The sequence below is a fragment of the Impatiens glandulifera genome, chromosome 3 (assembly GCF_907164915.1).
Source record: "Impatiens glandulifera chromosome 3, dImpGla2.1, whole genome shotgun sequence".
Taxonomy (NCBI): domain Eukaryota; kingdom Viridiplantae; phylum Streptophyta; class Magnoliopsida; order Ericales; family Balsaminaceae; genus Impatiens; species Impatiens glandulifera.
In genome coordinates, this window is record NC_061864.1 from 55317781 (window position 1) to 55389869 (window position 72089).

The 72089-nt window shown below is 29.9% G+C and overlaps 3 protein-coding genes and 1 long non-coding RNA gene across 4 annotated transcripts; all 4 read right to left on the reverse strand.

Annotated features, from left to right (window-relative positions):
* Positions 1-9708: 9708 nt before the first annotated feature.
* Positions 9709-10534, reverse strand: LOC124930417 (flavonoid 3'-monooxygenase CYP75B137-like; the record flags this gene model as incomplete). The annotated part of the gene is made up of 1 exon (XM_047470761.1): positions 9709-10534. A coding segment is annotated over one exon (810 nt), but the record flags the coding sequence as incomplete, so codon positions are not given.
* A 9654-nt stretch (positions 10535-20188) lies between these two features.
* LOC124929068 lies at positions 20189-21119 on the reverse strand. The gene is made up of 3 exons (XR_007098619.1): positions 20917-21119; positions 20527-20559; positions 20189-20241 (listed from the first exon to the last, which is right to left on the reverse strand). It is a non-coding gene; the product is annotated as an uncharacterized LOC124929068 (long non-coding RNA).
* Positions 21120-31988: 10869 nt separating this feature from the next.
* Positions 31989-32966, reverse strand: LOC124930418 (pentatricopeptide repeat-containing protein At2g33760-like). Its single transcript, XM_047470762.1, has one exon. The coding sequence runs from the start codon at positions 32964-32966 to the stop codon at positions 31989-31991; it is 978 nt and encodes a 325-aa protein (XP_047326718.1).
* A 15444-nt stretch (positions 32967-48410) lies between these two features.
* On the reverse strand, positions 48411-50004 carry LOC124930419 (flavonoid 3'-monooxygenase CYP75B137-like). The gene is made up of 2 exons (XM_047470764.1): positions 49108-50004; positions 48411-49031 (listed from the first exon to the last, which is right to left on the reverse strand). The coding sequence occupies exons 1-2, from the start codon at positions 50002-50004 to the stop codon at positions 48411-48413; spliced, it is 1518 nt and encodes a 505-aa protein (XP_047326720.1).
* Positions 50005-72089: the final 22085 nt, after the last annotated feature.

Here is a 72089-nt window from a genome sequence, read left to right on the forward strand (position 1 = left end):
TAACACAATTTTGACATGTTTAACACGTTTTCATACTAATAACACGTTTTTGATATGTTTAATACGTTTAACGCATTTTTGACAAATAAAACACGTTTTTTTACGTTTTTAGCACGTTTAACACGTTTTTAACATAACTAACACGTTAACACTGTTTTCACGTTTTTGGCACGTTTAACACGTTTTTAACATTTTAACACGTTTTTGATATGTTTAACACGTTTTCACACGTTTAACACGTGTTTCACACATTTAATATGTTTTTCACGTTTTTGGCATGTTAAACACGTTTTTGACATATTTGACACGTTTTTCACACATTAACACGTTTTTCACATTTTGGTACGTTTAATACGTTTTTGACATGTTTAACATGTTTTTCACATTCTTAACACGTTTAAATGTTTGTAACATGTTTATTACGTTTGTAACATGTTTAACATATTTTTCACGTTTTTGGCACGTTTAACACGTTTTTGACATTTTAACACGTTTTACACATTTAACATATTTTTGACATGTTTAGCATATTATTTTGCACGTTAACACGTTTTGATAAATTTTAACACGTTTAACACGTTTTTGCATTTTTGACACGTTTAATATGTTTTTCACATGTTTGACATTAAACGTGTGAAAAACGTATTAAACGTGTCAAAAATGTGAAAAACATATTAAACGTGTCAAAAACGTGTTAAACGTATCAAAATGTGCCAAAAATGAGGAAAACGTGTTAAACGTGCCAAAAAAGGGGAATATGTGTCAAAACGTGTTAAACGTGCCAAAAACGTGAAAAACGTGTGAAAACATGTTAAACATGTTACAAACGTGTTAAACATGTTACAAACGTGTTAAATGTGTTAATAATGTGAAAACGTGAAAAACATGTTAAACATGTCAAAACGTGTTAAACGTGCCAAAAACGTGAAAAATGTGTAAAAATGTGTTAAATATGTCATAATCGTGAAAAATGTGTCAAACATGTTAAAAACGTGTTAAACATGTCAAAACATGAAAATAGTGTCCAACGTGTCAAATGTGTTAAACGTGTTGAATGTGTGAAAAACGTATTAAACGTGTCAAAAATGTATTAAACGTGTCGAAAACGTGTAAAAAAACGTGTTAAACGTCTCAAAACGTGGAAAATGTGTTAAACGTGTCAACAATATGAAAAACGTATTAAATGTGTCGAAAACGTGTCAAAACGTGTCAAAAACGTGTCAAAAACGTGTTAAACGTGTTAAACATGCCAAAAACATGAGAAACGTGAAAAACGTGTCAAAAACGTGTTAAACGTCTCAAAACGTGGAAAACGTGTTAAACGTGTCAAAACGTGTTAAACGTGCCAAAAATGTGAAAAACGTGTGAAACGTGTCAATAATGTGAAAAATATATTAAACGTGTTGAAAACGTGTTAAACGTGTTAAAACGTGTCAAAAACGTGGAAAACGTATTAAACGTGTCAAAACGTGCCAAAAACGTGTGAAACGTGTCAAAAATGTGAAAAATACGTTAAACGTGTCAAAACGTGTTAAAACGTGTTAAACGTGCCAAAACGTGTTAAACGTGCCAAAATGTGTCAAAATGTGTTAAATGTGAAAAAACGTGTCAAAACGTGTCAAACGTGTCAAAAACGTGATAAACGTGTCAAAACATGTTAAAAACGTGTTAAACATGCCAAAAACATGAAAAACGTGTTCAACGTGTCAAAAATGTGTTAAACGTGCCAAAAACGTGTCAAAAACGTGTTAAAATTGTCAAAAACATGAAAAACATGTTAAACGAATAAAAATGTGTTAAATGAGTCAAATACATGTTAAATAAAAAAATAAAAATAAAATAATTTGGGTTACCCAACCCATACTCAACCTAACCCATACCCAACCCATATTAGTAAATAATATGGGTTGAATTATGGGTTAGGTAAATTTAATTTGGGTTGAATATGGGTTGGGTAATACGGGTTGGGTTTACCCGTTTGCTCACCCCTATTCTTATTTTCTATTTATAGGTTACTAACTACTGTACTATTCACTATTCTAATAATACCTGAAGTTTGAGCGTAGTTAAAGCGAATCTTCTATATCACATTACATCCCAGAAATCCTTTTTGCTAATAGTTACAATAGGATTATATACGCAGAACAACCTGCAAACAAAGATCTTCTAATCAAGATCACTATCAAACAAAATACATTTAGTAATAACAAATAATATTTTTTGTATTTTGTAACAAATGCAGTGCATTAATATGCTAGTTAGATATTGTGAATAGAGAGAACTTCTCATCAGTTGTGAAAATACGTGAAGATTCAATCATAGGGTCAGTGCCATAATATCTCCAAATAATCTCTGCAGGGTCCTGCACATTTTTACCATAGGTGGAATCAAATCATTTTTTCGATAAAATCAAACAATTTACCAAACCAGAAGAGTTTTCATGGAAGTACTTGATGACACATTATATAACTACATTATATAACTAGAATTCTTGAAAAATAGGACAGAGATATGACAATAATGATATATTCTAATTAAGAGAAGTTTTTATTTTTTTTTTATTTTTTTTAAAAACGACTTAGCGTCATTTCATAAAAAAATCCCCCAAACGAAAAAAACCCACGAGTCTAGACAGACCAAGAATGATTTTCAAGTCGTATCATTCTGAATAAAATCAAAAATGTAAATGAACTATCTGATTACAATGTTTTCGTTTCTAATGATTTCAGTAAACAGTAAATTCCAATTCTTGCTGATATTCCAATTCTACTTCGTACTTGAAATTTTTCTACACGTTCCTGCAAGTGCGCCACAATCCGAGATTATGTCTCTACATAATTCTTCAACACTTTTGCGGGTTCTACCATAAACTCTCGCATTACATTCCTGTCAAATGTTGTAAACTACTGTTTCAAAGTCGCACTTGAATACGTTTGTTGCGAATCTGTTTCCTTTGGCTTTGAGTAGTGCTGCTTTTTTGATTTCTTTCCATCCCTTCGGGAAACTGATAAGCTCCAGGCTTTTAGAAAATCTGTCTCAAATTTCCAATGCTATATTGCAGCTTCCAAATAGGTGATCAATGGTTTATTCACTTTCGTTGCATAGAAGACAACTCACATATGGGATGCTCATATACTTGATGATACGGTCACGGTTTCTGAGTCTTTCCTAGAAGGCAAGTCATAGGATGAACTGGTGTCGAGAAATGATCTTGGTTGACCATACGAGAGGAGCTCATTCTACTTTCTGCGCTTTTTCACAAATTACCTTCCATATTCTCTTAAAGACCAGCTTCCCATTGTCTTCTACATTCCATTCATGAACGTCGGATCTGTCTCGGAGTTGTATGTTACTGATGTGATCTAGTATCCTCTGTCCTTCTAGATTTCTTCTCAAAAGCGAGTCCTAGTCCCCGTCTTTTACGTTTCTGATTTTCGCCACTGTGTAGTCCCTTCTCATACGTGTATTTTTGAACTCTTCTTTGTGAATGATTGACTGGTTTTCGAACCAGGGATCGTGCCAGAACAGAGTGTTTTTCCCGCCCCCTAGCCGAATGTCGTAAAGGTCTGCAATATCACTTCTCAGTTTAAAATTTTTATTTAGTGATCAGCTCATACCTTCATTGATTTTACAAGTCCAGATACTAGTTTCCTATTTCATAAATCGTGTGTGTAATCATTTGATCCATAATGATTCCTGGTTGCATTCCAATGTCCACAGATGCTTGAAGGTTAGAGCTTTGTTCCATTTGACGTAGTTCTTCAGGCCAATGCATCCTTCCTCTTTCGGCTTACAGAGAGAAGTCCATTTGATTTTCTTTCCTCTTCTCCTGTTACTTCCCCAGATGAAGTTCATCTTTAGAGTGTCTAGCTCATTAATTACCTTTTTCATAATGACCATCTACTGCGCCCAGTATCCAATTATGGCCATGACTACGGTTTTGATAAGCTCGATCCTCCCTGCATAAAAAGTTTCTTCGCCGCCCAATTAGATATCGTGTTTTTTACATTTTCAATCAGCAGCTTGGAGTATGAGATCTCGATCTATTTCGCGGTTAACGAAATCCCCAAGTACCTTAAGGGAAGTCTTCCTAATGCCCATGATGTTAAATATGTTCAGCTTTATTTCGTCCTTCACTCCTCCATAAAATGCCACATTTTTGCTTTCATTAATAGTAAGACCTGTAAACTCAAGAAAAAAACGTTAGTGCATCCCTAACTAATTAAGAGAAGTTTACCCCCAACTTGCTAATTAAGAGAGAAGTTTACCCCCAACTTGAGTTAGATTCATAATTATAACAAACAAACACATCAATATATTAATAAGTGAGTAGGACTATATATATTTTCTCACTTGCATTTGCTTTCTTAAATAGTTTGTTCTTGTCCACCAAATCTTCTTGTTGTATTCATTTCAAAAAAACCCCAGCACGTTATCAATCTTTCAAAACAGTAAATCTTGGATTATGTATTGAACCTCTAATTCCCACAGATAACTCTTTAGGTGTGATTAAATAAATATTATTATATTATTTGAATAATTATATGATTAACTTGAATATTAAACTAAAATAATGTTGTATGTTGCGTGTTTACATCACTGTACATTAATTTTAATAATATATAATTAGTTTCTGATTTATTATCATTGAATCATTTAAAATTAAAATATTCAAATAAATAATAAGAATATAGTAACAAAACTAATGTTAACAATATATTATTTAAACAAAAATCATATCAAACTAATTATATTTCTTAAAAAATTATGTAAAGTGTTGTATAAATAAAAGACATTAAATATATAACCTAAATAGATTTAAAATAACCAAAATAATTTATTTAAATTAAATAACAAAAATAATTAAATATAAAATATGTCACTATATATTATTAAGGTTTATATAAAATAAGTATATTGACCTATACTCTCTTTAAAAAAATAATAAAATTTGTTTAAGATTCTTGACCATTTAAATCCATGATTAATTAGTATCCTATTTATTTAAGATTTAAAAAATATATATTAAATTTTAATATTTAAAAATACAAATTATGAAAAAGTCGTTGTCGGAGGAACCGTCGCTTATACTGAACATTTTATCGACGAATAAATAGTTTATTGTACCAACACTAATTTAAACGTCGTTCATATATTTGTTACAGTGTTTCTTGCATGCATCGTCTGAATAATAGTCGTAAAATGATTTCCGACAAGCTTTTTCTTTTAAAACAACTTATTGCTTTTTTATTAATAAAACCCCAAAAAATGAGAAACACGAACATAAATTCTTGAATCAAAATACATAAATGCTAGTTTGATTTTAAAAGGAAAGACATGAGTAATCAAAAAAATTAATACAAACAATCACACAAACTACAAACAACACAAGTCAACTAACTCGCCTTATACAAATATAAATTGGTGACTTTTTTTTAATATAATATTCAATTCTCGACAAAGCATCCAATTCTCCAGAGTGATAGGAATACGTATCCACGTGTGGATTAGAGCTTGGTTTTCCAAAATGATATCATTCCATACTTGCTCCTCGTTTTTTTGAACTCTAAAAAACGCCCTTACATTCCTTTTGGCCCAAACGTGATAAAAAATCTAAGCAAAGCAGCATTTGAAAACATTAGATAAGAATCGATTATCCCTTGCTTTAACGATAGCAATCTCTTCGATCTCAAGTCATTCCGAAGGAAAACTAGTGAACCCCATGTATTTCAAGAACCTCTTCCATAACACATTAGACAAGTTTTTAATAAACATTAAATTGTCTTTATTTTAGAATTAAAGAAGAACTATAATGACACCATATGTTCCCGCTTAAACTCAAAGAACTTCTTCTTACTATATCTATAAAATCTTATAACTGAGATATACATATAGTTCTTATAATTTTATGATCTTAAATATATTAGATAAGACAACTAGTTATTTTAAGTTGATGATTGTAATTATTTAAACATGATAAATTAACTTTCATTAGTAGTTTAGATATATGTGAATTTAGATTAAAATGCTAATAAGGCCTTCCTAAAGGCTCAACTCAATGAAAACTTGGAGTATTCATGGGATAATTAATGTTGACATTAATAGCATTAATTGTTTGTACTTCGGAGGCATTCTACATTTGTTATTCCATATTAACTCAAAAATAATCTAATTAAGGTGAGAAACAAATTCAACAAAAATGTATACATATCAAACCATGACATCATATTTGCTACCTTTGTTATTCACTACTTTGAGTGAAAAGTGTCCCAAGATAAAAATATCACTTATAAGAATTTTGAGAACAAAAAGGATTGTCAATGAATCTTATAAATGTTGGATGGAAAAGAAAAATATGAAGATATACTTTTTTTTTAAAAAAGATCATAAATGCTTGAATCCACAATTTAATAATAAATAGTTAAAAAGAGAGAAGGAGAAATATTAAAATTTTAAATAAGGTTTAATTTGGAGTATTGTGTTTCTCTTTTTTCCTTAATTTCTAAAATTTCCTTAAAGAACTAAGAGAACCATCTTCTAGATTCTTCAAATTCTTCTTGTTTCTCTATTCTACCATCAATTATTCCTTCTTTCTAACCACATTTCTAACCACATTGAGGACGGTTAAAATTTATTTCACCATTAATTCTTTATCAACAATAACAAAAATAGACTATAATAGAAAATATTCGAATAAGAGTTAATGGAGTTAATTGATGGAGGGATGGGTAAGTTACAGTTTGGTCAAATCATGTAATTAACGTGGAAACGAAAAACAGATCAAGTTATATATTTCCAGTCATTGTTTAATCTCTTAAACTTTCTTCTATGATTTTTCTTTGGTATTTCTAGGCTCTTGTTTTCTCTCTTAAATGGTGTATGAGACTTAATAAAAAATGAACATAGGACCTTTTATATACAAACCATGGAAGCAATTTAGAAACTTCTCTCCATCAATAAAGTTATTACTATGTGTTATTTCGATATTTGGACAAGTGGACATTTAGCCAAGTGAACATTTGGCTACTACTTAATCCACAAGTGGACATTTAGTCATGTGAACATTTGGCTACTACTCAAATATGACATGTGGACCACTTTATTAATTAGTTTAAACATCATCTAATTAATTTAGAAGATAAAACTAACTAGCTGTACATCTAATCATAAACATTGTTCATCTGTATCAATTTATTATATGGTATGTTTAATGATAGAACGGTGACTATTGAACAAAGTGATCCAGTTTCTTAACAATGTAAATATTGTGTGCCCTATTTACATGAATAAAGATGAAAACATTAATTTGTGATCAATTAATGTTTTGATCTCATCATACTTTAAATAACATAATAATATGATAAAGAGAAAAATAATAATAAATATTAAGATCATACTCACCAACATAAAAGTAACAAAAGTTTAAAATTGTGGCAGATAGTGCAATACAAATATTACTCAACCTGGTGAATTGCACAAGTTCATGTTATTAATTATTACATAAAAAGGTAAAATGCAGTGAAAGAAAATTAGACAGACAATTGAGAAGTTTGTTTGAACAATTTGCTTTTCAAAGATTTTCTTCTTATTTAAACATTTTATATTCTTATTTTCTTATTATGACCCTCAATTCTCACTCAATTCTTTATATCTACTCATATAAAGCTTGACTCAAAAGCTTAGGTGTTGGTATTGCCATAAGAGGTTTTTTCTTCTTTAGTACAAGAACAAACTTCTCTTCTAAGTCCAACTTCTCTCCTTCAGACAATTTCCACTCGAAAGAGTGGAGTAGTGAGGCCAACAGATATAAAAACATTCTTTCGGCTAATTCAATGCCCGCACATATTCTTCTACCGGAGCTAAATGGTATGTAGTTAAAGTCATTTCCATTATAATCCAACTTAGAGTTCATGTTAGGATCTAGGTCGCGGCTGGAGGACCGGGGTTGGGCCGGTTAGCGCGTCTCAATAAAAGGGTGGTGATTAATCTGGTTAGAGATTAACACCGGGATTTCAATACTACACAAACTGTCACAAACCCTTGAACTAGGTTCAAGCGCGTAAGAGGTTTGTTTCAGGTTGAAGCAGCACACTTGTATGATAGGCAGGACCGGTTTCGGATGATAAAGGTTTGAAAATTGATGGGTCGGTTTTTGAAACCTGGTGATTCGGTTTGGATAGAGTTAAGTAGATTAGAGCGGTGTAGGTAAGTTAGTACAGGTCGGTTAGAAAATGGAACCGTCAGAAAGTAGATGACAAGACAAATTTTATGGATGTTCGGAGATAAAACTCCTAATTCACTAAGGAATACAAATACAATCCGATCGAGACTTATTTCCTGCTCGATAACACCCGTACAATTTACACCGAAATTGTAAATACACACTTCAATTTTAGTACTTATGCTTTCTAGAGATAGAACACACTGTTTTCACTTGTAAATTAAATGCTCACTGTGTTCTTCGTATCTCACTTGTCTCAATGTATATCGTTTTTGTCCCGCATTTACTCTTCTTCAACTGCTCCTTTTATAGGTGAAATATGCCAACGGTCATATTTCACTTCCTTGAATTTGATTGGCTGAGCAGAGGTTCATTGATACAGACCCGGCAGTCAATTGTTCAGACCTGACGGTCAATTTCACAGACTTGGCAGTCTATTCTTCCGGTGTGTAAGACAAACCTGTTAGGTTTGTCTTTTACTCAATGTGGTAACTGTTGGTTAGACAGTTGTCTGTACTTGGAAGATTGTCTTTCTGATTTATCCTGAAGTGGAAAGATCCTGTAGGACTGTCTTCTGCAGCCTGCAAACTTTCCTCAGACTTGTATGGATATGGAAGTGTTCAGTCTGTTCCTTTGGTATCATCTTCAACAGATACCCGAATTGTCTTCTTATGCTGGTCGGTCATTTGACTTAACCGAATGGCTTCCGGTGTGATTGGTTTAACCAAACAGCTTCCGGTTATTCCTTTGCCTTGTGGCTGATCGGCTGTCTGGTGTTTCCGGTTTTTAGCTTTGGCCGATCCTTTCTTTGTGCGGTCATGTTCCGAATGTCCTGGTTGGTTTAATAACTTGACCGGTTAGTCTTCTTAGCCGGTTCATTTGTTTGACCGGTCCGGTTCCTTGTTCCTGCATGGAAGGTTTATTTATGTTAAGTTTTGTGAACCGGTCTAATTTTATCTAACAGTTCATAAACCTTTCAGGATCAAACTTGACTGGATTCTCCCAAAACGAAGGGTCTCGATGTATGGCACTTACATTAATGAAAACAATTGTTCCCTTGAAGATGGTGTACCACCGATGGTGCAAGATTCACTAGGGCAGTGTGGTACCAGAAGGGGCGCGGGAGGGTGTAACCGCAGTGTCTCTTTCATGACTGCATATAAATAAGGTAATTTGTGATTGTGTGATTCCTCAACTACATTGTTTGGCCCTACCACAACCTCTAATTCTTGTTGTGCTTTCTTCATTATTTTGGGATCGTTCATCATCTCGGCCAACATGAATTCCATTGTGTTTGATGTTGAACCCGTCCTTGCGATAATCATATCCTGTCAAGAGAAAACAAAACAATAAATGCTCTCAACAAATTTTGTTAAAGAAATGTATCATGGTTCTTCATTAATTATCAACTCCATTTTTCTCAAACAAAGTCCAACAAAATAATTTATTTCAATTTGATCTGGTTGGACATATATATGTTAAAGTTGTTATCATAGAAAACTATTAGATATTTACCAGTAAAAGCGATTTAAGATGAGTTGTGGTTAAAGGAATTTTAGTATCCCCTCCTCCCTTCCTCAAATTCAATAGGCCTTGCAGAAAATCTTTCTTCTCATTATTATCATCCTCTGTCGTTCGTTCATTTATCATCAATTCAAAAACTGTATCAAATTTCTTCACCATTCTCTTCATCTTTTTCTCTATACCTTGCAAGTCAAAATAAGCTAGACATGGAATGAAATCTGATATATTTGGTACTCCCATTAGCATCGTCAACTCTCCCACAAAGAGACGGAACTCATTGCCTAGATTACTTTCCGTCATCTCATTTCCACATTCACCCCATAATATGGTGCTTATTGAATTCAACACCGTCATGAACATCTCTTCCCCAACATCCACCAGCGACATCCTCCGGACCCAAAGTCTATTGATCATCTTTCGAACCTCCCTCTTCCGGATATCATAGAATGAATCCACCTTCGATTTGGTAAGCATCTCTTGGACGCATATTTTCCTTAGCATCCTCCATTCAGGTCCGTAAGGGCTCCACAAAATGTCAGAACCGCCATAGAACGCAACTTTACCAGCAATAGGGACGTCTCGGTTGGCAAAGATGATGTCTTGATCTTTGAGAACTTCTTGTGCCAATGAGGAAGTGGAGATGACAACTGCAATCTTGTTTCCAAGTCGGAGGGAGAAGATTGGGCCATAGGTCTTGGCCAAGGAAGTGAAGTAAGAGTGAAGCTCGGAATTTAGGAAAGGGAGGTTTCCAAAAATGGGTAACCCCAACGGTCCTGGAGGCAGCGATGAACAAATCCAGCAAGATCACTTTGCTGAATTAATCAAGAAAGCAAATCGAAAGTAAATCGCAGAGAGAAGGCATAGAAAACTTATCAACTTCATTTATCAATCAATTGTGGAAGTTACAAAATGTTAATCGGGTAAAACCCCAAATTAGTTTTACTAACCTAACAAATAGCCCTTACACTTTATATATATTACAATATAAATCAACTTAAAACATTATATTAAAATATTAACATATACTTATTCATTTGTATTACAATTACAAATTTACAAATCTTCTTGATCATTTAGCTTGATACTCCCCCCTCAAGATGCACATCTTGTAAAAACAATCGCGATCGAAGAAAGCTGAATTGTGGATAGTCCAAAGCCTTTGTAAGAATATCAGCAATCTGCAATTTAGTGGATATGTGCTGCAATTTTATAAAACCAGATAAAAATTGATTTCGAACTACATGACAATCGATGTCTAAATGTTTTGTCCGCTCATGAAATACAGGATTTTCTGTAATATGAATGGCTGCCTGATTATCACAATGTAATGTAATGGGTAATTGAAGAATAATTCGGAAATCATTAATAAGATAGGAAAGCCACTTAATCTCGCAAACTGTCACAGCTAAGCTGCGATACTCGGCCTCGGCTGAAGAACGAGATACAGTGGGTTGTTTTTTGTTTTCCAAGAGATAACCGAATTTCCAAACATGATACAATAACCTGATAATGATTTTCTTGTTTCTAGACATGAACCCCAATCAGAATCAGAGAATGCCTCAATATGTAGTGAATTATCAAATGGAAAAAACAGTCCCAAAGAGATTGAACCCTTTAAATATTTAACCAAATGTAAAGCTGCTTCCCAATGACAATTCATTGGTTGATTAACAAATTGAGACAATTGTTGTACAGCAAATGTAATATCTGGTCTAGTATAATTAAGATATAACAATCTCCCAATAAGTCTCCTATATTTAGAAGGATCTGCCATTATATTCTCATGATCATTGGAAAATTTAATGCCTTTGATCATGGGTATTTTAGTTGGTTTACAACCCATAAGACCAACATCACCAATAAGATCGAGAATGTATTTCCTTTGATTAACACAAAAACCATTATTGGTTTGTGCAATTTCAAGACCAAGAAAGAACTTGGCTTTCCCAAGGTCTTTTATGGTAAATTTAGAATCAATAAAATTCTTTACCAAAGAAATTTCAGTCAAATCATTTCCAGCAATAAGAAAATCATCAACATATATGAGCAAAACAGTGATACTAGATTTAGAATGTTTAATATAAAGACAATGATCATGTTCTGATTTAATAAATCATATTGTAGTCAGACTTAAAGAAATTTCAGCATGCCATTGTCTTGAAGCCTGTTTTAAACCATATAAACTTTTATTTAGTTTACAAACAGGTTTTTTTAGATCAGAATGTACACCCTCAGGAAGTTTCATATAAATTTCCTCATCAAGATTGCCATGAATAAAAGCATTATTGATGTCAATGTGATGTAAATGCCATCGTTTAGAGGCAGCAAGTGCAATTAAAAAACGAACTGTAACTGTTTTAGCAACAGGTGCAAAACATTGATGGAAATCAATTCCATCTTTTTGATTAAAACCTTTAGCCACTAAACGTGCCTTACATTTGTTTAAACTGCCATCAGAATTTAACTTTGTTTTGAAAATCCAGCGACAACCAATGGCCTTTTTTCCTTTTAGTAAAGTTGTAATTTCCCAAGTATGATTATGTTTTAGAGCTTCAAGCTCATGTGTCATGGCTTGAATCCAATCAGGATTTTGTGAAGCCTCTAAAAATGATTGTGGTGTGTAAGTATGATCAACATTAGAAAGAAAATTAATGTATTCACAGTCTAATAGAGAATTTATAAAAGGATAAGTGTTAGGGGTGTATTTACTGGAATTTGTGGATTCAATCTCAACATGATTTATTTCAAAATCTTTCAACCAGGAGGGTGAATGTTTTTCCCTAGTACTTCTTCTATTTTGATGAACATGATGAGAATCAATTGAATTAGGTAAAGTAACAATATGATCAGTTGATAAAGCAGGTTGGTCATCAGATAATTGTAAGTCAGATTGAGAAGAATGTTCAAGCAAATCAAGTGGACTGTCAGAAATAACTTCATGTGTTTTATCATCATCAAAATGTATTTCATTATCAAAAATAATAGATGATTCACAACTATTTGGAGCAGATATTGTGTAATGTGAATTGTCAGTTATATTTTGATATGGAAATATATCTTCATAAAAGACAACATCTCTCGAAATAGTAACAATACCGTTATTAATTTCATAAACTAAATAACCTTTTTGATCAGATGGATAACCAATAAAAAAACATTTAATGCCACGATCTTCAAATTTGGTTTTATGCGGCAAAACATTTGCAATGTAACATAAACATCCAAAAACTTTAAGATGATTATATGAACAGTTATCTTGATGTAGCATAAAATATGGTGTTTTAAAATCTAAAACTGAAGATGGCATTCTATTAATTAAATAAGTTGCAGTAAGAAGAGAGAAAGGCCAGAATTTAATATGAAGTTTGGATTGATTCATCAATGACCTTGCCACATTAATCAAGTGTCTATGTTTTCTCTCCACAACACCATTTTGTTGTGGAGAATAGGCACAAGTTTTTTGATGAATGATACCTAAAGAATTAAAAAATATATTGAATTTTGAATTTATAAATTCAGTACCATTATCACTTCTTAATATTTTAACTGAAGATTCATATTGATTTTTCACCAAAGTAATAAAATTTTTCATGTTTTCAAATACACATGTTTTATCTTTGAGAAGAAAAATCCAAGTGCATCTACTATAATCATCTACTATGGTTAACATATAAGAAACTTGAATTATTGAAGGTTCCTTATAAGGTCCCCAAAGGTCAACATGAATAAGTTCAAAACATTTTTTTGAAACAGAACAACTATCAGGAAAAGGCAATCTTGACATTTTTGAAATGGAACAAACTTCACAATGATGTATTTTATTTCCCAAACCAGGGTAGACATTATTCATGACTTTAGAAGATGGATGACTAAGTCTATTATGCATTCTAATACAATCAATAACAGGAGATGAAAATTCAGTAGAACTACTATGAGAAATGTCTTTAGAACAATAACGAAGAGAAGAGAAAAACAAATTTCCAATTTTCTTCCCAAGCTGAAATTTGTTGACCAATTTACGGTCCTACAAAATACATTCATCTTCATCAAATATGCACATCATGTTCTCATCTTTAATCAATTTTGCTACTGATATTAGATTGTATTTGATGTCTTTTGCTATCATGACATCTTTTAGCACTAATCTTTCATTTAGTTTCATATCTCCTAATTCAACTATTTTTTTAATTGATCCATCCGCTAAATATAGGATCCTTACTTTCTCAAGTTTTCTAATATTAATGAGAAGTTTTCTAGTATTGCAAACATGACTGCTTGCCCCTGAATCTATCAGCCACATTATGTCATTGTTATCATCATGATATGTGCTCATACTGTGTTCAAATGTAAATGCATAACAAGAATCATAACAGTTTGGAATTTTAGTGTACTTACCTGCACTATACTCTGAAGTTCCTGGTGCTACCTTCCCTTTTCCTTTTGAATTTGCCTTGCACCATTCTTTGAACTGTTTATATTCCGTTCCAGTAACCTCTACATGTTCTTCAATGTCATCCAATGGAGAATTTGCCACGTTTGCTGTGTTGACAGCAATCTGTTTTTTCCTTGATTGTTTGAACCACTCCGGATATCCAAGCAATTTGAAACAACCTTCTTTTATGTGACCTTTTAATCCACAGTGAGTGCAGATAGAATTCTTGTAAGGTTTGAATTTTTCAGCAGGTAATTTTGAACTTCCTTCAATTTTCTGATTCTTGTTGTTCAATTCTGTCTTCTCCTTTACCATCATTACAGTGTATTCTCCTTTAGATATGCTAATATTCCTCTTAGTTTCAACATTAACTAGAATAGTAAATGCCTTATGAACTGAAGGCCATGGATCAGATGCTAACATATTATCCACGACATGTTCATAAGAGTCATTTACTCCCATCAGAAACTGAAGCAACTTTGCCTCTTCAACATCTTGCGCTACTTCACTTACAACCTTACATCCATAACAATTGACAACATCTGATCTATCACAGTTGCACTTTCTTGCTGGCTTCAAATGTGCAGTTTCATCCCAAATCAATTTAACTTTGGAATAATGCTCAACAATATCAGAAGTACCTTGTTGAATAGTGGATATATCCTTCCCTAACTGAAAACGTCTTGGTCCGTTGTTGCCTTCATATGTACTTCGAATATCTTTCCATAGTTGTTGAGCAGTTACAGCATTCTGGAAATGAATTTTCAGGTTTTGATCCATAGTGTTCATTATCCAGTTTCTCACCATAGCATCCACTAGCTTCCATTGCATTACTCCATCTACATCTAGTGGCATCTTACAAGATCCGTCGATGAATCCGAGCTTCATTTTTGCCTCCAATGCTAGTCTAATACTTGTACACCACTCATAGTAATGAGATCTTGTTAGTATAGAATTAGTAATTATTGCACCTGTGATGTCTCCATTTTGAAGAAGTAGTGGATCAGTGCTGTATTTCCTCTTGTTCGCCATTCTCCTCTTCAATCGAACCTCTGTTTCTTGATCTGAGTTTGAAGACGACGATCCTTCGCTGATAGTCAAATTAGGGTTAGAAATCTTCACTTCTTGATTCTTGTCGGTTGAATCACTATCTTCTGAGTTTGAAGAAGAATATGAACCATGCTCTGATACCATGAACAAATCCAGCAAGATCACTTTGTTGAATTAATCAAGAAAGCAAATCGAAAGCAAATCGCAAAGAGAAGGCAGAGAAAACTTATCAACTTCATTGATCAATCAATTGTGGAAGTTACAAAATGTTAATCGGGTAAAACCCCAAATTAGTTTTACTAACCTAACAAATAGCCCTTACACTTTATATATATTACAATTTCAATCAACTTAAAACATTATATTAAAATATTAACATATACTTATTCATTTGTATTACAATTACAAATTTACAAATCTTCTTGATCATTTAGCTTGATAAGCGACAATGATTGTTTCTCTTGAGAATTTCTAGAGAACTTTTTAAGTAGAATGGATGTGCACCATATCAAGCTGAGGAAGAAAATGAAAAAAAGTTAATAATGCCATGAGAATTGGAGGAGAGAAGATAAAATGTATGCAGCTGGAATGGAGAGAAGATGAAGACAATTTATACAAAAAAAATAATACGCTTGTGTAGGATGAGTACAAGAAGAACTTGTCTTAACCTTTCATTGTTCCCAAGATTTCCAAATATTGTGTCACAATCACACTCCTGATTTGATCTTTTTTATTTTTTCATTTGGTATCCAAGGTTAATATTTCACTCTGGTGTTGATTTAGCCAGGTTTTACACTTAGGGTTTGTTGGGACTATTTTTTCATTAGGTCATAACCTCTAAGAATCAGAAATTTAGAGTAAAAATTTTCAGAAATCATAGCTCATGCTAATAGAATCGTAGGTTTAAGTTTTGATGCATTTTCAGATGAAAGGAACTCTAATTGGCAAACTCAAGAGAAATTTTATCTTCTTTTTTTATTATTTTCATTAAATATGTATCTAATTTTTTAAATAAGATCCTAGATAAACTCTTTGTACTTAATTACACTTTGATTGTAAAACCTATTTCTTTAATATGAACACTGAGCGCCTTTACAATTACTGTCATTAATGGAGGTTGAAAAAGACTGATTACTACTATTGTAGTACCCTCATTAATTGAATATATTTAATAAACCTTCAGAAAAATTCCATACTTTTTTCATAAATCCAATTGTAAACTATGTAACAGAAAAAAATAGAAATTAAATCCATAATTTCCAAGCAAAAATTCATAAAAAAAAAAGATTATGACCATATTCTTCATTTTGAGATTCATAGTAAAATAATCAATAAGAAGTTCAAAATAACTACACTCATTCAAATACATCAATTTAACCTCAACCTAGAAGATTACCGACAAATTCAAACACTAAAATAATTCATCAACAAATAGATATTTTTTTAATAATAAAAAATATATGTGATATGAAGTTTTTTTAATTAAAAAGAACTAGTATGACACCTCACATTCACAACACTCTTTTTCTATTCAAATTGCATCCGATAGAAAATCAAACAAACCATTAATCTTTTGGTCTCTTAAGTCACTTTTTCTACCGAGTCACTCTAGTGTGGTTATATGTGATAATTAGTTCTTTGATAATATGAATAAAATTAAAAACTAGCTATGTAAATGTTTTGTGCAATCTCACAGAAAAAATGAATTATTTATTAATTATGACAATATATATATAGTGTTTTAGTACATAAATATTTCTTTAATGATTTTGAATGTTGATTATTGAAACAAAAAAGAAGCATTCATGACCTTTTCACCACAAAAAATCAGTGAAAATGCAACATATGAGTGTAACATTTTATTTTTTAATGCAATTTTTTTAAAACTGTAATACAAATTGCAATAAATATATGAAACATTGCAAAATTTCCAACAATATTTTCAACTTAAATGTTTTTTTACAGAAATTAAAATCTGTAAAATATTTATTGCAAAATATATCACTAGAAATTAAAAAATATAATAGGTTTTCTAAATTTATAAAAAAAAATTATTGCAACAAATTTTGTAATAAAGAAACCAAAGAATATTGCTAATAATATCAGTGACATAAATATTTGTAATTATTTTATCAACTTAATTTATTTCCATTAATTATTGTAATAAATGTTATATAAATAATGTTATCGTTGTTGCAAAATAAATTATATATAATTGTGCTAGTTTTGATAATAATATTTGTAATAGATATTGCACTAACTACAATAAAAATATTTCGCAACAAGCACTGCAATGAGATTACAAAGAAGTATTGCAAAAGAAATTGCAATTATATATAATTGTTTTCAAAATATGAATTTAAATATTCGTAAGATATCAGCAATAACTTTTGCATTAAATTAAATAAAAAAAGATATTCACACCAAACACTCCAATGAGATTATAAAGAAGTATTTCAAACGAAATTACAATTATATATAATATTTTTCATAATATGAATTGAAATATTCACAAGATATCGCAATAACTATTGCGTTACAAATTTAGTTTGATATTGCAAAGTTTATTGCTCTATTTTCATTATAAATTCTTTAATTATAAATTGTAAACTTTATTACTCTATATTCTTTATTTATACAGAGTATTGCAAAACCTATTGTCACTACAACAGAAAAGACTTATGCCGACGCTTAAAAAGGTTTCTCCCAACCCTTAAAAGCGTCGCCGAAAGCAGGGTGGGCGCATGTTTTAACCACGCTTATTTAAGCGTCGGTAATATTAATTTAAGGGTTGGCAAAAGACAAAGTAGATTTAACAACGCTTATTTAAGCGTTGCTAATATTATTTCAAACGTCGCCAAAAGCCTACTTTTTTTTTAATTGATTTTAATTTTTTTTAGATGTTATTTGAATATTTTAATTTCTTTTATAAATCATATGAAAACACCATAATTCAAATATAATAAAGAAATTCAATAATTAATTAAAAAACATTAATTAATTAACTTAAATCTATTTGTTAAACAATAATGAAACATAATGAAACAATGAAACAGGAAAAAAAAAATACAGCATTGCAACAATTAATAGTATGTTGCTTAACTGTTTCATTGTACCTGAATAAATCACCTACAAAAAAACAATGTGGTACCAAATAATATATAAAATTAAAATTATAAGTACTAAAATAAAAATTTAAAGATTGAGCTACTTGGAGTAACAATCCCTTTTAAGTTGCAAAAACATACCATTCAACGTCTTCATTCAACACAATTTTAACTTTTGTACCAATCGAAAACTTGTCTAGTTCATGACCTCCATTTGGTGGTACCTGATCAAAGGATATAATAGTGAAACAACAAGCAAGAGACAATAGTAAGCAATCTATAAACAAATTGCTTTACTAAAAACTTGTTCTTAAACAAAACAATATAGGTATTGTAGGAAGAAACATATGTAGGGATCAGGTCAAGAGAATGCACTAACATTATTTTATAACTAGAAAGAGAGATATTTTGAGAACTATAAAAGGGAAATATTTAGTTTTTTCCAATTTGTAATTGATTTGAAATGTGTAGTGAGATAACATAATCATTAATCAACAATGTAGCTAGTTAGTATAAAAAATGACAAAAAATGCAAGTTAAGCATATATGTAACTACCACTTTTTTGGTATTTATTTATACGAGTAAGTTGAAGACACCTCTACTTTTTTTAAATGCTACAAATGCTCTATTGTCAACATAAATTATTTTTCAGACATGACACTTAGAAAATGTAAATAATAATAAGTTAACAAACTAATTATTCAACAAACACTTATCAGTTCATTAATCTCATCAGCCTTATTATTATCTAACCATAGAACAAAGACATAGAAGATAATAATAATAATAATAAATCAATTCCATCCATTACCAGTAAATTGCATTTGTCCTGAACAGAACACATGAAAAACATAGCAATAAATAATAGATTGGCGAAGAAGAATAGCACCTCGTTTCAAATATCCAGCAGCAAAGAGATCCTTGAAGTAATGCACAATAAACAAGGTTTGGATCTTCAATTCACAGTCCAAGAACAATACACTATTTTATTTTTTCTTGCTCGGTCAAATATTCAAAATGAAAAGTACAGTAATGACAAAGGAACGAAAGCGAGTATTCTTCTTCATTTTGTTTGTTAATCAGAAACGATCAACCTTAATGCAACCTAAATATTAAAACACTTAACAATTCTCACCTGAAAGCACTTTGATTGAAGTGAGAGCTCATAATGAGAGGTTGTGATAGCCTTCTTCAAGAAAAAAAGCCTAGTCTAAAGATTAAAGAAAGAAATCTAAAGCCTAGTCTAAATATTGAAGAAACAAATCTAAAGCCTACTTTTCTCTACTGTGTCACTTTGTTCAGATGTAACTTTACTAAAACTCACAATTGTTGTAGAATAAAATATTAATGAATTATAATTTGACTCCATATATAAATACTAGGTGGATATTTGGTCCAATATATCTTACTTTTCAAGAAGTTTTTTTTCTTAATAATAGAATTTTTCTGGAAATTTGAAGAATAACGAATTCATTTGAAAACATCTTTTCTCACCCAGATGTGGATCTATAAGGGATGACGTTTGAAAATGGAAAATAAACACAGAGATCTGAAAGTGGTACCTTTTCGAAGCTCGTTGATTAATATGCAGGAGGAATATCTTGTTCTATAAAGCTTTCTAAATCTTTCATTTTCTTCAGCACTTCAAATCTTTGTATATCCTGTTAAAACTGCACATCCAACACATCAACACTACTAATTACTAGAAGAAGTACAAAATGGAACATTAGTTTGTTTTCATACACAACCAGAGTTGTCTCTTCCTTATTCTGAATATATCTCCTCCTATAATATATATTTATAATGAAAGTGCATCCATACTAGACATACTCAAAGCTCGAATTGTCACATACCTGTTCAAGGGTTTCCCGTTCCATTCACATAGATATATCCAAAGCCCTTTGGTCTGTAGAAAAAAAGAGAGCATAATCTTCCTGACCAAATGAAATCTGTAACTAGGCTGGTTGGGTTGTACATAAGTTTTTTTTCTATTGATATGATCCAAGTAATTTACTGAATCTTACAATACACAATCATAGACATTGTAGAAATATCCAGCCTATAAAGAATGCAATCATGTCAAACACACAATGATATCTCCCTTCTTCAACTATCAAATCCAGTTTTACCAACTAGATCTTACTAACATACACTTTCAAAAACAAAACGAAAAACACAGTAACTAACATACCTGATGGCTTAGTGGTGCTATTGGAGTGAAGACCTGCAATTTAAGAAAATGAAAAGAAAGAATATCTAAGTAGGAGAAATAAACGTATTGAGATTCTAACAATGCACCCTAAGTGGATGTTCTTCATAGTAGGAAAACAAACAAATTGCGTAACTTTATAATAGAAATTTTCTAAGCACAACAAAAACTTAATAATATAAATTTTCTGAATAACGAATTCATTTGGAAAGATCTTTTCTCCTCCGGATGTGGATCTAGAAGGGATGACATTTGAAAACGGAAAATAAACACAAAGAACCTGAAGTTATACCTTTTTGAAGCTCGGTGAGTGAATAAATAAATTTAAGGTTTCTCAGCATAGATTGTGAGCTATTAAGAACGAATACACACCTGGAGAACAAATGCTTTCCTTGAGAACGAATGCTCTGATCGTTGCTTGATAATTGATCCGTCAGCAATCGAGTAGATACATGGATTCGAATGTAGATGGTTTTGGGAGGGTTGCGGTAGAAGAATGGATTAGAAGAGATTCAAAGAAAGAAAGAGTGTAGAAAAAGAGAGAAGAGAGATTAGAGGGATCTAGACTTTAGAGAGAGAAGTGGATATGAAATTAGTGAGAAACCCTATCCACCCCTCATCTTAAAAATGACCCGCGAGATCTTACCCGTCCGAACATATAACCCGCGAAAAAAATAAAATAAAATAAAATAGATAAAAAATTATAAAGGTTGGCAAAACCATTTTTGCTTAATACTTTTACCAACCCTTATTAAGCAGTGGTAATTATGGGTCACTATAAATATATTTTGTTGTAGTGTGTATTACGTATTTTAGTTATGTATTGCAATATTTATTGTTCATTTTTTATTATATTTCTTTATACTAGTTATTGTGAAAGTTATTGTAATCTAAAATTTAAAAAGATATTGCAATTAATGTTGAATGTATTTTTATTATTTATAAATTATTCATATTGTAATTTCTATTGTAAAATAGTTTATTTATTAGAAAGAAATATATTGCAAAACATAATGCATGTTTATATTAACCATGGTTAGTTTAATTTCAATCTTAATGAATATTTTGCATTAAATCGTTATTTAGTGCAAGTATTGTTGTACAAACTATTGTAAAAGTTATTGAAAGTTTGCAACAGTGCAATTTGCAATGTTTATATGTAATTACAAATTTAGTTGCGAAATATCTAATTAATGCAAAAAAATGCTAAACCCCGTTTTTTGTTGTCAAGGCTCTGTTGCAAATCAACTGTTTTTTTTTGTAGTGTTGTTTATAGTGTATGGTTGATAATTGGTAAAATATAGTTAGATTCTTAACCGCAGTAGCTTATACTCAAAGTTTTATCGACGCATATATAAATAGTTCTTAAGTACCGGATCAAATTTATGCGTCGCTAATATATTATTGTTAATGTTTTTTGTGACGCCTGGATAAGGGTCACTAAATAATTTCCGACATTTGTTAAAAAAAGAATCAAATTGTTTTCTCACTTTGTAACTATAAAATTCAATAAGATCTTAGAACTGAGTTATACATATAGTTTCTTATAATCATAATTAAGATTTTTAAATTTGTTAGATAAAATTAATGAGGCCTTCCTCAAGGCTAAATTCAAAGAACAATTTGGAGTTTTCATGAGATAATGTTGAAATTAGCACTGTTTGCACTTGGGAGGTATTGTCATTTGTTATTTCATGAGATAATGTTTGATGACATTAATGTGCTACCTCGGTTGTTAACTACATCGAGTGAAAAGTGTCCCCAAGGAAAAAAATGTAACTTTGGAAGAGAGTTTGAGAGCAAGAAGGATCTCCAATGTAGATCATAAGTGTTGGATGGGAAAGAAAAATTTAACAATATATATATTTTTTTAATTATCATAGAGCTCGAATCAACAATTTCAATTTCATAATAATTAATTAAGAAGAAAGAAAAAAGGAGATGGTAAAATATTAAAATAAGGTTTAATTTGTAGCATTGAGTTTCTCTTGTTGCCTTCCACTTCTATCAAACTATTTATTTTAGAATAGCTAGTTAAGCTAGCTATTGATTCCAATTATCTTACAGAACTGTCACTAATTAAGAGAACCAGCACACCCTCTAACTTACAGAAAAAAAGTGTTTTAATGGTGATAAAAGACAAGAAGATGTTGGTTTAATATAATAATTTGTTTTTAAAAAATAATGTTAAGATAATATCGATTAATTCAATTACTAATAAAAGAATATCTCATAATAGAAAAAATAAAAATAAAAATAATAATAATGTGATAATATTGGGTAGGGTCCAATATTTTTAGTTACAAACAATAGTCATTCACAATTTGTCTTACTAAGTCATTGTCTATTGTATTTATATGTTTTAATTTTCAAAGAAAACTATTTCAGTAGGTAGGAGATCGCAAAGGTTGCACAGTGAAATAAATTAGAAAAATAAAACAATTACAAACATAATGGAAGATTAAGTTTTTGAATATTTATCTACAATTTATCCTTATTTATTCCTGGGAGATGGATCTCTCATAACATTTAATTATGCAAAATATAATGAAAGTGTATCTCTCATATATGAACAAATTGGCTTCAATTTAGAAATAGTTTCTAAAGCCGAAGTATGAGAAAATCTAGACAAATACTTTTAGAATTTATTTTTTTTAAATAAGTATTTTATCCGAATGTCAATTTAAATGACATAAAATTATGAAATATAATATAATTAGATACATATCCTCTTTCTTGAGCTTGGAAAAAAAATATAAATTTATTAAAAAAAAAAAAAAAGTAGATTATCTGGTTCAAAAGGAATGGTAGGACATTCAGCGACCGATACGGTTACTCTATAACTCTATTATTATGATTATAGGGGAAGTCTTTTTGAAAAAACCAGTGGAGACAGTCGGTGACTTATTCATTTTCTTAAACATCTCCTAGTTCGTTAATACTAGCTAGTTATGTATGTTTGTTCGTTGATGATCATTTTTTGCTTAAGTATTTGAATGGACACTCGTGTTTTGTATTATTTTTTACGTACATTCAGTTTAATCGACTCATATTTATATGATAGTGCATTTATTTTGATTTTTTTTCTTAATTGATTTTATTTTTCAATAAGTTTAAGTGTGAAGACTCAAACTCATAATTTTGAAAAATGAATTTTTGAGTTCTACCAATGGGTTATGAGTCTCCATTGTTCTCCTTAATTTTTAGTAGCTTATCTATGAGTTATTTCAATAAAGTAAGACTCCCTTAAGTCAAGACGGACCATTCCAATATCTTCAAATGTATGAATTTCTGATTGTTTAATCCTCAAATTGTCATTTCTTGGACTTTCAAGAAAATACTTAGACTATCACTTTATGCTAATATTAGTTTTAAGAAATGGGAATATTCTCCTGTGGTTTTACCCATGACATTAAAATAGACATTCTTCTTATAAACTAACACATGTTCTCAAATATGAATATTAAAAATATGTTTGAAAGTAAAGTTTGAAGAATATTTGGAATGAAAGGTTATATATCTACTTCTTGAAGTGGCCGAGGGATTTTTTTTTCTCTTTTAATAAAAAGTTGAAATATTATAGAGTTATTCGTTTGAAATACTTTGTTTGAAATACTTTGTTTGAAATACTTTGTTGACGCGCATTAAAAATATTTGGAAAATTTGACGAAATGACTTTAAAGATCCCTCTAATTGCATCCGTGGACACCGTCTAATTTTAATTGCGGTGGTGACCACTTTAATTTTTTTGACGAAAATACCCCCTTCGCGAAACGCGATCGACCTTCGCGTTTCGCAAAGGAAAAAGGTTTTATATAAATATTCAATTTTTTTATTTCGTTATTTTCCTTTCTCTCTCTACTCCGCGCTCTCTATCTCTCTCGCGACGACGATGACGACAGTGACAAAACCATAAACGAACACATCATACAGATCGACGACCAAAACCCATTATTATTTATTATTGTTCATCATACGTATCAATTTATGTTCATATTTCCATTCATCTTCAAACTCTAAACCTCTTCAAACCCTAAACCATGAGGTTGTTCTTATTTTTTTGTTCATATATTGTTTTGTTCATATTTTGTTCATCTTGTTCATATTGGGGATGTTCTTGTCGATGATGATATTTGTAGATGATGCTCTGAATCGCGATGGAAATTCACGTTTCGCGAATGGACTTAAAGTTTCACGACGAAAATTTACATTTCACGACTGGAATTCACGTTTTGCGACTGGAATTCATGTTTCGCGACGAGAATTCACGTTTCGCGACGGGAATTCACGTTTCGCGACAGGAATTCACGTTTCGCGACGGGAATTCACGTTTTCGTGAATGGGCTTCACGTTTCGCGATGGGCCAATATTTCTTGTTTTTATAGTTAATCATGACTTAATTTGGGAATGTATCAACATCACTCATGGTTTAGCCATGTATAAGATTGAAAATCGAAGCCTCTTATGAAAATCTTGAATTCGGGCAAACATGCCTCATTTGTTTCGAAATTAATTTGAAAACACTCGTAACATTATTTGAAATGTTGTAAGAAGTTATTTGAGATAACTGTTCAAGAACAAAATCACAATTTTTATAGAATTGTAATTTAAAATGGGATGTTATTAATTTATCTTGATTAATTCAAATTTATTCTCAATAGTAAGCTTACAAATAGAATTATACAGTATTAAGAACACATGAACTTCTATGTATAAATTTCAATTTCAATTTATTACATGAATTACAAAAATAATAATAGTTTATCGTGAGTTAAAGAACACTCTTAAACACTTATTAAATTTTTTGGATAAATCAAAATCAAGCTTGGAGGGTTCCAAAAAATTTCTAAAAACTGAAAAGTCTGAAGAAATTTTAATGTTTAATTTTTGTTAGAGTATTTTTTATGATATGAGAGTTGGTTCTTTTCCTTTGACTTGGCTAGTATATCTTTTCGAAACTTCTGGATAATTAAAATAGGTCAAAATATCATTAATGATTTTTGTCTTGTTTAGTTAAATTCTATTAGTTTAGGCAATATTTAGGCTAGGATTATAGGTAAAATGATCACACTGGTAAGACAATCATTTTTCATTTTGAATCTCATCATTTAATTAAGGCCATAATGATTTCTAATCTTTGAAAAATCAAAGATTTCGACATGTTCTTATCTGGATGTCGCGAGGTAGAAAACAAAGTTATGCTACCAATGCATGTTGTGCGTGGTCTATGATGTTCCATCCGCGTTTCGTTGGCGTTGACCTTCTAGGCTTCGGTTTGGCCTTGTTGCACACCTAAGCTCTGCATAGTGTAAGACTTGTTTGATTTGGGTCAAACAATTTTTTCCTATTTCAACTTCTCCTCATTCATTTTTATTATTATTTACATAATACACAAAATTAATTCATCAAATTTATTTTTACCTATTTTTTTATATATATATATATATATATATATATATATATATATATATATATATATATATATATATATATATATATATATATATTAGGACAAGTTGATACCACATTTTCTCTAGGGAGTTATTTAATTTAATTTAGATATTTTAATTTTAATTAATTTAGGATAAATGGATAAACATTTTTCTTAAATAATTATTTAATTTATTTTAGCCCTTTTAATTAATTTGGGATAAATGGATATAACATTTTTCAAATAATTATTTAATTTATTGTAAGTCTTTTAATTTAATTATTTTGGAATAAATTGATACAACATTTTTTTTCAAATAATTATTTAATTTATTTTTGGTCTTTTAATTTTAATTTTCTTTGAGCTAAATGGATGCAATATTTCTTGGAAATAATTATTTAATTTATTTTATCCCTTAATTTTAATTAATTTATAATAAATTGATGCAACATTTTTTCTAAATAACTATTTAATTAAATAATTTAAATCTAATTAATAAAAAATTCATCCAAAATAATTATTTAAATTATGAGTTAATTAATAATTTTTGGAATTATTAAAACAAATTCTATAAATTGGGTACGTTACATCTTAGTGTCTACATATAAACGTAATATTATTAATAATATTTATACATTATTTTCCTTGAATAAACTCATAATTACTTTGTGTAAACATTTATAATTTTATATAAATTAATATCTTTTCAACTTATATCCTAATTAAATTTCTAAAATAATATAAATTGAGAAGTTATGATTTAATAATATTTACATGCAAAAAAATAATATATATTAAGAAGTCAAAATTATTATAAGTTAATTTTATAAAATTATATATATTAATTTGTCTAGCGATTTATATATTTATTATATTAGACTAACATATTTATTCAAATAGTAGTTCGTCTTCTATCTTATTAGACCAATATATTTGTTCTCTTAATAAGAATAAGACTTTTTAAATAAAATATATAAAACACATTTAATCCTAAAACTATATAATTATAAATTTTATAAATATTTAATTTTTTAATTAAATTAATAATTTTATTATATTTAATTTTTTTGACTTCATATTAAAAATTAGAGATATAATTTTATTTTATTTATGTATAACTATAAATTAATGTTGTAAAATATTATACAATAATATTAAAATTAATATAAAGTTACAAATTTTACATATTTACAAATTTGATAATAAACATGGTAATAAATTTAATATAACTCCATATATATATATATATATATATATATATATATATATATATATATATTACATTATAGAAATATATTTTATTTTATTCACGATTATATATATTTCAAAGAATTATTTAGAAGTACAAAATAGGAAATACAAATCTATTAATATTTTTGTTATCATAATTAAATACAGCTTATTTAACTATAAATAAATTATTTATATAAAAAGACTAATTCATCACTAATTAATTTATAAAATAAATTTATAACAAAAGTCTATATTTCTAAGATATATAATTTATAAAATAAGTTTATAACAAAAGTCTATATTTTTATCATATTTATATATAGTATATGTCCCAAAAAAAACTTTAATTCCATTATATTATATATAAAGATTTTTAAATTCTTTATTAAAGCTTTAATATATTCCATTATATTAGCTAAATTTATATAATTATATAAATAATTAACACACATTTCAAGAAATATAGAATATTTATAAAATAGTTTCAATAATATATTTTTAATGTAAAAATTATATTCATATTATATATATTTATATTTATATAATATTAATAATAATATTTATACATTGTTTGATTGAGGATAAACTTTTATATATTTATATACACAATTATCATTTTTTAACTTAAATCCCAATTTAAATGTTAAAATAATACAAATTGAGAAGTCAGGATTTATATCCTATTAACATCCCTAAAATAATGTATATTATGAATTCATAATTTATATCTAACTTATTTTCATAAAATTATATATATTAGATTGTCATGTATTTATATATTTTATTATATTAAAATAAAAAATAAAACACTCCCATTTAACATTTTATACAACTTATCTTCTCACGTATCTTCTCACATATTTTTTTCAAATGAACCTCTAATCTAGTGATTTTACACTTTTATTTAGGTCAATCAATTATTTGATTTATATTTTTTAACATTTAACATCGTGATCTCACACTTTGGTCAATCGAATATTTGATTCATATTTGTTAACCACTTTCTATTAATATCGGCCTATCATTTCTCGTAAAACTACATGTCAATCACACTTGGTTAAAAGTTATACTTATTTTGTTAGGTTGTAAGTTCCAAACATACATATAACATTTTTAATTTTATTTTTAACCGTTTAAAGTTTATAGGCGAGTCAACCCATAATTCGACCCAAGTATCCATTTATTCTCACATATATTCAAATTAATCACAACTTTACAATAAGGACACTTTAAAAATTAAACATCATTATATATATATATATATATATATATATATATATATATATATATATATATTAATTAGTTAGTTTATATTGTTAAAATGTCTCACCTTATCAAATTTGGTGTTAAATTTAAAATATAAAAATTTATTAACTTAATTAGTTAAAAATTTGTATTTGTTTTTGTTAGGTTGTAAGTTCGAAACATATTTATAATATTTTTGATTTTATTTTTAACCGTTTGAAGTTTATGGGCGGGTAACTCACCATCCGATCCAATTATCTATTTATTCTCATATATATATATATCAAAATTAATTACAGCTTTGTAATTTAGACCCTTTCAAAATTAAGTATCATATATATATATATATATTATTTATTCACTTTATTAATATATATTTTTTTATATGAGTATTTTAGTTTAAAATTTTTAAAATTTCAATTTAAAATATATATATATATATATACCTGATTTGAAGAGTTTTTAATTTTAGTCCTATTATTAGGTTTATAAAAAACAAATTACAAGTTTTATGCATTAACTGCTATTTTTATAAAGTGCCATTATTAGAAAGTCTTTTAACTGATATAAAATCCTAGTTTAGCGGTGGTTTTTAAAACCACATTTAAAAGTTTTAGGCATCAATGGTTGTTTTTATAGTTTTTGTCAAATTATATTAATTATTATCTTCATTCTTGTATTATATTGGTTAGTGATTTTTTTTTTTTAATCTTTTGTTTAATTGTTTTTTAGATTTGTTTGATTTTCATATTATTGTATTTTTTTTTTTTGATAAAAATAAAACATGAATATAAATTCTAATTTATTTAAGAGAAATGATTGGGCGAGAAATTTAAGAGAGAATTTTAAAAGGAATGACTTGGGCGCTAAACACTGAAAAAATAACAAAATTTATCTTTCTTATTTCTCCTAACCTTTTATCATTTTTCAACTAGTGATACATCATCCCTTTCCCATTCTCATTATCATTCCCTCTCCCAAATTTTCTCACATATAGCTACTCTTTATTTAATATTAATATGAGCTCTTTATTTATTTAATATGAGCTGTTTAAAAATTGATTTTGAAGTATTCAAATTGATTTTGAAGTATTGATACAGAAAGTTCCCCATATACACTCACTGACATTGACTTGGCCATTATAATTAATGGAGGTTACAATGAAATGAATCATTTATAGATACGATGGAGGTTACAATGAAATGAATCATTTATAGATACGACTATTGATAGATATGTTTTAGAATGAATCTTAATTTTATATTTATACTTTGATCCTAAAACCTATTTCTTTAATATGAACACAGAGCACGCGCGCGTGCAATCTCTGTCATTGAATTGACCATAATAATTAAAACAGGTTGCAAAAAATATAGATATAAAAAAAAAAAATTGATTACTATTATATTATATAGTACCACTAATTAATTGGATATATCTAATAAACGTTCAGAAAAATTTAATACTTTTTTCTTAAATCCAATAATTGTAAACTATGTAAAAATAAATCAATAATCTCCATGCACAAATTTATAAATAAATAAGACTATATTATTCATTTTTAGATTCACAGACTCAATAAAAAAATAAATAATAAGAAATTAAAAATAAATATTCAAACATCAAACATCAGTAAAAATAAATATTCAAACATCAAACATCAGTTACCAAGAGTTACTCATAATCGTCATGATTACAAACATAATTTCCTTTCTTGGAAACGTTAGTGAGTAGACATATTCTCTCAGGATATAAAAAAAAAAAAAAAAAAAAGTGATATTACTTTATTTCATATTATATGAGCATACAACTATTCTATTTATACTATGAAAAAAAAAATTAAATTTCTAAATCTCAATTATCTTAAATTTTCTGAATTAATTTTATTCAGAAACTTATTAAACATAAATATAATAACTCTATTATTAAATAAACTCTACTCCTCATTTTTCTAAAAACCTATACTCCAAAAGGGTTCGTAAAAATGTCTACAACTTGATCAACATAATTCACATATTCAAATCTGATTTTTTTTCTTCTTCATATTGCTCTCTTTGATGAAGTGATAGCGTGTATCGATGTGCTTACTTCAATAATGTAAAACATGATTCCTTGCTAGAGCTTGAGCAGATTTGTTGTCGACAAAAAATACGATCGCTTTATTCTCCGGCAAATCTATCTCTTCAACATTATTCTTAGTCACAATGTGTGACTAGCGCATGTTGTTATCGCTACATGTTCAGGTTCACAAGATAATAGTGAGACTATCACATGTTTCTTCGAACTCCACGAAATTGCATTAAACCTCATAGAAAACACTAATCAAGTTGTGCTCTTCAGATCATCTATATCTCTGAAAAAATCACTATCGGAATATCCAACAAGTTGAAATTATTTGAACGATGAATAAAGCAATCCAAAATCAATAGTACCTTTCAAATATCTTAAAATTCTCTTTGGTGCCTTCATGTGCTCCGTCTTGGGTATCTCCATGAATCAACTAATAATTGACACACCAAAAAGAATATTTGACCGAGTACATGTCAAATACCTTAGACATCCAACGAGACTTTTGAACAGTGTGGGATCCAAATTTTCTTCCTTTTTGTTCTTGCTCAATTTAGCTCCAATCTCCATACGGGTAGCCACCAATTTGTTATTCGACATATTGAATTTATCTAGAACTTCCTTCACATATGTTTGTTTCCCAACAAAAATTCCTTCATTAATTCAATTGACGCACTTCTAATCCAAGGTAAAATGACATTAAGCTAATATATGTCATCTCAAATTCTCAAGCCATATCATTTTCGAAATCTTCAAAGAAAATCGGATTATTTCTTGTGAAAATAAGATCATCCACGTAAAGGCAAACGAACAAATAATTTCTATTTTTATCCATTTTTACATAAAATGCATACTAATGTGGATATCTTTCAAATCATTTCTCACGAAAATAAGCATCGATCTGACTATACCAAGTTTGATTCACTTATATATTTGAGACCGTACAAAACCCTCTTCAACTTTAATACCTTTCTTTCTCGTCCTTTCTTCACGTAACATATTGGTTGCTCCACAAAAACATCATCCTCAAGGAAATCGTTAACCTAACTTCACGTCCCATTAGAATTTTTTTCAGCTTCTTTTTGCCGCTAGTGAAACAAAAAATATGATTGTTTTTAGACGGAAAATGGAGCAAATACTTTATCATAGTCCACTCTGTGTCATTGTGCATACCCTTTGACGACTAATCTCGCTTTATATTTTTTCACAACCCCTTTAGCATTCTTTTTCTTTTTGAATATCCACTTGACACCAATGGACTTTTTACCCACTGGAAGAGAAATGAGTTCCCATGGATCTTTAAATCATTATGATCCAGGCGAATAAGCACACTAATTATAACTTGCATATTAAGAAAAATTTCTACGTTTTCCACAATTTCTATCGAAGTTAAACCTGCAATTCAATTTATTCCTAGGAAAAATATATAATAGAAGAAATGACGGATTTGATACACCGATCAGTGCGATTATACTAAATAAATCAAAGAGGTCACATTCTTTCGACTCATCCCGTCGAATATCACCCGAGCATAGTCAACATTCCCACACTTAGCATACATATCAATTATCGCCGAGCCGAGAATTACATCAATTGAAAAATTCCTCCACAATAAATAATCATGAACTAATCTCGCCTTATTCATAGACCCAGTTTTTGCACAAGCGTTAACAACCGTCACCATAGAAATCTTATCGAGAACAAAACCTTCATCTATCATTGAATTAAACAATACAAGAGACTCACTAGGGTTTTCAGACTTAGCAAATGCACTAACCATAACAGTCCAAGTAGTTAAATCTCTCTTTGGCATTTTATCAAACAGTTGGCGTGCATCATCAATAACATCACAATTAGAATACATATCTACAAGTGCAGCTACTATAAATTCATCCCTTTGCAAACCGAACTTGAAAGTGATTTGATGAATCAACTTTCCAAATCTAAGATGTTTATCATCCCTACAGGCTCTAATTACAGAAGGTAAAGTATAATTATCAGGAACTAATCTTGATCTAATGTAATCTCTAAATGTTTTGAAACAATTGAAGTAATCACGAACCTTTGCAAAACCACCAATCATGACAATCCAAGTTACGGCGTCTCTTTCTTTCATTACACCAAATAGAGCGTGAGCGTCTTTAAGTGATTTTGAATATGCGTATAAGTAAAGGAGCTTGTTTACAACAATTAGGTTATGATACATACCGTAGATAGTAATATGGGCATGCACTTGTCTGATTTGCTCAAGGTTATTGCATTTTAGGAGTGTATCAATGAAATGGTGAATCGGATTGAAGTTTGGTTCGTGAATATATGATTTAGTTTGAGGTTGATGATTATTTGCAGAAGATTTCGCCATGGATAGAGAAGATGAAGAAGTAGAGAATAGACGGTTAACTTCATGGCCGAAGCTAGAGGACAAGAAGCTTTTCGTCTTCTTCATTTTTATTTTTTTTTCTCTCTTTTCGTTCTTTCTTTCATTTTTTTATATAATTTTGTTTAATTTTTTTTAACATTATATAACAGAAATAAAAAATTTAAAAAGAAAGTATTTTTTTTAAACCTCTTAAGTTATAACTCTCTATTATTTATTTATGAGGAGTGATATAGAGAATTTGGGAAAGAATGTGGGTTTGTAAAAATGATAAAGTTGAAAAGGGAGAAAAAATAAAAAATATATTATTTTTCCACCCAAATTCTCTCCCTTATCATTTCTCATTATTTATTTTTTCTTTATTAACTTAAGACAAGTTATTATAAACAGTAAATCATTGTAAATGCATAGACCACAACAGCAATACATCCATCGATTTTTCAATAAGGAAAGTAGGTATCGATTTTTCAGCTGCAACAGCAGCAACACAACCAGCGATCAAGAAAGAGTGTGATCGATAAATAAATCAAAGAGCGACATCCACATCCGTTGTTTCGCGACCAAGTGTGGAGAGTCGGAGAGGAGTTTGTTGTTTGGAAATGGAGTTTGGTTAAGTTTATGAAGAGAGAAAAAAGAATTGGGTTGTTCGAACGATAGAAAAATTGAATTGGTTCCAATTTAAAAAAATATATAAATTCAATTTTTATTTTTAAATATAATATAATATTTAATAATTTAATTTTTGTTTATATTATTTTTTACTTTTAATTTAATTTAATTAAATTTAAATAATAATTAATTTAAATAAATAAAAAAATTTAATAATGTTATAAATAAAATCAATAATTATGTTATAAAAAATAAAAATTAAATTTTAATGTTTATAAAATTTAAAGTCAAATTTAATTTAAAATTTTTAAATTGTGAAACGAAATATTTATAAAATAAAACATAAAAAAATAATTAAATTATAAGGTTCTCAACAAGTACGTATATAAAAATAATAATAATAAAGGTTGTTGAATATATACACAAGTTGGCAAAAGTTTATTTTCTTTTAACTTTTGTGAACGCTTAATATGGGTTGGCATATAAGGGTTGCTAAAAGTATGTTTTGTTGTAGCGTTTATCCTATTGTTGATCTTAACAAGGTTCTCAGTTGGCCTTCCACCTGTCGTGTTGATGAAATGAAGCTTTGATTTCACACAAATAATTATTCTCACATCCTTGTTCCATGTCATGTAGTTCCTAGAATTATGAAGGGTAGACACCATTTTGGAGATAAGGTTATTAGTATATTGTAGGTGGAAAAGTGAATCGACTGAAAAAATATTCAGTCGAATTAGAGGAATTAGAGCCAGTAGAGTGATTAGTATTTTCGGTATTAAATATTTAACTCTTATAAATTTTAACAAACAAAATACAAAGATGATTGAAATTTCTTGTATATTCTTTTAAAGCATGAGCCTCTATTTATATACATAGATGAATCATCTAGGGTTAATATTCTATTTACATAGAATGAATTTTGTAAAGAAATCTACGGAAATAAAAAAAATGTACAGTCGAATAAAAAGAATAATTTGTTGAGGCACCATGTGAATGAGTGGTGAGATGGCCTTAAGTTGTTTTTGTACCATGTGAGATCGTCGGAGAAGAGTGAATAATATATGTGACACCTATTGTAAATCTGGTGAGATATGAAGATGATAAAAATATTATATGTGCATACATGATAGTACAGTAGGACCAATATACATATATTTTTTTTTTTAAAGAATACTGAAAAATTAAATTTGTTTGTTGTTTGTGTTGAAGCGGTTAGTGTTAGTCATTTTTATTTAGTATATCCTTTTTAGAATTAGTTATGTTTAATTATCTTTTCTATGTAAACACCACTAAGTTAGTGTTAGTAGTGGTTTCTAATTTCTTGGTTTGGTAAGTAACACCACTAAGTTAGTAGTGGGTGAGTAGTTGATCATATTTTCTTGCTTTGATACGTAACACCACTAAGTTAGTAGTGAGTTAGTAGTGTTCCTAATTTCTTGCTTTTGTAAGGCTATAAATAGCCTATCTTTTCAGTTATTATTTATTCAATTATTCAAGGAATTCACACATTTCCTATATACTATTGTCTCTTGATTTGGTATGAGAGCCATGTTGAACTGAACTTTGAGAGTGATTTGAGTAAAGAATGGTAACAAAAAGCAGTTTTGTTCAACCATCAATTCCAAAGTTTGATGGGTTTTATGATTATCGATCCATGTCAATGGAGAATTTTCTTAGAGAAAAGGAGTATTGGGGAATTGTAGAAGAAGGGATTCTAGCTGAACCAGAAGAGAAAACTGTTGAAGCTAAAGTAAAGCGTACAACGATGCGAAACTGAAGGATTTGAAGGCAAAAAACTATATGTTTCAGGCTATTGATAGAACAGTTCTTCAAACTATTCTAGATACTAGATCAGCCAAAAGTATTTGGGATTCCATGAAGAAGAAGCATCAATGAACAAATCGTGTTCAACGATCACAATTGCAAGCTCTCAAAAAGGATTTTAAGGTATTACAGATTAAGACATGAGAGTTTGTGAATGCATACTTTTCTCGTACCTTAACCATTGTCAACAAGATGAGGCAGCACAAGGGCAATGTAAGTGATGAAGATGTTAGTTGAAAAGATACTAAGATCGATAACCCCTAATTTTGCATATGTAGTTTGTTCAATTGAAGAGTCAAAAGATATCAATAGAGTTTCAATTGATGAACTGCAAAGCAATTTTTTGGATCATGAGCAACGAATGACTGCACATGTTGATGAGGAGAAGGCTTTGAAGGTTACATATGGAGAGTCTTCAAGAGGACGAAGACATTGTAGTTTTTGAGGTAGAGGCAAAAGTAGTGGGAGACATAACTATAACAAGTCAAGTATTGAATGTTTTGGCTGTCATAAGCTTGGGCATTTACAGTATGAATGTCCAGAAAAATTATAAGAGAGGGAACACTATGTGAAAACAAAAGAAGAAATGTTGCTGATGTCTTATACAGATGAAGGAAAGACAAATCAAGATGAAATTTGTATGTGGTACCTTGATTTAGGCTACAACAACCACATGAGTGGCAAGAAAAAGTTGTTTTCAGTTTTTAATAAAAGTTTTAGAGAAACATTAAAACTAGGCAACAAATCAAGGGTGAAAGTGATGGGAAAAAGAGCTGTTGTGATGATTGTGAATGGAATTACTCAGTTCATTACTAGTGTGTTCTATGTTCCAGATTTAACAAACAATCTATTAAGCATTGGGCAGTTAGCTGATAAGGGTCTGAAAATTGTCATTAAACAATGGAAGTGTACACTCTATCATGCTCATAGGGGACTTGTTGCAGAAATTATAATGTCTTCAAATCGAATGTTCAAGCTCTTTGCAAATATAAAGAAGAAAGAGGAGACGTGTTTCTCTATTACTAAATATGTGGTTCAATTGTGGCATCTCAATATGGTCACTTGAATCTGAAAGGATTAAGACTTTTTCTGGAAAAGGAAATGGTAAATGACTTACCTTCACTTGGAGTCATGTCTAAAGTATGTGAAGTGTGTTTACAAGGCAAACAACATAGACTTCCTTTCCCACAAGAGACTACATGGAGAGCTATTCAAGTTCTTCAAATGGTGCATACTGACATATGTGGACCTATCAAGCCTATGTCCAAACAGTGGAAAGAGGTACATAATCACTTTTGTTGATGATTATAGTCGCAAAACATGAATATATTTACTTGTGCAAAAATCAGAAGTTTTTAATACGTTTAAGTTGTTTAAAAGTCGTGTTGAGAAGGAGAATGGTGTGTTTATCAAAGTTCTTCGTATTGACAGTGGAGGGGAGTTCACCCTAAATGAGTTTAACAACTTTGCAGCGACAATGGTATAAAAACACAACTGACAGCTTCATATACTCCACAACAATATAGAGTTACAGAGAGGAAGATGTTAGGATCGGGGACGCCCTTGGAGGACCGGGGTGTTTCCGGTTTTAGGAAGGGTGGCCGCTTACAACAACACAACACACTTTGGTGATAGTCCGGTTAGAGACTATAACCGTTCTCAGCACTTCGCAAACTGTCACAGACTCTTGAACCGGGTTCAAGGACGGAAATGTCTGTTTCAGTTTGAAGCAACGTATGCGACTTAGTTTTGATGAGATTAACAAGGAGTCGGTTTAATGGAGTGTATGAACCGGTTTTTGATTTAAGGAGTAAGATTGTTTTGGTTTGTGGTTAGGTTAAGTGATTAAGCAGGAAATAAAGGAAATAACACGAGACAAGATTTTTTATGGATGTTCGGAGCAAACCCTCCTACGTCACCCATTCTTCTCAGATTATGAGAAGGATCTCCACTAACTTTCAAAGTTACAACAATTACACAGCCGGTCGAGCCTAACTCGCTACTCGCCGGTTACCCCAACTCACTCTTGATGTAATACAATAACACAATAATAACTTTCGGCAAATGACACAACAGTTTTGGATCGCGCGTGAGATTTCTTTATCTCTCTAAGATTTTCGTAACTTGTCATTAATGAGGTCCCTTCGTCTTCCTTTTATAGTGAAGATGATCCCAACGGTCACTTTTCTTCTCTCACCGTGGGATTGGTTAATTCAGAGTCACGCCGGTGCAGAGAGGTTGCTTGTACGTTTCAACTTCCTAACACTTGGCAAGCATGCAGATGCTCCTCAGGTAAAGATGACGTAGCCGGTTTGCAGATTCAAACACGTGTCAGGCATGCACCCTCCGGCTGTCGAAGTCGGATCAGTAAATCATCATTGTTTTTCTCGCATGCTTCTGATCGGATCTTATCTTTTTTATTTCTCCGAGACACGTCTATTTTGTCATATTACGTCATCTCTGTAGATTTTAGTTTCCGGTTGACTCTTATATAGTATAGTCCGGCTGGGATGTAGACTTTTCTTTGCTAGCCGGTCCCTTGAGAATGTTGAAACCGGTTCCTCTTGATCTTGACTTGATCACTTGAAACTGAATTTCTTTGAAGTGTTCTTTAGCCGGTTTGTGAGGCTCCAACCGGTTTGTGCAATTCGATCTGTTCCTGCACATAGAAGTTAATAGTTGTTTAGTTTTTCTGGCCGGTTCCAAAAATTAACTTTACTTAATTTTTCTATCAATTTCTCCCTTTTTGATTATTTAGAATAAATATTCAAAAATTGTAATGTGTGGCCGGTTGCAAAATTAACTTAATTTTTCTATCAGAAGAATCGAACTCTAATGAACATGGTTCGTAGCCTGTTTTTTGAGAAGCATATTCCAAAGACGTTTTGGGCGGAAGCTATGAATTGGGTGATTTATGTCCAGAATAAAAGTCCAAAACGTGCCGTAAAGAATGAGACACCAGTAGAAGCTTGAAGTGGTGTTAAGCCATCAGTTGCTCACTTTCGAGTGTTTGGATGCATTTCGCATGCTCATGTTCCTGACAGCAAGCGCATCAAGCTGGATGAAAAAAATATCTAATGTATTCTACTTGGGGTCAGTGAAGAATCTAAAGCATATCGATTGTATGAACCTTTATCTCAAAAGATTATAGTAATTCGTGATTTGGTGTTTGAAGAGGATGGAAGCTGGAAGTGGGATAAGAAACATTAGAAAGTCGCACTTATTGATTTAGAATGGGAAGAAGAAGACTCAACTGCTGCAACACATGAAGCAATTGTGCAAGTTGAAATTGTGGAAGACACTACCGAAGCCGCTTCACCATCAAGTCAGGCTTCAAGATCCAGTAGAGTTCGATGATACAAGAATTCGACAGGACAGACCTTGAGTAGAGAAAATACTTTCTTGGAATAGAAGTCATGTAGAAGAAAGAAGACATTTTTATATGTTAGAAAAGTACATAGAAGATATATTGGAAATATTTGGAATGCCTAATTGTAATGCAGTTCATAATCCAATTGTTCCTGGTTCTCATCTTACTAAAGATGGGAGTAGAAATAAGGTTGATAGCATTCAGTACAAATAGTTGTTTGGAAATCTCATGTATCTTACAGAAACACGACATGATATTATATTTGTTGTAAGTCAACTTACTTGATATATGGACTGTCCTACAAAATTTCATCACAATGCAACAAAAAGAGTATTACGATATTTGAAATGGACACATGATTATGGTATTCTCTACAAGAAGGGAGGAGATGTAAAATTTGAAAGCCACACAAACAGTGACTATATTGGTGATTTGGATGATCTTAAGAGTACATTAGGATATGTTTTTCAGCTGGGGTTCTGGTGCTGTGTCTTGGCTATCAAAGAAATAGGCAATTGTTACATTATCCATGACTATAACAAAATATATTGCAGTAGCTTCAACAGCAACTCAGGCAATCTGGTTACAAAGAATTTTAGAGTATCTTCATCAGTTAGAGAATGATAAGTGAACAATTATACTCTGCGATAACAGTTCAAGTATTCCTCTATCTAAGAATCCAGTTTTACATGGTCGTAGCAAGCACATTGATGTCAAGTTTCACTATCTTCGCGATCTTACTAAAGAAGAAGTTGTTAAGTTAGTTCATTGATCAAGTCAAAATCAAGTTGCTTATATAATGACAAAACCACTGTAACTGAACGTGTTTAGGAGACTCAGGTTTGCTTGGCATGTGTTCTGCATCAGTTCTAAACTGAATTCTATTTTCAGTTTAAGGGAGGAAATATTGAAATGATTAGTGTTAGTCATTTTTATCTAGTATATCCTTATTAGAATTAGTTATGTTTAATTATCTTTTCTATGTAAATACCACTAAGTTAGTATTAGGAGTGGTTCCTAATTTCTTGCTTTGATAAATAACACCACTAAGTTGTAGTGGGTTTGTAGATGTTCCTATTTTCTTGCTTGGGTAAGTAGCACCACTAAGTTAGTAGTGAGTTAGTAGTATTCCTAATTTCTTGCTTTTAGAAGGCTATAAATAGCCTATCTTTCCAGTTATTATTTATTCAATTATTCAAGGAATTTAGGAATTTCCTATATACTATTGTCTCTAGAGTTTGTTGAGAGATGAAGAAATTATCCTTCCGAATTTTTTCTCGAGATTTCGGGAGGAAAAAAATTTGTGATTCGGAAAAGAATGAAGGTAAATGGAGAATGCTATAAACTCTCTAAACACTTTAGGAGTGTGTTGTGTGATTTAGATGTGAGTGGGGTAAGAGTATTTTAACCAAAACTGAAATCCTGAAAATTATTATTTTGGTGATTTTCGAAATATTGTAATTGATATGATTTTGTTATCTTTATTCTTAAATTGAGTTTTAAAACATGATGTGATGATTTTAAATCATTTAGAAGGAAACACTTGTAAAGGAGAACAACAACTTACCATAAAGGAACTTCACTAGATAGATATTAGAATTATTAAAATTTAAAACATATTTGAAGATTTAATTCAGTTGTTTCTTAAAAAATGATAAAGGAGTAGTTTCTAGAATCTTTTTTGAAAGGGGTATGAAATTCTCAAAACCACATTTTCTCAAGACAAATATGGTAAGTCATTATCAATTTGGGATCTCTGTGCTCCCTGTGTCACCCCCTCCATGTGAGAGGACACAAGGGGCCTTTGGTAACAGGGATCCCAGGGGTCATTATCGGGATTGGATCCGTCAGCACATCGGGTGATTATGACTAACAGATTATTTTCATTTTTCATTTTTTTGGTAATCACCACTTCTCATTAAAATAATTGTCCCAAATTATTTCAACTAAATAATACAGTTGGAGGACGTGGTGTATTATTGTGTGTTAGATCAACTTATAATATGGGTTGTTATGATGGAGAAATGTGACGCGGATCGATAACGTGATAAATTATTGTGTTGGATTAATTTATATTACGGGTGGTTGTGATGGAGAAATGTGACAAAACTAAATAACACGGATCGATGATGTGGTGCATTATTGTGTATTGGATAATTTATAATATGGACGGTTGTGATGGAGAAATTTGACGCGGATCGATGACGTGGTGCATTATTGTGTGTTGGATGGATTAATTTATATTAAGGGTGGTTGTGATGGATAAATGTGACAAAACTAAATAACACGGATTGATGATGTGGTGCATTATTGTGTATTGAATAATTTATAATATGGACGGTTGTGATGGAGAAATTTGACGCGGATCGATGACGTGGTGCATTATTGTGTGTTGGATTAATTTATATTACGGTCATTTTTTATGGAGAAATGTGTTGAAACTTGGTGTGTTGGATCATCTATAAATAAGGACTCACTAATCAAAACAAAGAAACTTATAAAAGATTGAGGCTCCTCGCCTCCATTTCATAGTCCCGCGTATGAGAGTGCTTCATTCTTATATCGATTCAACCCCTTCTAATTTTATCGTACGAGAGTGCTTCTTTTCTATATCGATTCAACCCAACCCTTTAAATTTTATTGTCTGCGAGTGTTTCATTTTTATATTGATTCAAATCCTCTAACAAATCCTAAGTTTTGAGCGATTATACTTTGTTTTCTAAATAAGAAAAGTCTTCCTCTTTTGATGAATCAAAAAACATATTTTTTTACTATTGTTCCTACTAGATTTTAAATCGAGAGTTGAATTCCATAGATGCAAATTCTCATGAAGTTTTTATCACGAAATGGAAGGAATCCCAAATACAAATATTGTCCTAATAGGGTACAAGGTAGTTTTCTATATATTATCATTGTTAATACTTATCATCAATCAATGTTCTGAATCATTAATGCTTACCAAACACAATTATTGTCGCATCTTTTATAAATGTTAGAAATAAGGATTTATCTAGATCAGATTTAATAAATTCTTTTATGCTTTTTTACCGTTATATCTGATTTATATTTATTGATATTTTTTTAATCAGGTCTTAAGTTTGATTATCATTGAAATTTGTGTTTATGAATGGAAGAAATGAGGTAATGAAAAACTTATTCAATTATTTTGAAGATAGGTTTGTTGTATTTAATTCTAACAATTAAAACCAAACAATTATATAACAAATGCAGTAATACAATCATCCATTTTGAATAGCACATGGATCATGCATGAATGCCGATTGGTTCATGCACCTTTATCGTCTTCCCTTCTATTACGAAGGTTAGTGATTTTCATGAAAGTTCATTAATTGAAATGTTCATGCTAATGATATTTTCATTGATATCATTTTTTCTATATTTCTTGTTTAATTTGTTAAATGTGTAGTCGATGAATGTAATATTCTACGCATTTACAACAAGAAAGGTACAAAAAAAGGACTACTATCCGCCCCTGTACAAGAAGAAATTAAACATCCAATCCCGTGATAGAAGTTTTGAAACAAACCTTGGTTCTCCTACTGACCAGGTGTTGAACGACATATTGGAAATAGAGGACACAATTTGAAGAATTGTTGGATCTATTTATTTTTTATTTTCTTAGTTTTTTTAGAATCTATATGTACTTATCACAATTTTGGTGTTATTTATTTAAAAAAAGTTTTATATATCCTTATCATTATTTCCTTCTTTATTATTTGTTATATTAGTTTATTGAAATGAGATTAGTATTAGTTAATTAGTCCTTGTTTAAATTAAAAGAGTTCACTTAATTTCATTTTATCTATTCTTTTGTTATTTATAATAATGTACTCTAACTTTCTTGATATAGCTGGCTTGATTAATCATTTTATTCCTCGTCAATTTCATTTTCTTAGACCATAATATAATAAGCCGTCACAACACAACAAACAAACAGCTGTCATAAGAACCTTATTATATTAAACCAAAAATATTATTATAATCTTTTTTATCTTATTTTATATATTTTTAAGAAAAATTGGTGAGATATAATATTTTTTTTGTTAAAAATTAATAATATTGATCATTGTCTAGTTAGTTAGTTAATATCATATTAAATTATTTTTTGATTTTTGTGGGTGATCAAGTAAGAGTAAGGGTTGACCTATAATAGTCCCATAACTAACACCATATTTAATAATTGGTTTAGGTGGTATTCATGTTAGAAATATTTAAAAATTAAAATCAGTGTAATAATTTTTAAAACAGTCTTTATTAATTTTAAATCAAGAAGCGAAGTGTTATTGAATTGAGAACATACATTGAGTGTTGGAACTTGGAACATACCTTAATTTTAAATGGAGAATCGGAGTTTCGGTTTTCGGTTTTGTTCTTTACCTTTAAGCAACCTAGGTTAGCCCTAGAGTGTTGGGTCGAGTTCATAGAACCATGTTGGTGATAATTATGTGAAAATAAGACTTTTTGGCTGTGTTTTTAGAAATAAAAAATGGCCTGGATTAGTCGATTGTTTGTTGTTGGTGGGGTGGATTCAAACAGTACAGGTGAAGGGATCAGATTCAAAAGATTTTGATTTATTATTCTTGGTTGTCGGACTAGAATGCGACCAAAGGCTAGAACCGCAGATGATTTTCGACCGAGAAAAACCAGTCATAGACTGAGCGCTCGCTGCCTTCCGACCGATAATCAGTTATTTACCTGGCCTGGTTTCTGAACGAGAGTTTTCCATGGTATGGCGCTTGACTGAGGAAGGAGACCTTGACCGAAAGCCTTTTGCTGAGCCTACTCGCTCTCTGCGCCATACCGAGTCAGCCCGTCCCAAACTTTGCTCACACTCAGCCACCCAACTTTAGCCACCACTCCAGCCACCTAAGCCCAATGACGCCTGTTTGTCTTATTTTTTTTAGTTTCCTTTATGTTTTTATATTTAGGTGCCTTACTTTATTTAAAATGTTCTAAAAAATTATAAAAATAAAATTTTCAACTATATATTTTATTTTGGATTTGTTTGATATTGTTTATTTGAAACTAAGTTTTAATCCCTATTTTTCAAGAACTTTAAGGCAAGGTTTTCATTACATGTATTCAACGATTTCATTTGATTTATTCATTCCTTTTTATTTATTCTTCAAGCCTAGATGTATCTTTAGAGTTTCATAACTTGAAGAATGATATGTTGGATTATTTTTAGACACATGATTATGCAATCATCAAATAACTTGGTAACTAATACGTATAAATATATTTTCCAAAATAGTCAAAGTTTTTGTAGTAGAGAACGCTATTTGGGCAGGCATAGGAATATAATGTCGATATTATTTCTCAAGTGTAAACAAACTTCGAACTAAAATCAGAATTTCTCTTTTTCAATGACTAATAGTTCAAGAAAGTAGGTTGCTCTTTCGGGACATGCTTCCCACTTCGCAGTATTTGGAGCAATACTTTGCCACTTTGACAAACTCATTTTCCTAACTGAAGGGAAATTATTATTATAAAATCCAGCCGATAATATTATCTTCATATACTATCATATCTATTGTACAATATATACATCATTTATATAACTTAAATATTCTACCAAATAAATACACCGATACAATAGATACACGTATTATTCTTTTCTATAACTTAAATATTCTACCAAAACAATACACAGATTCATATTCTTTTATAAATTACTTCATTCACAGACTGTATTCATATTCTTTTATAAATTACTTCATTCACAATAATTCACAGACAGCAGTATAATTATATATAATAATGATAATTATAATTTCAATTATTATTATTATTTAATTAGCTCATTCACAATCAGTAATTAATATATGTTTAAACAAAAAAATCTTTTTTAACGGAAATCTTACTGATCAGCATACAAAATGAATGATCAGCATACAAAATGAAATGAAAAACAATACTAATCGGCATACAAAATGAAAAGCAGCACTAATCAGTATATGTTCAAACTAAAAATCTATTTATTCAAAGAACGGTATTAAACCGCATACGAAATGAAAAGCAGTACTAATCAGTATACAAAATGAAAAGCATATGAGAACAGAACAGAAGATTAACCTGGAGTTGCAGCCGTTCACCTGGAATTAGGATGCGACGAAGATCTTAGATTTTTTTTTAAATGAGTTATTTCCAGATAACTACAAAGTATCAATGATCAAGTTTATATAGGGTTGATGAATGATGAAAATTGATCATGAAAGATGAGAACGAATCTTACTTGCTTCATATTCGCTGAAAATATTCACTGATTTCTGATTAGATTCCTGATAAAGGTTGAGTTGAAGGAACTGATCAGGTTGAGTTGAAGGAACTGATCGGTGGAGTTGAAGGAACTTATCGGTTGAGTGAGTGGAAAGATCAGAGGAGAAAGGAAGATCAAATGGGTTAGAAGAGAATTTGAATCATATCTAATAATTGATAATGAGATTAAATGTAATAAGTGGCATTGATAATTGATTTGGGTTAGAAAGAGAATTGAAATTTGTATCATTGGAGAGGAGAGAGGAGAGAGGAGAGAGGAGAGAGGAGAGAGGAGAGAGGAGAGAGGAGAGAGGAGAGAGGAGAGAGAAGAGAGGAGAGAAGAGAGAAATAAATAAATAATTAGAAGGGTAAAATTGGAAGAAAAAAAAACTTAGATTTTTACCTAATTTGGTCAAACATGAGTTTTTTTTTAGAAGAAACACAACAATAACCTGATAATCAAAGATCAAACGAGGCCTAAAGACTCAACTCAAAGAAAATTTGGAGTATTCATGGGATAATTAATGTTGACATTAGCATTGTTCACACTCGGAGGCATTCTACATTTGTTATTCCATATTAACGCAAAAATCGTCTACTTATGTGAGAAACAAATTCAACAAAACTGTTTACCGATCAGACCATGACATCATATTTGCTACTTCGATCGTTCACTACTTCGAATGAAAAGTGTCCCAAGAGAAGAATGTAACTTAGAAGAGTTTTGAGAACAAAAGGATTGCAAATGATCAGGCTTATAAGTGTTGGATGTAAAAGAACAATATGACGGTATACATTTTTTAAAATGATTATAAATGCTAAAAAATAATTACAAATGCTCAAATCAACAATTTAATAATAATAATTAATTAAGAAAAGAAGGAGAGATGTTAAAATTTTAAATTTAGTATCGTGTTTCTCTTGTTGCCTTCATTTCTATGAGGCTATTCAGCTAGCTATTCATTCCAATTACCTTAAAGAACTAATAGAACCATCAAATTATTCTTCTTTCTCCATTCTACCATCAATTATTCCTTCTTTCAAACCGTTTTCAAGAAACTATTTCATCATTAATTCTTTATCACTTACGATCGATCCGATTTATTTCACCTCCAAATTATCAACAATAAAAAAATAAAAATAGACTATAATAGAAAATTAAGAGTTAATGCTGTTAATTGTTAATTGATTGAAGAAAAGATAAAGATTTAATGTGGTTAATTGATGGAAGACTATATATATATATATATATATATATATATATATATATATATATATATATATATATATATATATATATATATATATATATATAATATAATATATAATGATGCTTCAAGTGAAGAGCGCCTCATTAATCTAGTCATCATATAATATAATCCACTTCATTATTATTGTCAGATATTTTCTCTCTCCTCTCTCTTTTTTAATTAAAATTTAAATTTTAAAGATTATAAATATATTTTATCCTATATTTTTTTTATCCTAATTATTTTCTCCTTCATTAATTATATATATATTTTCACTAATTATAATATATATATATATATTTTATTAATAATTTAAATATATATATAATATATATTAAATGTACCTTATCTATATTATTGTTTTATTATACAAAATAATAAAATTATTTCAACAATATTAAATGGTCTAGCGATTAAAGTGTTCACATTTAATACTTGAGACCATGTAACTTTTAAATAAAGGATATTAGGCATTTGAAAGTGTGAGGTCAAAAGATGGAGGTCAGGTGGTGGGTGGTTTGTCAAGTGTGAAGTCGGGATTAATTGTTGGTTTGACATGCATTTAAAAGTGTGAGGTCACGAGATGGAGGTCGGGTGGTGGGTGGTTTGTCGAGTGTGAGGTCGGAATTAGTGGTTGGTTTGGTGAGCATTTGAAAGTGTGAGGTCACGAGATGGAGGTCGGGTGGTGGGTGGTTTTTCGAGTGTGAAGTCGGAATTAGTTGTTGGTTTGACGAGCATTTTAAAGTGTGAGGTCAAGAGATTGAGGTCAGGTGGTGGATGGTTTGTCGAGTGTGAGGTCGGAATTAGTAGTTGGTTTGACGAACATTTGAAAGTGTGAGGTCACAAGATGGAGGTCGGGTGGTGGGTGGTTTGTCGAGTGTGAAGTCGGAATTAGTGGTTGGTTTGGCGAACATTTGAAAGTGTAAGGTAACCATATGAAGTTCAGGAGGGTGGTTTGTCGAGTGTGAGGTCGGAATTAAGATTTGTGGTTGAGTTTGACGAGAGATAAAAAAATGTGTCATCAATTGAGGTCGATTAAGATTGGAAGAGGCCAGAGATGGAGGTCGGGTGGTTGGTGGTTTGTCAAGTGTGAGGTTAGAATTAGTTCTTGGTTTGACGAGCATTTCAAAGTGTGATGTCACGAGATGTAGGTAATGTGGTGAGTGGTTTATCGAGTGTGATTTCGGAATTAGTGGTTAGTTTGACGAACATTTGAAAGTGTGAGGTCACGAGATGAATATCGGTTGGTGGGTGGTTTGTCGAGTGTGAAGTCGGAATTAGTGGTTGGTTTGACGAATATTTAAAAGTGTGAGGTCACCAAATGGAGGTCAGGTGAGTGGTTTGTCGAGTGTGAGGTCGAAATTAAGATTGGTGGTTGAGTTTGACGAGGGATAAAAGATGTGTCATCAATTGAGGTCGATTAAGATTGGTGAGTGGTTTCCCGAGAGGATAAAAAAGACATATAAAAAAAATGTGAGCCACAAGTTAATGGTCAATTGAGAGGTTAACTGAGGTGTCGAAAGAATAAAATATATTTTAACATAAAGTTTAAAATTAAACTTAATTTTTACAAATTAACACTAATTTTAAATTAATTAAATTTAAATAATATTAATTTTATTTAAAATATTTATAGATAAATACTAGTTTAAATATATATATATATTCTATATTCGGAATTCATGTTAATTAATCATAAACATTGTTCATATGCATCAATTTATTATATGGTATATATTTAATGATAGAAGGTGACTATAAAACAAAGTGAGATGGTTTCTTCCAAATGTAAATATTGTGCCCTATTTACATGAATTAATAAAGATGAAAACATTAATTTTTGATCATTTAATTGTACTTCAAATAACATAATAACAAGATAAAAAGAAGAAGAATCATATATATATTAAGATCATACTCACGAACATAAAAGTAACAAATTATGGTAGATAGTGCAATACAAATATTACTCACCATAGTGAATTGCACAATTTCACGTTATTAATTGCATAAAAAGGTAAAAGGAAGTAAGATACAGTGAAAGAAAATTAGACAAACAGACCATTAAGTTTGTTTGTACAATTTGCTTTTCAAAGATTTTCTTCTTCTTATTTAAATATTTTATATTCTTCTTATTTTCTTCTTTTGACCCTCAAATTCTCACTCATTAATGCTTTATATCTACTCATATAAAGCTTGACTCAAAAGCTTAGGTGTTGGTATTGTCATAAGAGCCTTTTTCTTCTTTAGTATAAGAGCAAACTTCTCTTCTAAGTCCAACTTCTCTCCTTCAGACAATTTCCACTCGAAAGAGTGGATTAGTGAGGCCATCAAATATAAAAACATTATTTCGGCTATTTCAATGCCCGGACATATTCTTCTACCGGAGCCAAATGGTAGGTAGTTAAAGTCATTTCCACTGTAATCCAACTTAGACTTCATAAACCTTTCAGGATCAAACTTGAGTGGATTCTCCCAAAGAGAAGGGTCTCGATGTATGGCCCAAGCATTAATGAAAACACGAGTGCCCTTGAGGATGGTGTACCCACCGATGGTGCAAGTCTCACTAGGGCAGTGTGGTACGAGAAGGGGCACGGGAGGGTGTAACCGGAATGTCTCTTTCATGACTGCATACAAATAAGGTAATTTGTGCATATGTGATTCCTCAACTATATTGTTTGGACCTACCACAACTTCTAATTCTTGTTGTGCTTTCTTCATTATTTGGGGATCGTTCATCATCTCAGACAACATGAATTCCATTGTGTTTGTTGTTGTACCCGTCCCTGCGAGAATCATATCCTGTCAAGAGATTTTTTTTATGATCTGGTTGGATATATGTTTAAGTTGTTATCATAGAAAACTAATAGATATTTACCAGTAAAAGCGATTTAAGATGAGATGTGGTTAAAGGAATTTTAGTATCCCCTCCTCCCTTCCTCAAATTCAATAGACCTTGCAGAAAATCTTTCTTCTCATTATTATCATCCTTTCTCATTCGTTCATTTATCATCAATTCAAAAACTGTGTCAAATTTATTCACCAATATCTTCATCTTTTTCTCTATACCTTGCAAATCCAAATAAGATAGACTTGGAATGAAATCTGATATATTTGGTACTCCCATTAGCATCGTCAATTCTTCCACAAAGAGACGGAACTCAATGCCTAGATTCCTTTCCCTCATCTCATTTCCACATTCTCCCCATAATATGGTGCTTATTGAGTTCAACATCGTCATGAACATCTCTTCCCCAACATTCACCAGCGACATCCTCCGGACCCAAAGTCTATTGATCATCTTTCGAACCTCCCTCTGCCGGATATCATAGAATGAATCCACCTTCGATTTGGTAAGCATCTCTTGGACGCTTATTTTCCTTAGCATCCTCCATTCAGGTCCGTAAGGGCTCCACAAAATGTCAGAACCTCCATAGAACGCAACTTTACCAGCAATAGGGACGTCTCGGTTGGCAAAGATGATGTCTTGATCTTTGAGAACTTCTTGTGCCACCGAGGAAGTGGAGATGACTACTGCTATCTTGTTTCCAAGTCGGAGGGAGAAGATTGGGCCATAGGTCTTGGCCAAGGCAGTGAAGTAAGAGTGAAGCTCGGAATTTAGGAAAGGGAGGTTTCCAAAAATGGGTAACCCCATCGGTCCTGGAGGCAGCGACAAAGATGGTTTCTTTTGAGCATTTCTTGAGAACTTTTTATGTAGAAGTGATGTGCACCATATCAAGCTGAGGATGAAAATGAAAAAACTTAATAATGTCATGAGAATTGGAGGAGAGAAGATAAAATGTATGCAGCTTGAATGGAGAGAAGATAAGACAATTTATACAAGAAAATAAAATAATAATAAACTCGTGTGGGATGCATTTTATAAATTTAAATAATTTTATTATATATAATGTTATATGTATATATCATTATTAATAAGAAAAAACAATTCATTAATTATTATATTAAAAACAATTTTCATACTCGAATAATATTATATATAAAAAAAATTATAAATAATAATAAATATATATAAATGATGAGAGAAAAAATATATATAAAAATAAACTAATAAAAACAATTTTATTAAGTATTTTTTAAAATATTTATTTTTTATTTAAGAAAAATATGATAAACTATTATATATTAAAAAATAAGTAAATAAATATGTAGCATTTTATAATTATTAAATATTAAAAAAATAATTAGGAGAGAAATATTTTTAATTAGAATAATATATATATATATATATATATATATTATATTAAAAAATAATGAAAAATAAATAATGATAAAATAAAAAGTAATCTCTATAATTATTAATTTTATATAAATATTTTATCTCTTATTATATATATATTATAATATAATGATGTAAAATATATATTTATATAAATTTAAAGACACAAATTTATTTATTATTTTTCTTTTTTTTTTAGTTAGAAAAAATATAATATAATATAAATTTTTATATAAAAAAATAAATATACAACATTATATAATTATTATATATTGAAAAATAAATTAGAAGTGAAATAATTTTAATTATGTATCCTAAATTATATTTAAATATTGCAATATGGATTTTTGTCATCAGATCAACGCAGGATTTTCATCTAGCGCTCAAGAAGAAGTCACGCCCCCGTTATAGCGGAAGCATGCGTGCACCTAGTCCACATGGAATCAATTAACGGGACGTCAACCCTGTTAGCCAAAATCAAAACGTCATGTTTCGGTTAAAGAAAACAACGTTGTTTTAACCTGTCTTCTCCGCCGATGTAGGGCATCGCCGGAAACGTGATCGATATCGGTGATTCTTCTAGAAGCTTTATCTTTGTCTACGTGTGATCTTATCCCTTTGATTTTCACCCCGTGCACGTCTCCTCTCTATCATCATTTCCCTAAGCTACGAAGTCAAAACATATCCCATAGCTAGGCTTCCAAAGTTGAAATGGAAACGGGAAAGAACAACTTCGAAGGCAAAATCAAACTTGAATTCAATAACAATAGTCAACCTAGTATTATATAAATACTCTTTAAGGGATCTTCTTCCAATCCATCAAACAAGAATCACATCTTACCGTCCAATTCAAAGAATCTTGAATTGGATTTTTTTTTGTAAAATCCTCTACGGCGATCAAAGCTTTCTCTAGGCTTTGGGAAAGCTTCCCACACATCCTTGGAGTGTTCTCCAAGTGTTGGTAAGCTTCCAGATCGTCTATATTTCGATTTGTGATTGAAAATTGAATTTTTTTCAAGTTTCAACCGATCTGTTCTAGGGTTCAATGTTGTGTTTTTTTTTTGTTTAGAATCATTCCCTAGATGATATATGAACTTTCTGTTAAAAGAGATTTGATCAAATCAATCTAAAATAAAAAAAACAAAAATTTGGTTTGTAATTTTTTTTTTAATTTAATGTCCTTAGATTTTAAGCTGGAATTTTGGTTCAATTAACTGCCTAGCATGTTTGTAAACATATTAGTATGATTTCTAAATTATAATATCATCATCCCGATCATGTTTTATCCAACTGAATTTTTTGAAAAACAAACCTTATTAATTTGTAAATCTGTTATAGAGCTTTAATGATGTTCTTGTTTTGGTTGTGTTGGACTATGTTTATCATTTCAAAGCTGTTGGAACAAGAATTAGTCCATGAGATGACCTAATTCAAAAGATCCCAAATTTTGACCTAAAAACGGTTTTGAGAAATTGATCTTTATAGAGATTGATTGATCGTAATTAGGGTTAGGGCTTTTAATCCCCACAATCATATGAGTTAGTTAAGCTTACATATCATGATTTCATGATATGTATCAAAAGATATAAGACCTACAATTTGACCAATTCAATAACACTCAATCCTCTTGGACCAAGGCAAAAAACCGAGGTTTTTAACCTAAGACCGAGAACAAGGACCAAGAAAATCGACCTAGGACCGAGACTAAGGACCGATATTCTTGAGACAAGACTAAGACCAATTATCGATGTTCTTGATTCAAGACCGATACCAAGGACCGATGTTCTTAAGTTAGGATCGATCGGTGTTCTTGAGCTAGGACCGAGGAACCCTACCGTGGGTTTTAACCTAGGACCGAGAGGTCTGACCTTGGACCGAGACTCCCAAGTCCACGACCAAGGAAGATAAAGTTGGGACCAAGCCTCCCAGGCTTAGGACCGAACATATTAAGTTTAGGACCGAGCCTCCTGAATCCTACGACTAAGTAGCCTGAGTTCAGGATCGAGCCTTATAAACCCCAAGAACGAGCCCTCCGGTCCCTTGACCAGGTGTTCCGAGCCCCGATCTAGACCACCCTGGTCTAGAACGAGCCCGTTCGATCCCAGATCGTCAAAAACGTACCCAAGCCCTACGACTCCAGTCATAAGGCCTGTTTGGTTGTACTTTTTAAAATAAAAAACTATTTTTAATTTTGAAACACCAATTTCTTTTCAAATAATCTCGAAAGGTCATAAAATGATATTTAAATATTTTTGGAATATTTCTTAAACAAATATTCTGTCTAAAGCCCCGTTTGGAACTTATTTTTAAAATATATTTTAGGGTTTTTACTCAGTTTTATATTAACGCAATCGTAGGCATGCCCTTCCAAATAATTTTGTATAATTATTTACGTAATCTAAACCTATCATTGTTTAAGATCCCAGACTATTAATTGAAGAAAATAAAATTTTAAAACCGTACTTTGACGGGTGTAGAGGATTTAGAGCGAAAATACTTTCCCGAGCATAAGTGAACCAAACCCTTTATAGAGACTCTGGTATAAAGTACGTTTGTATATGTACCTTTTACTAATATTTCTAAAATAATTTGGCAACTCTATTTTCAAATAGATAATCTTTTAAATTAGGTATGTTTGATTAATTTAAACCGGTTTTATTTAAATTATTTAATTTTCAGATTTTTAAAATTTAAATAGAATTAATTATTTTTACATGATTAATTTTCAAATCTAAGTATTTTAATTTTTTTTTTTAAAAAAAGATGCATAACACACAAATCAAGTTTGAAACACATCAATCTTGAGTCACCTCGAGTCTCCCTTGTATTGCCACGTGTCATCCAAAATATGTTAAGCTACGAGGGACCCTAAACCCGGGGTTACAAAATTATATAATATATTAAGAAAAAATTAGGACAAGTAATATAATTATTTTTATTATATAAAATATTATATATATATATATATATATATTATTATTTGGAAAAAAAATATTTATATTAATAAATTTATATAATATATTAAGAAAAAATTAGAATAAGAGATATAATTATTTTTATTATATATATATATCATTATTTGGAGAAATAATATTTATATTATTTTATTAAAAAATTTATATAATATATTAAAAAATCTTTAGGTTAAAGGATTTAATTAATTTTATTATATATAATGTTATATTTATATATATAATTATTAATAATTTTTTTAATAATTAATTAATTTTTATAATAACAAACCAAATTTTCATACTAAAATAGTATTTTGTTTATATATAAATTAAAAGCAATAAAAAAGATTATATATATATATATATATATTTTGATAAGAGAAAAAATATATAAATATAAACTAATAAAGACAACATTTTATTTAGCATTTTTTAAATTTTTTTATATTTTTTAGTTAAGAAAAATCATATAAAATATTATATATATAAAAATATATAAATAAATAGGTAACATTATATAATTTTGACAAGTATGGACAAGATGTCCAATACCATTAGAGAATTGACATTGTTGGTGAGAGTGACAATTATTCGATGTATGTCTATTTGATCACAATTGGTACATTTCGAACGTTGATTACCACCATTATTATTTCTGCGGCGGTTCCCATTACGAGAAAATAAATATTTTCTAGATTGAAGATTATTAAGCTCATAATTTGATCGAACAAATTATTATTTATATTATTGTTGGACCTATATAAAGGCGTCCCGCTCCAGCTGCCACCAGACTCAGACTCGGGGTCCATTGACATAAGAAATTTTAGCCATATTATATTCAGAGGTCCTATATTTGATCTCCTTTCTCGTAGTGATGGATTCTCGCGATAGTTTCTTCCACCTCCTTTATGTCGTTAAAAAGAAAGATTGGTTGAGACATTTTTGGAAACAAAATGTGCCAGCTCTAGCCATTGTTTGTGGTTGAGCAGATGTTAGGTGAGTTCCTCGACACTCACCAGTTCAAAACGGGTGGTTACAACAACTATTAAGTCTTCGTATTTTGGTCCAAGGCCACTCAAGGTATGAGTGAATAAATCGAGTTCAGAAACTTTCTCACCAATTGCTGCAAGCGAATATGCTATAGATTTTATAGATTGAAGGTATTCATTCATTCATTTATTACCTTTCTTCTGATTCTGGAGTTGTAGTCGCAACTGAACCAAACGATCTCTTTGTGCTGCGAATATTCTTTCAAGTGTATCTCAAAGACGCGAAGAGGTCTCACATGCTTCTCCAACAACTTTAGTAAGAATGTAATCTGATAAGGCAGAGAGGAGTGAACTTATGATTCGTTGATATATATATATATATATATATATATATATATATATATATATATATATATATATATATATATATATATATATATATCCTCCCATGCTTTAAACTCGAGATTTACGATGATGGTAGGTTTTTATTCGTGATCGTCAACAACAACTTTAACGTCCTGTACCGAAGTAATTGTTGCATAGGAGATGGGTGGGATTCAATAATAAATCGGAAATGACGGTTGCCTTTATAACTTGACTTTTCCTGATTACAAAGTTGTGCTGATCAAGCTTAACAGAGATTGATTGAAGTTAGGAAATAACGGATTTATATTTGATTCAGCCATAGGATCGAAAAAAAAGAAAGGATTTCTCCCACATATAGTCTCAACAAATGTATCAAACAACCATTACAAAATTTCATCATACAATAAAGCAACACCAATAACTATTGATTACTTATGGTGATTAATACCTACAAATAATGCAAGTGGACGACCCTCATTGTTCTTCCTATATGTTGTATCAAAATAAAAAACGTCTCCAAAATTATAATAATCATTTCTCATTTCTACATCAGACAAAAAAATATTTGTTTTCAAATCATCCCCATCAACTTGAAGAGCATAATAAAAGCTACTGTCACTAGATTATTGTTTTTACAAATATTCTAAAATACCTCTTGTGTCTCCAACCATCATACATCTTGTTTTTTCGAATGCAGGTAATTTCTGTAATCTTCATGAATAAAACCTACAAATTTTTTCCCTCCCATTTGTCTCGTAATGAGATCATGAGATGCTTTTGGAGGAATTCCAACGTCACTTGTCATTTCAATTTGTATTTTAGCTAAAGAAGATATTTTTCTATGGCTTGTATGAAGGTGAGTCTTGTTTGGACTTGAATGACGATAATTATGCTCTTTTACAAATTGCACCACAATAAACATGTCACTTGTTCGGTTACAGATCTTCAATTTAGCTTCACAACCTAATTTTGTTTCAGGCTGACTATTATTCACATAAACCGATCGTTTATCTTTTTTCCTCATACCTTGAGCACTAGAACTAAAGACCCTATCCAATATTTTCCCCAAATTATCAATGACTACGAGATTTTCTAATGCCAAAACCTACCCTCTTAGAATATGCCAAATAAATGTCATACGCTTTTTCTTTAGTCTCAAACTCCATTCCTAATTGTGGTATAAAGTTTTTTATGATAAATGAATCATTTTTATCCAAATCTATATCAAGCAAAAAAACAATATTAGCATTCATACATTAATGAAAATCTCATTATTATATTCTAACCTTTGTTGATAACGTTAACATCATTTTTTGTACGGACTTCATTTTCTTAAAAATTTAAACGCCGACAGCTCTTAGATTCACCTTCAATTATATTACCACAATCCTAAAAAAACACTTTATTGTTAAATACTTCTTATTCATCTTGAACAATTAAATGAATCATGTTTTGAACATGATTTGAACTCATTATTAGTATTAACAAAATTAGTAAAGGAAACTCTTTAGACCAAATTATAATAAAAAAAATAGACAAAATATGTTAACATGTTTTTCTAAAATGTAACTTTCCCCATAAGAAATGAAAAAATTACTAAAATATCTCTTTGAATTAAAATTTAAATTTATAGAAAGAAAACAACTCTTAAGATTTTACTGTATTTTGATCGAGTGTTGGTAAAAACATATATCGAAACAGGCCAATAAATAATTGAATTTTTTTGAAAGGCTGTGTGGACTCCTCTAATATTTAGAGGCAGACTAATAATATCTATAACATCAGTATCAAATTTCTTATTCAGATAAATCCTATTTGTTTTTCAGCCGAATATTATTCAGATAAACTCTATTACTAAAAAAAGGATTTAGTTGAGTCTTAACTGATGAAGACGTGCTCATCCGAAAATAAGTTAGGATTTCGCATCCATTAACATTAACATGAAAAGTTTGAGCTCTGTTTGAAACTTTATTTATCTAATCTTGGGATCCCTGCTGTCCTTTGTTAATCGGTTGATGGATCAAAAATACAAAGCGACTGAAATGAAAAATAGAGAAATAAAGCTTCAGGTAAAAAAATTATACGGAGTTCAAATTTAATGTTAAATAAATTTTAAAAATACTATGTCATTTTGTTAACTTGGTATAAAATGAAACATTTTTTGGGACAGGTCATCTGACCCCGTTTGTAGGCATCTAAAGGAAGAAGATGAGGTTTCTATTGAGTTGACCCGTACTTGAGTCGGCTCACAACCTAGCTCACTCTCTTGTGAGCCCGAGCCAGTGAGCCCAGTCTGAACTACCCAAATTTAATGATAAACAAACTCAAGCCTGAAAATATGTCGACAACACATGTTCTTGTCTAGGCCAATCCTTATTTTAGTCAACTAAGTACTTGTCAGGACCAAGCCAACAAAGGTCCATTTGTTTTTCTTTCATTTTTAATTTCAGGTTTTGATTTATTTTTATTATTCTAACATTTTAATGCTTTGAATAAATTTTTAAAAAATAAAAAATTTAAAAATATCAGTTAAAATAAAATAAAATAAATTGTTTTCCCTTCGGGCTTGTTTGACTTGATTTGAATATTTAATTTTCCTTTTGTGTACATAAATGGACAAAAAATTCCATTCCTTTTTTTTTTATTATTATAGTTATAAAATCAATTTATAAATATAATAAATTTATAATTCCTATTTGGAGCATTTTTTATTTTTTTTTTATTTTTCCTATATTCAAAGCATTAATTTATTTAATTGTAAATACTTATCTTCAAATATTATTTTAAATAATAATTATTTCCCTTCGAATTTAGTATTAGGTTATAGTCTAGATATTTAAGACCGGATTGGAGTTGAAAAATAAAAAAATTAAAATAAACGTAAAATATTTTTTTTAAATAGCCAAAAATATTAAAAGTAATCGATAGTGATTTGTCTTAAAGTTGATTGTCTATTATGTAATAGAAAGCATGTTATGCTGACATGTTATGTTTCTTCTTCAATACAAACAAAATAATGTTAAAACTCCTTAATTTTATCATGTGAAGAAACTTAATCCAGCAGAATCAATTTTCTTATTTAGAACATACAATTTGAAATCGATAGTGATTTTCCTTAAAGATGTTTGTCTATAATGTAATAGAAAGCATGTTATGCTAAATGATATGTTTCTTCTTCAATATAATCAAAATAAAGTTAAAATACCTCAATTTTAACATGTGAAGAAACTTAATCCATCATAATAAATTTTCTTATTTAGATCATATAATTTGGATTCAATAGTGATTTTCCTTAAAGATGATTGTCTATTATGTAATAGAAAGCACATTATACTAAATGTTATTTTTTTCTTCAATACAATCAAGATAAAGTTAAAATTACTTAATATTTATCGTGTCAAGAAACTTAATCCATCAAAATCAATTTACTTATTTAGATTATAGAATTTGGAATCGAAAGTGATTTTCCTTAAAGATGATTGTCTATTATGTAATAGAGAGCATGATATGCTAATATGTTATGTTTTCTTCTTCAATACAATCAAAATAAAGTTAACATTCCTTAATTTTACCATGTCAAGAAACTTAATCCATCAAAACTATTGTTGTATGTTTCATATAAATTGTTGGAATGTATATATTCCATTTCTATGTTTGGTTTATGTGAAGTTACTAAACATGACTTGAAAACTTTTCACTTAGTTCTAACTTTATTATTTCAAATATATAACTTTATTTGTTTTCTTAATTTGATATCTAAAACTTATTCATTATGAATTTGAGGCTAAATGATAATAGGTTTATGACATATATACATTGAGATTCTTATCTTTAATGTCTTCAGAAAATTTGTAAGATTTTTTAGTTTATTTGTTTAATTGAAAAAATTATTTCAGTCACAAGTGAAATGTTATTAATGTTTTTTTTCTTTAATTATTTTAGATGAATTTTAGACAGAATAAGTTATTTTTATATGAATTAATTTTCTTTTATGAATTAAATTGTGGATCTCATTTTGTAGTTGATTGTATTTTTTAGTTTTTATTATAATTTTAAAAATATTTTTATCAATAATATTTATTATATATTTAGAATTTTGAATGAAAATAATATCAAATCCACTCATCCCTACATAATTGAATAAGCTTATTGTTATTTGATAACACTACAAATTTTTTTTATTATAATTGAATTAGCTTATTATTATTATATCTTTGAAACTAAACTAGTAATAAGGAACCACAAAATAACGCTGATAATAATACCAACATATATTCACGTCAATTTGTGCAAAATCATTTGCAATAAAATTTATTTCCATTTACTATTGTAATAAATATTATATAAATAAGGCTGTGATTATTGCAAATTAAAATCGCAAGGAACTGGGATAATAATTATATGTAAATTTGTAATAAACATTGCATTAACTCAAATAAATTATATATTCGCAATTGTTACTGCAATTTTATTATAATATATTACTGTAAATTATATTATAATTTTATATAATAGTTTTATAAATATTTTTTGAAATATTCATAATATTATAATATTAAATTATGCATTAATTATTATATATAATCTATTCGTAACAAGTTCTGCAATGATATGAAATGTTCTTATTGCAAACTACATTGCATAAATAATTATTAGTTTTGAAAATTTTGTTTGACATATTTGTAATATATCAGCAATATGTTTCGCAATAAAAATTATACATAATATTTTCGAAGAAAGTTTATGCAATATATCATATTTAATAATTTTAAAAAAAAATTATTAGCAATCTATTACCAATAGGTTTCAAATTAAAAATTATAAATAATTTCTTAACATTAAAATGTGCATTAAACTATATAAATTTCATATGAAACATAATTTTAAAAATATTAATATATATTCAATGCAAGATTAGTTGCGAGTCTTAATAAATTAAGTCTCCTCGGTTCTCGTTTCACCATCAATTCGTCCAACCATAACCTTTTTTTCAACTTCCACGCGCCATCATTAAAATTTCTTTATAATTTCATATTTTCCATCTCCTAATTTCTTCAACATATTTCTATCTCTTAATCAAATATTTTCTTAAACTCATTTTTCTCTCTAAACTATTTTTTTCTTCATTTCATCATGGTTTTAACAAGATCTACTAGCAAACATCTTCTTTCAAGCAGGTCTAGCTCATACACTTATTTCTATGACATAAGCTCCGAAGATGAGAAGGAAATCGCACTAAAGACAACTTCTACTAAGGTCGAAATCTTGAAAGCGGAGCTTGCAGCCTCTAAATCAAGAATGACAAGCTTAGAAGCTAAGATGAAGGCTATGAATGAAGGTATATATAATTTCCTTGTTGATATACAGAAATAAATAGTACAACTATCAAGGTTGTTAATGACACGACAAAGAAGGTATGTCATATTTTGTGGATGCTTTTATTTTTATTAAAATGTTATATTTTTTGAGTTTTGATAGTTTCTAATTTTGTTGTTATTATTCATTAGATCAAAGAAGTTTTGTCGGTGGAGAATAATTTGATTGAATATGTGTTGGGTGCAATGAAAATCAGTTTGGAAGGCAACAAAAGGAAGACAATTTAATTTCTGAACTTTTACTTCTTTTGAATGGTTTGTATGAAGTTTGTGAACAATGGTTTGGTTGTTTTGGTTATGAATGTTTTTTTTTGTTTATGAAGAATTATATTTTTGGTTATTGAACACTTGTTTGAGGTTATTGACACTTGTTTGGTTGTTGATTTTTGAATGCTTATTAATATTTATGATTTTTGGTCATATGATTTTTTTTATTTTTTTTTGGAAAAACGACTTAGCGTCATTTCATTAAAAATTCCCAAAAATGGGAAAAAAACCACGACTTTAAGAGATCATTCTAGACAGGCCTACAATGATTTTGAAGTCGTAACATTCTGAATAAAAGCTAAAAAGCTAAAAACGTAAATGAGTTATCTGATTACAGTGTTTTCAATTCTAGTGAGTTTAAAAACGGTAAATTTCAGTTCCTACAGATATTCTAGTTCTGCTCCGTGCTTCGAATTCTTGTCCACGTTCCCGCGAGGGCGCTGCAATCCGATACAATATCTTTCCATAACTCTTCAACGCTCCTGTGGGTTCTGCCATATACCCTTGCATTATGTTCTTGCCAAATGTTATACACCACTGCTTCAAAGCCGCACTTGAACACGCTTGTTGCAAATATATTTCTTTTGGCTTTGAGTAGTGTTGCATCTTTGATTTCATTCCATTCGCTCGGGAAACTGATCAGCTCCAGGGTTTTATAGAATCTGTCCCAAAGCTCTAAAATAATGCAGCAGCTCCCGAATAGGTGATCTACTATTTATTCATTTCCTATACATAGAAGACAGCTCGTGTCCGGGATGCTCATATACTTACTAATACGATCACGAGTGCTGAGTCTTTCCTAGAAGGCGAGCCATAGGATGAACTGATGTCTAAGGATAATCTTCGTTGACCATACAAGAGGAGCCCATTCTACTTTCTGTGCTTTTTCTCGGGTTACCTCCCATATTTTCTTCGATACTAGCTTCCCATTGTCCTAAGCTTTCCATTCATGAATATCCGGTCTGTCGTGTAGTTGTATGTTACTTATATGATCAAATATCCTTTGTCCTTCTAGATTTCTTGTCAGGAGTGAGTCTCAATTCCCGTCTTTAATTTCTCTGATATTCGCTTCTGTGCAGTCCCTTCTGATGTGGGTATTTTGAAACTCCTCCTTGTGGATGATAGGCTTGTTTTCGAATCAGAGGTCGTGCTAGAATAGAGTGGCTTAATATAAGTAAATATAGAAAATAATAATTAATAAAATTATCGTTATAAAAATAAATAAATATTTTTTATTTAAAATATTGACTATTTAAAAAATATATATATATTAAAAATGATTATATATAATAATAATAATAATATTAAAACTAAATAAAATATTTAATATAATATACAATAATAGGTTATATATAATATTAATAAAAGATATAATAAAAAATTAAAAATTAAACTATACAAGAATATGTTGTACTTAGGGGAACTAGTTACTATTTTACACCAAATATGAGGTAAAAATTATATAGAGGTATAATTTATACCAACGGTAAAAATGTAAAAGAACATCATATTAAAACACTATTGGTATAGTTTTATACTATACCAATAGTATAGTACCCCTTTATACCTCTAACCAAACATACTTGTACCAAAAATCAGTTCACCAATTCTAACTATCATTCAAATAATTTTTCTCAAAATACCCACCATTTCATTCCTATTCATAAATTATTCATCTTTCTCTATTTAAATCATTAATTAACTTTTTAATTATACATCTTCCACGCTAATCCACTAATTACTTTATTTTATAAATATAAATATATATAACTAAAATTAATAATACATATATTAAATAAAATATATTACATCAATATTAAAATAACATATATTTTTTTTACTTAATTTTATAAATATTATATATATATATATTTAAAAATAAACATTATAAACAAAATAATTCAAATAAATATTATAAACTAAAATAAAATATATTAATACACCTTTAATATTATATATTAAAATAAAATATATTATATTATATAAATATTAAAATAAAACATATATTACATAAATATTAAAATAACATATATATTTTATTTTTAATTAATTTTATAAATATAATATATTTAATTAAAATTGATATACTAAATTAAATAATTAAAATAAATATTATAAACTAAAATTAAATAAATAACATAAACCTTAAATAAAATTAAATAAACTAAACTAAATTAAACCTTCAAATAAATTACCTAAATCTTAAAATATTTATAAAAGTATCTATTTAAAAAATTTTAAATAAAATAAATTACATAAATTTTAAAATATACGTGTTATTTTAATATTTATGTAATATAGGTATTATTTTAATATTTATATAATATAATATATTTAAATATAATATTAAAATTTTATGTAATATATTATATTTTAGTTTATAATATTTTATTTTAGTTTATAATATTTATTTGAATTATTTAATTTATAATTTTTAATGTTTAATTATATATATTATATTTATAAAATTAAGTAAGAATAAAATATGTGTTATTTTAATATTTATGTAATATATTTTATTTTAATATTTATTTTAATATATAATATTAAAAGTTTATGTAATATATTTTATATTAGTGTATAATATTTATTTAATTTATAATGTTTATTTTTAATTATGTATAATATATTTATAATATTAAGTAAAAATAAAATATATGTGTTATTTTAATGTTTATGTAATATATTTTATTTAATATATATTATTAATTTTAATTATATATATTTATATTTATAAAAAAATAATTAATGGATTTAGTGTGGAAGATGTTTAATTAAAAGGTTAATTAATGATTTAGGGATAGAAAAGTGGGTAATTTGAGAATGTGAATGAAATGTGGGTAGTTTGAGAAAAATATATTTGAAAGGTAGGTAGATTGTACCAATTAAGCCTGTAAGAAAACCGACCAAACCACTACGAACCGACCAAATCGGAGCTAACCGAACCGAAGCCAAACCGATCCAATCAAACCTAGAAATCTACGGTCCAAATTAGCGTGAATTGAACCCATCTGGTTCGGTGCATCGTTTCTTTGGTTGTGGAACCGTTCCACCGACCGACCAAACCAATCAGTTGTATTTAAGCTTAAATGGAGCCTGAGGATTGAAGATGTGCACTCGTGGAAAGCGGAAGAGAATGGAAAAATCAATTCTAGTGTGATTTGGAGCGTTATTCAGGATAGAGGTTAATTAGTGGGTTGGGTTTCACTTGCATGGTCCTCTAGAGTTATCCCGAGACACCGGTTTATACTTTGGCTTGTCTTCCGGAGAATGCTTAACACCCGTGATAGTATTTCTGTTTACATGGATATCCCAGATCCTAGTTGTGTGCTTTGTAGTGGGTCCTTGGAATCTATTGATCATCTTTTTGGAGGCTGCCCATTTTCTAAATCCATTTGGAAATTATTCTCCTAGTCTATGGGTATTGGGAGTTTGTCGAAGTCTTGGGATGAGATCATCGTTCTTGCCAACACCTTCGCTAAAGGTAATAAATTTTGTGTCAATGTTTTTAAATGCGGATTTGCAGCCATCATTTATCATTTGTGGGCCGAGAGAAATGCTAGAGTCTTTTGTAGAGTTTGTCGAAATGTGTATCATGTGTGGAGCGATATTGTATTTGAATGCGGTGCGCTAATTAGAACGTGGAGGCGGGTTCCTAAAGACGAGCGAGAATGGGTCCTTTGTCGCGAATGGAAAGTCAACTATTATGAAGTCACATCTTTTAAATGTTTTAAGGCTAGTTAATTCTTTATGTTTGTTTGTAAGTCATGTTTGTTACTTTGCTTGATTTGTTTGGATGTTGTTTCTTGAATTTTACTCTAACTTTCTAGGTTTGTTAGAAAGTTAGAGGAAACTATGTCCGTTTTTCTTCCCCGGTTGGGATTTTAATGAAATGACATTAAGTCGTTTCCCCAAAAAAAAACTCCATAGAACTTGTCAAGAACTCCAAAAGGATCATCCAAGCTCTTCAACTTCCTCTCCTCTCGAATAACCTCGCTCTGATACCACTTGTTGGGATACTAGGAGATGAAGTATTCCTTAATGAAAGAATAATTACAACACCGAACAATAGCAGAAACAAAAAAATTAACTAAAGAACGCAAACACAATATTTATAGTGGTTCGTCTAAAGTAGACCTACATCCACTTACAAAGGACACGAGGCTCTCAACTTTATTATGAAGATTGTTATAGAAGTATTACAATGATTCTCTCATAATGAAATTACACACACAACACACAAGGAATCGATGCTTTTAAGGGAAAGACTTGGCTTTTAAAGTGTCCGACTACACTTTTAAATAAGCTCCAATTAGGTCAATATATTGTCCAAAACTCTCAAAGAGCTTCCAAAATATTCTTACCATATTTCCTAATTTTAATTTCGTAACAAAATATCTAATTTTGTTTGTGATAATCTTATTTCCTATCAACAAGATTATACACCAAAAGATATAGTTTCCTTTTGTTGAATATACTCTTTCCTTGTACCAATATTGTATATTATTATTATACCATATTTATAATATTGTAAATTCATTCTCAACACTGTGTACCTATTATGACCCACAAAATCACTAGATACCACTTCATCTTCATTATAACCCAAATTTTTTTCAATTGTCCCTCATATGCTTCCCTACAAGAAACCACCTCTCTAGTCCTTGCTCGATGGTCCATCAACATTTTTTGTGTGGCTAATTAAAAATGAAATAAAACACCCAAATAAAATGTGAAAAGTAAAAATAATTGAAAAAAAAAAATTTTTAACTAGCGATTGCAATCATCACATGTTATGGAATGAACAATGGTCATGAGACCTTCGACATTACCTAATTTGTCGTGTATACCTTACATTTAGTTTTAGAATTGTCTTTGATTACTTCCTGAATATGAGAAGAGAAAGTGATCAAAGTCATTCTATGTTGAGAGAAATTCTTGAACCTCATCTAAAATTTAGGTTCTACACACTAACAATAATAAGTAACAAGAAAAAATTTGATTCAATTATATTGAGTCATGCGAGAGGAAAAACAAAATAAAAATTAAACCATCCATACAAATCCACAATTTTTTTCTGAGCTAGGTTCCAATCTATTTTAAGCCTAAACAAACTGGCCTAACTCAGATTGGCGAAAGACACTTTTTCTATTATCCATTTTTATGGTTTTTAAAAGTTGATCCTTCATTTGGTTTGGTTTTATAAATAGTCCCCGAAACTAAAAGAAAATTGGTTCAAAAGAAGGATAGGTACCTGACCTTAGAATAGAGGCTTTCTAAAGGCTCGTAATGAATATTGATACCTCCCTCCCAGACCAAAACCTAAAATCAGCTTCTGAGTGAGCTCTACTTGTCCATAAAAAATAAGCTGATCACTCCCCCGTTCCAGAAAGCTTTGTATAGCTAGTTCTGTTTTATGGCAAGGAGAAATGTAGGTTAGTGAAGAAAAACTAGGTCAGGATCTATCATCAGCGACATTTCCCTTACAAAATGTCGCTTTCCTTACCGTCCTTATGCCTGGCATCTTAAAAAAAATCTTCCCAAGATATAGTACCTTGGACTGCTTGGAATGCGAGGGATGAAAAGATTGGTTGCAGACAAGACATTTGCATTCTTAAGGCTATTTTTTTGTTAAGCTCTTTTGGCTGAAGTATACCTCATATTTTCGTCCATTTCTGTTTTCAAGAGAAAGAATTTCATTTTCCTGTTTAGCTCTTCCTTTATGTTCGAAGTCCTCTAAAATAAACCTCTCAAATAAACCAAGAGAGAAATTGCATAAACTGGAAGTTCTTCGTATGTCAATCTCAAGTCCATTTCATCAAGTTGTTTTAAGCATTTAAAATTTTGATTGAAGATATGTAGAATAAATATAATAAAAATTCTATAACTATTTCAAATAATACATTCTTATTTAGGGGTGAGCATAATATGGGTTTACCCAAACCCAACCCTAACCCAAACCCAAAATATTAATTTGGGTTGCTTAATATGGGTTGGATTGAGTATGGGTTGGGTTGAGTATGGGTTGAGTTTAATTTGGGTTGGGTTAGGGTTACCCAAATTACCCAAATTATATAAATTTAGTTTAATTCTCTATTATTAATCCAATATAAACTAATCATCTTCCAACTTTAAGTCGAACACGTTTTTGAAATGTTTAACATATTTTTCATACGTTTAACACATTTTGCACACATTTAACACGTTTTTAATATTTTTAACACGTTTCACTTATAACATGTTTTTCACATGTTTAACATATTTTTCACACGTTTAACACGTTTAACACGTTTTTCATACGTTTTTCACACGTTTTCACATTTTTGACACGTTTTCCACGTTTTTGACACGTTTAACACGTTTTCACGTTTTTGACATGTTTTCACGTTTTGACATGTTTAACACATTTTCACACTAATAACACGTTTTTCACGTTTTTGTCACGTTGAACACGTTTTTGACATGTTTAATACGTTTAACACGTTTTTGACAAGTTTAACACGTTTTTTACGTTTTTGCACGTTTAACACGTTTTTAACATATTTAACACGTTAACACATTTTTGATAAGTTTAACACGATTATCACGTTTTTGGCACGTTTAACACGTTTTAAACATATTTAACACGTTTTTGATAAGTTTAACACGATTTTCACGTTTTTGGCACGTTTACCACGTTTTTGACATTGTAACACGTTTTTTTTATATATTTAATACGTTTTTCACACGTTTAACACGTTTTTAATATTTTTATCACATTTTCACACTTAAAACATGTTTTTCACACGTTTAACACGTTTTTATGTTTTTGGCACGTTTAACACAATTTTGACATGTTTAACACGTTTTCATACTAATAACACGTTTTTGATATGTTTAATACGTTTAACGCATTTTTGACAAATAAAACACGTTTTTTTACGTTTTTAGCACGTTTAACACGTTTTTAACATAACTAACACGTTAACACTGTTTTCACGTTTTTGGCACGTTTAACACGTTTTTAACATTTTAACACGTTTTTGATATGTTTAACACGTTTTCACACGTTTAACACGTGTTTCACACATTTAATATGTTTTTCACGTTTTTGGCATGTTAAACACGTTTTTGACATATTTGACACGTTTTTCACACATTAACACGTTTTTCACATTTTGGTACGTTTAATACGTTTTTGACATGTTTAACATGTTTTTCACATTCTTAACACGTTTAAATGTTTGTAACATGTTTATTACGTTTGTAACATGTTTAACATATTTTTCACGTTTTTGGCACGTTTAACACGTTTTTGACATTTTAACACGTTTTACACATTTAACATATTTTTGACATGTTTAGCATATTATTTTGCACGTTAACACGTTTTGATAAATTTTAACACGTTTAACACGTTTTTGCATTTTTGACACGTTTAATATGTTTTTCACATGTTTGATATTAAACGTGTGAAAAACGTATTAAACGTGTCAAAAATGTGAAAAACATATTAAACGTGTCAAAAACGTGTTAAACGTATCAAAATGTGCCAAAAATGAGGAAAACGTGTTAAACGTGCCAAAAAAGGGGAATATGTGTCAAAACGTGTTAAACGTGCCAAAAACGTGAAAAACGTGTGAAAACATGTTAAACATGTTACAAACATGTTAAACATGTTACAAACGTGTTAAATGTGTTAATAATGTGAAAACGTGAAAAACATGTTAAACATGTCAAAACGTGTTAAACGTGCCAAAAACGTGAAAAATGTGTAAAAATGTGTTAAATATGTCATAATCGTGAAAAATGTGTCAAACATGTTAAAAACGTGTTAAACATGTCAAAACATGAAAATAGTGTCCAACGTGTCAAATGTGTTAAACGTGTTGAATGTGTGAAAAACGTATTAAACGTGTCAAAAATGTATTAAACGTGTCGAAAACGTGTAAAAAAACGTGTTAAACGTCTCAAAACGTGGAAAATGTGTTAAACGTGTCAACAATATGAAAAACGTATTAAATGTGTCGAAAACGTGTCAAAACGTGTCAAAAACGTGTCAAAAACGTGTTAAACGTGTTAAACATGCCAAAAACATGAGAAACGTGAAAAACGTGTCAAAAACGTGTTAAACGTCTCAAAACGTGGAAAACGTGTTAAACGTGTCAAAACGTGTTAAACGTGCCAAAAATGTGAAAAACGTGTGAAACGTGTCAATAATGTGAAAAATATATTAAACGTGTTGAAAACGTGTTAAACGTGTTAAAACGTGTCAAAAACGTGGAAAACGTGTTAAACGTGTCAAAACGTGCCAAAAACGTGTGAAACGTGTCAAAAATGTGAAAAATATGTTAAACGTGTCAAAACGTGTTAAAACGTGTTAAACGTGCCAAAACGTGTTAAACGTGCCAAAATGTGTCAAAATGTGTTAAATGTGAAAAAACGTGTCAAAACGTGTCAAACGTGTCAAAAACGTGATAAACGTGTCAAAACATGTTAAAAACGTGTTAAACATGCCAAAAACATGAAAAACGTGTTCAACGTGTCAAAAATGTGTTAAACGTGCCAAAAACGTGTCAAAAACGTGTTAAAATTGTCAAAAACATGAAAAACATGTTAAACGAATAAAAATGTGTTAAATGAGTCAAATACATGTTAAATAAAAAAATAAAAATAAAATAATTTGGGTTACCCAACCCATACTCAACCTAACCCATACCCAACCCATATTAGTAAATAATATGGGTTGAATTATGGGTTAGGTAAATTTAATTTGGGTTGAATATGGGTTGGGTAATACGGGTTGGGTTTACCCGTTTGCTCACCCCTATTCTTATTTTCTATTTATAGGTTACTAACTACTGTACTATTCACTATTCTAATAATACCTGAAGTTTGAGCGTAGTTAAAGCGAATCTTCTATATCACATTACATCCCAGAAATCCTTTTTGCTAATAGTTACAATAGGATTATATACGCAGAACAACCTGCAAACAAAGATCTTCTAATCAAGATCACTATCAAACAAAATACATTTAGTAATAACAAATAATATTTTTTGTATTTTGTAACAAATGCAGTGCATTAATATGCTAGTTAGATATTGTGAATAGAGAGAACTTCTCATCAGTTGTGAAAATACGTGAAGATTCAATCATAGGGTCAGTGCCATAATATCTCCAAATAATCTCTGCAGGGTCCTGCACATTTTTACCATAGGTGGAATCAAATCATTTTTTCGATAAAATCAAACAATTTACCAAACCAGAAGAGTTTTCATGGAAGTACTTGATGACACATTATATAACTACATTATATAACTAGAATTCTTGAAAAATAGGACAGAGATATGACAATAATGATATATTCTAATTAAGAGAAGTTTTTATTTTTTTTTTATTTTTTTTAAAAACGACTTAGCGTCATTTCATAAAAAAAATCCCCCAAACGAAAAAAACCCACGAGTCTAGACAGACCAAGAATGATTTTCAAGTCGTATCATTCTGAATAAAATCAAAAATGTAAATGAACTATCTGATTACAATGTTTTCGTTTCTAATGATTTCAGTAAACAGTAAATTCCAATTCTTGCTGATATTCCAATTCTACTTCGTACTTGAAATTTTTCTACACGTTCCTGCAAGTGCGCCACAATCCGAGATTATGTCTCTACATAATTCTTCAACACTTTTGCGGGTTCTACCATAAACTCTCGCATTACATTCCTGTCAAATGTTGTAAACTACTGTTTCAAAGTCGCACTTGAATACGTTTGTTGCGAATCTGTTTCCTTTGGCTTTGAGTAGTGCTGCTTTTTTGATTTCTTTCCATCCCTTCGGGAAACTGATAAGCTCCAGGCTTTTAGAAAATCTGTCTCAAATTTCCAATGCTATATTGCAGCTTCCAAATAGGTGATCAATGGTTTATTCACTTTCGTTGCATAGAAGACAACTCACATATGGGATGCTCATATACTTGATGATACGGTCACGGTTTCTGAGTCTTTCCTAGAAGGCAAGTCATAGGATGAACTGGTGTCGAGAAATGATCTTGGTTGACCATACGAGAGGAGCTCATTCTACTTTCTGCGCTTTTTCACAAATTACCTTCCATATTCTCTTAAAGACCAGCTTCCCATTGTCTTCTACATTCCATTCATGAACGTCGGATCTGTCTCGGAGTTGTATGTTACTGATGTGATCTAGTATCCTCTGTCCTTCTAGATTTCTTCTCAAAAGCGAGTCCTAGTCCCCGTCTTTTACGTTTCTGATTTTCGCCACTGTGTTGTCCCTTCTCATACGTGTATTTTTGAACTCTTCTTTGTGAATGATTGACTGGTTTTCGAACCAGGGATCGTGCCAGAACAGAGTGTTTTTCCCGCCCCCTAGCCGAATGTCGTAAAGGTCTGCAATATCACTTCTCAGTTTAAAATTTTTATTTAGTGATCAGCTCATACCTTCATTGATTTTACAAGTCCAGATACTAGTTTCCTATTTCATAAATCGTGTGTGTAATCATTTGATCCATAATGATTCCTGGTTGCATTCCAATGTCCACAGATGCTTGAAGGTTAGAGCTTTGTTCCATTTGACGTAGTTCTTCAGGCCAATGCATCCTTCCTCTTTCGGCTTACAGAGAGAAGTCCATTTGATTTTCTTTCCTCTTCTCCTGTTACTTCCCCAGATGAAGTTCATCTTTAGAGTGTCTAGCTCATTAATTACCTTTTTCATAATGACCATCTACTGCGCCCAGTATCCAATTATGGCCATGACTACGGTTTTGATAAGCTCGATCCTCCCTGCATAAAAAGTTTCTTCGCCGCCCAATTAGATATCGTGTTTTTTACATTTTCAATCAGCAGCTTGGAGTATGAGATCTCGATCTATTTCGCGGTTAACGAAATCCCCAAGTACCTTAAGGGAAGTCTTCCTATGCCCATGATGTTAAATATGTTCAGCTTTATTTCGTCCTTCACTCCTCCATAAAATGCCACATTTTTGCTTTCATTAATAGTAAGACCTGTAAACTCAAGAAAAAAACGTTAGTGCATCCCTAACTAATTAAGAGAAGTTTACCCCCAACTTGCTAATTAAGAGAGAAGTTTACCCCCAACTTGAGTTAGATTCATAATTATAACAAACAAACACATCAATATATTAATAAGTGAGTAGGACTATATATATTTTCTCACTTGCATTTGCTTTCTTAAATAGTTTGTTCTTGTCCACCAAATCTTCTTGTTGTATTCATTTCAAAAAAACCCCAGCACGTTATCAATCTTTCAAAACAGTAAATCTTGGATTATGTATTGAACCTCTAATTCCCACAGATAACTCTTTAGGTGTGATTAAATAAATATTATTATATTATTTGAATAATTATATGATTAACTTGAATATTAAACTAAAATAATGTTGTATGTTGCGTGTTTACATCACTGTACATTAATTTTAATAATATATAATTAGTTTCTGATTTATTATCATTGAATCATTTAAAATTAAAATATTCAAATAAATAATAAGAATATAGTAACAAAACTAATGTTAACAATATATTATTTAAACAAAAATCATATCAAACTAATTATATTTCTTAAAAAATTATGTAAAGTGTTGTATAAATAAAAGACATTAAATATATAACCTAAATAGATTTAAAATAACCAAAATAATTTATTTAAATTAAA

What these genes read in the sequence shown, in the direction of transcription:
- LOC124930418 (XM_047470762.1), bottom strand. Translation starts at nt 32,966, where the DNA reads ATGAAGAAGACGAAAAGCTTCTTGTCCTCTAGCTTCGGCCATGAAGTT.
- LOC124930419 (XM_047470764.1), bottom strand. Translation starts at nt 50,004, where the DNA reads ATGACATTATTAAGTTTTTTCATTTTCATCCTCAGCTTGATATGGTGC. An exon ending in ATCTTAAATCGCTTTTACTG is followed by an intron (nt 49,032 to 49,107) that starts GTAAATATCTAT and finishes ATCTCTTGACAG; the next exon opens with GATATGATTCTCGCAGGGAC.